The sequence below is a fragment of the Erpetoichthys calabaricus genome, chromosome 3 (assembly GCF_900747795.2).
Source record: "Erpetoichthys calabaricus chromosome 3, fErpCal1.3, whole genome shotgun sequence".
Classification (NCBI taxonomy): domain Eukaryota; kingdom Metazoa; phylum Chordata; class Cladistia; order Polypteriformes; family Polypteridae; genus Erpetoichthys; species Erpetoichthys calabaricus.
The window spans coordinates 36,672,512-36,744,600 of record NC_041396.2 but is presented as its reverse complement, the minus strand read 5'-3'; the positions used below and the strand labels follow the sequence as shown (position 1 = coordinate 36,744,600).

The window sequence follows — 72,089 nt, the reverse complement described above, 5'->3', positions numbered from 1 at the left end:
TTGCGCTGCAGCATCAGGCCCAATTTCATCTTAATCCGGACCTGTCTCTGGTATCGACTTCTGGTTTGTTTTCAGAATAAACACATCAAAACAATTTTGGTGGGACAGTGTCCAAACTCCAGGTATCGTGTTGATATATTACATTGATACTCAAATGTGTCAAAACGGCAATGATGTGTATCTCAAAAATCTGATGGGCTAACTTAATTCTGATTTCATATATGAAACCAGTGTGAAAAACTTAACAGAGAGCTGCTTTGAAGTTCCGAGTAGCAGACAAAAAATATTTTTTTGTAGACCAGTGTTATTGAAGGATAAAGGCCAGTGTTTTTATTATTCCAGCAGCATTGACTGTAAGGCATGAAACATACATACCAGGTCGATCTTTTGCTGGGCTCAATTTCATAGTCAAGCAGAAAAGAGTCTGCTGCGTACAACCCAATATTTGAAACCTGTAAATAAAATGTCAGTTTGACTGAACATAGTTATAAAACACAAGAAAATTGTCACTGGCTTTTTTTCAGATTCATGGTGGCCAAAGATGACGCTCAGTTCTTTCCTGCGATGTTTAATGACTTCTGAAAATGACTTGCCCATGATTTTTAAGAAACCTTCACCTTAATCTGGTTATGTGTGCACATGCAAACACACTCACTGTTACACTATCACTGCCAACATGTGATGGCAGGATGGACTCATGGATTCATTCTCTTTGTCAACTATTAGCTTATTGTAGGAGATATTAAAATTCTTCTAATAATGTGACCTTTTTTCAACTTTCAGTTGTCCGGTTTTGTTGATACATTATAGATGCTGCTGATGTAGCCCATCATCTTTGAGGTCCAACATGTTGTACATTCAGAGATGCCCTTCCCCATACCACTGATATCAAGCGCTGTTATTTAAGGCTTTTAGGCCTTAATGTTATCATTAACAAGACTGTCCATTCAGCCTAACCTCTCTCAAGATGTTTTCTCCCACAGGACTTCCACTCACTGGATCTTTTTTTGTTCATCACACCTTTGTTGTAAGCTCAACAAGTAGACTATAGTGTAATAAAAATGCCAGGATGGGGGTTGGTTTTGAAAAACTGGAATGGCCAAGCAGAGCACCAAATTTCAGACCACATCAAAGACCAGAAACCTTCACCGTTCCAATGTTGGGTTGAATATTAATTAAACCTCTTGACAGCATCTTCATGCTGCACTTACTGAATATTTGGAAGAGTAAACATTTAGTGTTAATAAGCAGGGAGTCCATAAAGCGGCCACCGTGTATGTGCCTGTCATTCCACATATCCTTTAGTACTTTGGCAGGACTCTACCTGAACATTATTCATTCCCAGAAAGTACTTCTGAATAAAGACACCCTAAAGAAGCCATCTCTTAATCTTGGTCTTCAGTTGGACTTTCATCTTATTTCAAAGATACATTTGCTGCCTCAGAATCTTGTGTACACTGCATTCTTTGAGCTGATTCCACTTCTAAGAGCCATCTGTCTGAATTCTGCCAACACCGCAGCTCTGAAATGCTGTTTTGTTCCTATTGTGAAAAATTTCTACCTCTAACTTATTCTCTTTGACTACTTTGCTGCTTTTGACAAAGCTCCGCATGAAAGGGACATGGCAGACCTGTTAGGTTTGATAGCAGATGTGTGGCACTTTATCCAAAATGTTCTTAATGACAAAGTAGATGAGTAAACAAGGACAACAGAGCAGGCCTTGATATGTTAATTGGGAATGGAAGATGCCTTTGATGCTGAACACTAGTAAGACAAACTTGAAAGAGTAAAAGGAACAAAGATGGAAGGGGCAAGATGAATAAAGCCAAGCCAAAATTTATACTCATATGAGGAACTGTTCACTTATACACTCATCCATCTTTGAACCTGCTTAACCAGTTCAGTGTAGGTGCAATTTCTGACCTGGCTAAAGATAAGAGAGCAGTCCCAGTGAGGCATTATTAGGTGTATAGGTGTTTGTATAAAGAAACCCCCATAGAGTTTCTTGACACACTTTTACTGAATGATTCATTGGCTGTAAGTCCTCAGTGTTAGTGTGCAGCATCGTTCATAACAGCACTCAGTTTGGTCATCATTCTCTCCTTTGCTACCACCTCCAAGGGGTCCAGAGTGTGTCCCATAACTGAGCTTGCCCCCTTAATTTGATTGTTGATTTGGTGGGCCTCTCTTGAAGTGATGTTACCAGCCCAACATACTGCAGAAAATCACACCGGCCATCACAGAATTATAGAAGATGTGAAGTATGCTACTTCTTGCATTAAAGGAGTGCAGTCTACTAAGAAAAGGGCCCTGCTCTGTCCTTTCTTATATAGTTCATCTGTGTTACTAGACCAGTCCAACCTGTCATTGATGTGGACCCCTAAGTAATTGCAGCAGTGCACCACTTCGACATCCACGCCCTGAATGGTGACTGAGCATAGAGGCACCTTGTTGTGGCTATAACCAGTTACTTGGTTTTACTGATGTTACATTGCAGACAATTATCTTTGTTTCTTATTGTTCTCCTGCTGACTCCTATACTCCATCTCATCCCCTTTATCAATATACCCTATAAGTGAAAAATCATATGAAAATTCCTGCAAGTGACATGACTTGATGAAATGTTTATAGTTTATGGTGTACAAGGTCAAGAGGAAAGAAGACAGGACTGTTCCTTGTGGTGCTCCAGTTTTGCTAACATCCACATCAGAGCTGCACAAACTGTACTCTGCCCAAGAGATTAACTATTGAGGACACCATAGGTTCATTCACTTGCATATCCCAGAGCCTAACCCTTAAAAGGAATGGTTGGATGATATTGAATGCACTGGAGAAATAAAGAAAACAGAATTCTCACAGTGCCACCAGTAGGGAATAAGCCTTGTGGAGCAGACTGAAACTTGCATCTTCCACTACAATCTTTATCCAATAGGTGAACTGCCCAACTGGTCTGCCACAAGAGAACTCAGATAGTCCTGGACTAGCTTCTTGAAAGTCTTCAGTATATGGGACAATAGAGTCACTGGTCTCTAGTCATTGGATGCTTACAATACATGATAGTTTCCACGTCAGTAGAACTCTCTAGACTCTTAGTGACAGATTAGCAGGTGACAGAAGACTCCATAAATGTGGTCAGTCCAAGACTGAAGTACTTGAATACTGATTCCATTAGGTCTCTCTGGTGTGTAGCATCCTCGGTTGTCTCCTGGTTTGGTCATTACTTATAGACAGCCTGAAACGATGATCAGAGGTGGGCTCATCACTATTAATACCATTTGAAGTGGTAATAGTTATTCATACAGCAGAAATAGTGCAAAGGTGTTGGCTAAAGAAGGGAAATATATTAAAAATATTGTTTCAGGGCACCCTGAATGCCAGTTCATCACTCTCACTTGCACAGATGCCAATTAAACTGAAATGTATGTCTCTGGGGTGTAGGAGAAAAATTTGTAGACAAAGGGAGAACACTGGTGGTGACCAGCCATTGAATTTGAATCCAGACTCCTGGAGCTGTGAGCCAATAGGGATAATAAATCCATCAGTGTTGTGCATTGTGAATGGATGGTCCCTGTTAAACTGATGTCTTATTGATTTATACATTCATTTAATTTGCAAACTATACTTAAATAAAATTCATTGTATAATTTAAAATTTGGATTTTTCTGAATTCGTGTCACCTTTAAACTGGAACAAGTTGCTTTGGAACCTGAATGGATGTTTCTGACTTTGTCTGTTGACTTTGTGTTCTAAGACTGTGGGACCCCCCCAGAGATTTATTTTCTCCAAGGATGCTGCTGACTGTCCTGTCCTCTTATCAACCGGCCATAGTTTAATGATAATGTTCATTTATGCTAATGAGTTTGGACTTGCCTTTGTCTTGCTGTGTGTTTAAACAAACCTTCTTTATGAATATTCATTTTGCTATTAATAATTTGTAAAGTAATAATTGAATTTAGCTAAGAACTTGTTACAGCCCCCTGACCCAGCACTCAGTGAACATCACTATACAAAATAAATTGAACTGATCTGAATTTATAAAATGGGTGAATAAATGCACCTCTGGTCTTGGGTGGTGTGGTCTGTAATGGGCATCATGAGGTAGGTGTTTTATTGGTATAGTATAATGTAACTTTTTGTGAGCTGTTACAATTGTTTATGATTTATATTTTGTTAATAAAAATTTCATCACAAAAAAATAAATAAATAAATGTTCCACTCTTTCCCAACAAGCCAGTCATCTCAAAACTGCTATGGTTCCTAATGGACAACCTAAACCGATGATAAAATCCAAAAGCCTTGATTTCTGTGCATACGTAGCAGCAGGTATAACTGACCTTCTAGGAGCCCCCAACTTCTCTCTTTAGTCTGAAGAAGCGTCATTTTGGGTTTCTCACTCTTCCACTCTTCCAGCCCACTTTAAGATTCATTCCACATTTCACGTATCCTAGTTGAAGCCAGATGGTTATAATCCATATTATTCTAAGAATCCCCTCATCCCCCTTTATCAGTGGATGGTTCAGAATATTCTCAGACCCAGGGTGAAGATAGATAGATAGATAGATAGATAGATAGATAGATAGATAGATAGATAGATAGATAGATAGATAGATAGATAGATAGATAGATAGATAGATAGATAGATAGATAGATACTTTATTAATCCCAAGGGGAAATTCACATTCTCCAGCAGCAGCATACTGATACAAAAAACAAAATTAAATTAAAGATTGATAATAATGCAGGTAAAAACAGATAATAACTTTGTATAATGTTAACATTTACCCCCCCGGGTGGAATTGAAGAGTCGTATAGTTTGGGGGAGGAACGATCTTCTCAGTCTATCAGTGACAGCAGTCTGTCGCTGAAGCTGTTCTTCTGTCTGGAGATGACAGTGTTTAGTGGATGCAGTAGATTCTCCATAATTGATAGGAGCCTGCTTAGCGCCCGTCGCTCTGCCACATATGTTAAACTGTCCCGCTCCATGCCAACAACAGAGCCTGCCTTCCTCACCAGTTTGTCCAGGCATGAAGAGTCTTTCTTCTTAATGCTGCCTCCCCAGCACACCACCGTGTAGAAGAGGGCGCTCGCCACAACCGTCTGATAGAACATCTGCAGCATCTTATTGTAGATGTTGAAGGACGCCAGCCTTCTAAGGAAGTATAACCGGCTCTGTCCTTTCTTACACAGAGCATCAGTATTGGCAGTCCAGTCTAATTTATCATCCAGCTGCACTCCCAGGTATTTATAGGTCTGCACCATCTGCACACAGTCACCTCTGATGATCACGGGGTCCATGAGGGGTCTGGGCCTCCTAAAATCCACCACCAGCTCCTTGGTTTTGCTGGTGTTCAGGTGTAGGTGGTTTGAGTCGCACCATTTAACAAAGTCATTGATTAGGTCCCTATACTCCTCCTCCTGCCCACTCCTGATGCAGCCCACGATATCAGTGTCGTCAGCGAACTTTTGCACGTGGCAGGACTCCGAGTTGTATTGGAAGTCCGATGTATATAGGCTGAACAGGGCCGGAGAAAGTACAGTCCCCTGTGGCACTCCTGTGTTGCTGACCACAATGTCAGATGTGTAGTTCCCAAGACGCACATACTGAGGTCTGTCTTTAAGATAGTCCACGATCCATGCCACCAGGTATGAATCTACGCCCATCTCTGTCAGCTTGTCCCTAAGGAGCAGAGGTTGGATTGTGTTGAAGTCGCTAGAGAAGTCTAGAAACATAATTCTTACAGCACCACTGCCTCTATCCAAGTGGGAGAGGGATCGATGTAGCATATAGATGATGGCATTCTCCGCTCCCACCTTCTCCTGATATGCAAACTGTAGAGGGTCGAGGGCGTGTTTAACCTGTGGCCTCAGGTGGTGAAGCAGCAGCCTCTCCATGGTCTTCATCACATGTGATGTCAGAGCAACAGGCCGGAAGTCATTCAGCTCACTAGGACGTGATACATTTGGGACTGGGGTGATGCAAGATGTTTTCCAAAGCCTTGGGACTCTCCTCTGTTCCAGGCTCAGGTTGAAGATGTGCTGTAGAGGACTCCCCAGCTCCGATGCACAGACCTTCAGCAGTCGTGGCGATACTCCATCTGGACCCGCTGCTTTGCTGGCACGAAGTCTCCTCAGCTCTCTGATCACTTGCGCTGTTGTAATTATGGGTGGGGATGTCTCTCCTACGCTGGTATCAGCAGAAGGATGTATGGAGGGTGCAGTACTCCGAGGTGAGAGTGAGAGTGGGTTAGGGTGGTCAAACCTGTTAAAGAAGTTGTTCATTTGGTTCGCTCTCTTCACGTCTCTCTCGACGGTGGCACCCCGCTTTGAGCTGCAGCCAGTGATGATCTTCATCCCATCCCACACTTCCTTCATGCTGTTATTCTGCAACTTCTGCTCCAGCTTTCTCCTTTATCCTGTATGAAGGGATCAAGCATCTGGACCATTGGAAAGGGTGTGGCCCGGAGGGTCACTCGTGGGCCCAGTTCTGTAGCTTTCATGTGGCTGATGTACTTTTGAGATTTCATTAACAATACTCCGTCAAGTCTGATGGTTGTGTTCAGAGACCACATCCTAGAAAAAGGGCTCTGTTATAAGTGTCTGTTATGTGGGGAGCTTTTTTTAATTTATGTTTGTTTTCTTCTTAGGTTTCACCGAAGCTGGTATATTAACCTTGGCATCGTTTTTTGGGGTTTAAATCACCAAAGAATGAAATTCTGAAAGTTATATATTTTTTACCATATTTTCTGACACCATTTGTCTTTTGCTGCTATTTGGTGGATTGTGGGATCCATGAGGATTTCCCAAGAAGCATCATTTGGAACATTTTCAATTCACCAGTATAAAGATCACCCTAAAATGTTCCCTTGTTTCCAAGATTAGACCAAACTTAGCATTACTACTTTCTTTAAATTTTGATTTCTGGTATTTTGAAGTAACCTCTGCCCCTTGACTACAAGTTTTGGTTTACAATTTTCTCTTTTTGATTTTCAGTTTTGATATTTGCTTTGTCCTTTGACTCGGTTCTTTCTCCTAATTCTCATTCTTTGACTGCCCTTTTTCCAGTCAGTACAATAGTAATGGCAAGGTATTTGTTTTATAAACTTTCATCAGAAATCAATGAAAATTACACTAAATTTTAATTGATGTCCAGGATTGCAGGGACAAAACTTAGAGGCTTCAAGGTGTCCTTCATTTCCCTTCACTATCACTCTGCTCAAGGCTCCTTTCCTTTCTTACAACTAGGAGCATAACCGGACAAGTGGCATGGACACACATTAAGGAGTATACCAGGTGTATGCTGCAATCTGAGTACAACAGAACAAACAGAACAAAAGTGGCCTAGGTTAGGCCTCAACCATGGCAGACTGATCTAAAAACTCCAGAGAATGCTGTGGCCTACACAGCCCCAAAAGGAGGTTTGGCTTCTAAAGCTCAAAATATCTTTAAGGTCCCAAAAATGCATGTAGATGCCCCACAAAAAAGAGAAATCACAACATCTGGCTTGAGTGATATGTCTAAAACAGGATCTGTATAATTACTGTATATACTCACGTATAAGTTGGGACTTAAAACCCGAAAAATCAATCATAAAAATCAGACCCCGACTTATACGCTATTCAAAAATACGACACTTACATTTTTTATACATCTTCTTGCCTCCTCCAATTTCTCAGACGCATTGAATTTTGCAGCAGCACAGTTACCAATTTCTTTCACCACTTCAACGACTTTTAATTTAAAACCAGCCTCATATTTTCTTCTGATCGAACGCTCCATCGTAGATAAGGGATGCTCTTACGATAAAGGTGTATGAGGGTGTGAGATACAAAATACACAAATCAGTGCAAACATTGCTTTGGAATAATTTGGGTATTACCGTGTGGTCACAGAGGCCACAATAGAGAGAGAGAGAGAGATTAGGAGTACACACTGATACAATGCATTGCCGCACCCACATAGAAAAAAAAGGCAGTGTGCTCCGTGGTGATGGGCGTAGATTCATACCTGGTGGCATGGATCGTGGTGAGCGTTAGCATATCATAATCTCTTGGACCAATAGCGTGAGTTTTCCACATTCAACTTATACGACTGACATTATAAAATACCAGAAATTATATGGCAAAATCAAGTCCCAACTTATCTGCAGGAGAACTTATCTGCGAGTATATACGGTAATTACATTTATTTACGCTGAACAAAAGAACAAAACTGTTAAAAATAAACAAAAAGAAGGAAAACCGTGAACAGATCCCTATGATAGTGCAAAAATTGCTGTCTTCTTCAGCAGGCAGTTGTGGATTCAACTTCTGCTACTGACACAGTGACAACATGAGCTAGTCACTTCACCTGCCTGTGCTCCAACTAGAAAAACAAGAGATATGTGACCAACTGTATCTCAGATTTTATAAATGTCTCTGAATGTTGATGATCCACCCAAGTATCCTCACTCCAGCCACACAATATAAAGGCTGAGGGTAGTTTTTCAGGTGTGACATCAAGGTGGCCCCGTCTCTGGGGTTTCGACCACGATGTTCAAAGAACATAGAAGAAGAACAAAAAATAAACTCCCAGATGGGCTTAAAGTGGAGAAGGACAAACAAACTGTAATTGTCTTTACTACACTATTGGCACATAGACTTATCTTGCTCAACTGGAAGAATCCTAACTCTCCTCTTTTAAGTCAATGGGTAACTGATGTTACATACTACTTGAAACTGGAAAAAATGAAATTCTCACTTAGAGGATCTGTGCAGAACTTTTTCAAAACCTGGCAGGATCTAATCAATAACATTTTAGAATAAGTTTTTAAAGCACTGAGGAAGCAGATTCTCTCCATATTTCTTTTTCTTCTCCATTTATCTTAATTCACTTAGTAATTAATCTATTTACTTATTTTACTAGCTTTAAGTTTTACCCTGCTCTTTTTCTCAGGGGTGTTGGTTGATTAGTTTTTGATCCTATTTTTGTAAAAATTGATCTATTTGTATGGAATGTTGTGTGATTACAATAAAATAAAAATAAAATAAATTAATAAATAAAAAGTAGAAAACACATTTAAAGTTTTTTGAAATCAATGAGGAGGATTGCATATTTTTTTGAGAAGTTGCAAAAATCAAATGGGCCTCAAAAAACCCAAAAGTTATAATCAACAAAACCCTTTAAAACTCTGAAAGCAGCTTACATAACAGATGGATACATAATGTCAGGTAATTTGCAACATATGAAACCATCAATGGTGTTTTTCATTTCTGGAAAATGTCAGGCTCATTATCCGTAGCATTTGAAAACATTAAAATTAATTTCCATTCACATGGCTTTAAGAATTAATAAAGGAGAAGCCGTTCATTCTGCCCTGCCATTAATCCATTCATTTATTTTTCAGAAGTCTGATATTGCTGCTGTAGCCATTTCTGGGAGTATTGGGCACAATACAAGAAGTAACTCTGAACTCACAGTTTCTTAATTTAGTGACCTGTCAAACATGTCCTTGGGATGTAGACATTGTGGGAACAAGCAAACACAAAGAGTGATCAGACTGTGGTTCAAAGCGCGTCTCTTCGGGGCTGTGAGGCAGCAAACCAATCCTTAAATCAATTGATAAAAGAAATGGCTTCCTGGTTTTCCTCCCACATTTCCAAACACATGTTGAATCTCAAGTGTGCAGGTGTGGGTGATCACATGAATAGAGATGGCCTGGTGTCCAATCTTGGGCTGGGCTTGTTTCTGCCTTGCACCCAAGTGCTGCTGGGATAGATTCTGTCTCCCTACAGCCTTCATTTTAATTAAGCACATTTTTGTTAATGTTTTATTACAATCTTAAAATACTGTGCATGTCTGTAGTCTTATTTCTACATTACAATATTTCATCCCATTGTAAACTTATAGGGTATTATTGTCACATGTCAAGTAAAGAGTACGGTGCTAGGACTGGAGCACCACAATGATGCAGTCCTGTCTCTTTTTCACTCCAGTTTGTACACCTCAGAATAAAAATACAACACCAGGTCATGTCACTTCCAGAAATTCCAAAATGCCTCTGCACTTCTAGGGTGAATCAATCAGAGAGATGAGACGTTGTAGAGGAGTCTAATGTACAAGTAGAACTTTGTTTCTTGGTGCATAAAGAATTGCCTGCAACTTTGCATCAGAAAAACCAAGGAACTGGTTATTGATTTCGACACAACAAAAAGCCTCTATGCCCGATCACTATTAAGGAGTAAATGTTGAGACAGTCCACTCCTAGTATTTGGTTGTCCACATTAATGACAGGCTGCACTGGTTTCATAATACAAAGGATTTATATAAGAAGGGGCAGCACAGGCTCTTTTAATGTGGGCAGTGACATCCTTCACATCTTCTACAACTCTGTGATGGATTTTCTATACTGCTGGGCTATTAAAATCACTTTAAGAGATGTCCACCAAAAGGACAGGCTAATTAAACGGGCAAGCTCAGTTATAGGATGTATTCTGGGCCCCCTGGAGGTTACAGCACAGGAAGGAATTAAAACAAAACTGAGTACCATTATGAACAACCATCAGTTATAACATAAAGTCAGAAAAAGTTACAGTTGTGGAGACCCCAGGAAATCGGCCGCCCACCCCTTCCTGGGCATTTTACAGTACAGTCAATGCTGGCCTGTCCAATCTGACGACAGAATCTTTCTCTGCACTCTTTAGAACCATGATTAGTGAATATTGCAACCTAACCTTGAAACTTCAGTCTTCATTACCTAAAATATCTGCCTTGCTTCAAAACTATTATTTACTCTATTTTTGGAAATCTGGTGTTTATTTTTTTGAACACCTCTGCAAGACTTTGACTTTTAATCAGCCATCGCCTAGGAGTGAGAAGCCCTGTTTCCTTCCTCAGAAGTTCTCAACTGACGGTAGATCTTCCTGAATAATTTATATTCACAGACATGGTGGTACGTCTCATCTACAGTGCCTGTGAAAACACGTTGCCTGAAGCGAGGTGCCTTTTTACGTTGCGATAGTAAAGCCTTTGTGGATAAAGACGTGAAAGGAAGCACAACTCAGTAGTGCATTTATTGTTTTATTATTTAAACAGAATACCATAAACAGTAACATAGCAATAAAGTCGAAAAAATGTTTCTAACCAGGGAGGTCAAAGAGCTCCGTAAAAGGCCACCTCGTGAGCTCATCACATGGTACTCTCAAATTTATTTATTCCAGTCTCTCTCTCTCTCAGTGACTTCTCCATCTTTTATCGGTATGGCCCCTTGTGAAGTCACACACTAGCATCATTCTGTTTTTTCTTTTATTTAATTTTATTGGTTTTATTTGAAGAAAACAACATTCCATGCAATCAAGTCAAACATAAGAAACCATAATTCAACCCAAGCCTGAGAAAAAGAGAGGGGAAACTACAACATGAGCAAATCTTAAAAAAAAAAACAAATAAGAAATTAATTTTCCCCGCTGCAAATACTTATTCTAAGATTTGGTCAATTAGATCTTGTCATATTCTAAAACAAGTTTTCAACAGATCACTATAGAACAGGTGGGCTGGGATTCTTCACATTTGAGCAAGATAAGTCTCCATGCCTGTAGTGTGGTATAAGTGATTAGAATCGATTTGTCCTTCTCCAGGTTAAGTTGATCTGGGAGTCCACCAAACACAGCTGTTAATGGAGTATGAGTGATTGTGACACCAAGGCTGTCTGAGAGGTATTCACAGATTTTTGTCCAGAATGATATCAATTGAATGCACATCCAAAAAAACATGTGGCCCAGTGAGGCTGGAGCTCAATTGCAACATTCACAGGTTGAATCTTGGCCTGGATACATTTTGGACAATTTTGAACAAGTTAAATGCACTTGATATAAGATTTTAAATTGGATGATTGAATGCTTTGTGCATATGGAGCTTAGAGAGTATCCTATGCATGGCTGCCTTCCACTCTTGATACTTTCCCCACTGTACACTGGGATCTTTGAAGGAAGAGACTTTAATATGTTTTATACATTGTTGAGATGTTGTCTGATTCTTCAAGACTGGTCAGTATGGCTTCTAGAAAAGAAATGGGTGGGAGGTAAAGAAAATTAGGCAAGTTCCTTTTAGCAAAGTTTCTGAATGGAAAGTAGTGGAAAAATTGTGTTGATGGGAAGTTAAATTTGAAGTGTCTTTGTTCATAAGATGCAAAGATGTTATCTACTGTATATACAAATCTCTAAGTGTTTTAATCCCGATAATTTTCCGAACATTAAATACTGTGTATGTTTGAGAGGGTAGAAAAAGGTGATTACCATATAAGGTGGAACAAATAAGAGCTTCTTTGTCTTAAAGTGCTTCCTACATTGGTTCCATATTCTAATTGAGTGATGGACAATTGGATTATTAGTATATTGGTGATAATTTGTATTTACCGGGACACAAAGCAAGGCTATTATAGTACTGCAAGATTTAATTTCTACTGCAGACCAGGCTGGTATATATTCATCGATTTGTGTTGATGTCCCTGTCTTTATAGCTTGCATAATTTCTGGCCAGTAATAAAACTGAAAGTTAGGTAGTGCCATGCCACCTTCTGCTTTAGGTTGTTATAGAGTCACCCTTTGGATGCATGGATGTTTCAAAATTCAAATAAATGAGGCTATAATTAAATATAATTTCTTAATAAATGATTTGTTAAAATAGAGATAGAAACATAGGAAGGATGTTCATCTTGACAGTGTTAATTCTCCCTGCTAATGTAAGATAGAGAGTGGACCATCTGTTCACATTGTTTATTTTTTTCTATGCAGGTAGCAAAATTTTGTTGAAAAAGATCTTTATATTTACTTGTGGTGTTTTCCCCTAGATATTTAAACTGATTTGTTAAGATTCTATAAATGTTGCTAATAGCAGTGGAGCTAATCTTATTTAAAATTTATTTAGGTCTGGACCGCGTGGACCTCCACCTGTTTTTTGCTTGTCTGCCTTCTTATTAGCTTTAAAATTAATGTTCTTTACATTATATATGATTCTTTATGTCATCAATTCTTTAAATAGTTATATACCAATATTTACCAGTTTGAAGTATATTCTTGTACTTCACTTTAACCTGTCCCCGTGTTCTCCTTGTGTTCACGTTTGATCTGGAATTATGACATATTAAATAATAATTAATCTGACACATAGGAAATGAAACACTGCTTTCTGTAAGTACAATGCACACGCATTTAATTTGTCGGGCACTTTTTGCCAGCCGTCTTTTCTGGTTTGGGCTGCTTTTGCAGTGTTACCCCTTGTGCATATTAAATCTTGAAATTCTTCATGTCCATCAAATGAAAGGTCTTGAGCCGCTTGTGTGAAAAAAAACGCGCCCGTTCTTTCGTCATTTTGTTACAGCCTATCAAAGACTCGGTGATCTTGTTTTCTATTCTCAATATATATGGGCTTTTCAATCAGTGCGGGCGCGCACATTCATCTCGGATGATTAGATCCAGCTAGACTAATTTAATACATGGCTGCATTTGAAAAACTGACTTATCCCGGATGAGTTTCACTGGCATTAACTCATTCAAGATGAGGCATCTCATCTTGGATAATTTAAGCGACGTACGGAAAATACCCCCCAGTTAGGGTGGAAAAAAAAACAAAATCTGCAGGGGTTCCAAGCCCTCAATGGACATTCTACCTACCATAGATGGTCTAAATCAGTTCTCATGGTTTACAGGCTTCACATGGAAAAAAAATTATGAAGATGGTCATGTGGACATCTGGGACACCCACCATTCAATCCATTAATAGCAGGGGGTAGCATTGTATCTTGATCAGGTAGTGGTAGCACAGATCAACACCACATAAGAACCAGAAAAGACAATAGAGAATAGTGCAGATTAGTATGGAATTGTAGAACCCAGAGGAAAATAATAATTCAATGGCCATATAGACTAGTAGGGATACTAAAACACAGCTACAAAAAAGCCATTTTAAAATTTAAAATTTTTCTATAGTATTACCCAGGTGAATTTCTATTGGTTAAGTATTCCAGATTTTAGGTTTATAACAGAAACAAGGCTTTGTAAACCATTAGTAGTATTTTAAAGTCAGTTCTAAATGACATGGGTGTCCAATGTAGCAACGCTAAAACTGGTGAAATGTACTCAGATTTTCTTTTTCTTACTGCAGCAATATCGTGTCCTGGTAATGCAAAGAAAATTCTGTATGCAATTTGGCATATTTGTAATGCAACATTTGCTGTAACTATACATTTAATTTCCTTTTTGGCTAATCTTTTTAATTATTTTTTTGATTTCTTTTTCTTTTTTATTTTAAACTAGTCATTTAGCCCATTAAAATAACGGGCGCTAGAACAGTAGTGCATAAACATTAGTAAGAACAGTCTATATTAAATGGCAAGGGTCCTTGACCTCATTCTGTTTGTTGGTCGTATTTTTCTTTCTTTCAGCCTTTCTTTTGTTGATGTTTACTTGCTGAGCTGACCGTTCCTCGTGGGCTGCCGCCGTGTATTGTGTGTCTTTAATTTTCTGTGACAGTAATACCGTCTTGTATGTCCGCTGGCTTGTACGTCCGTAATATACCTTTAATTTTCTCTGGTGGTAATACAGGCATGCGCGTCAGTAATATGCCTTTAATCTCCTCTGACAGTAATACTGGCTTGTATGTGGCTGTAATATGTGTCACTGTATTGTGTACCTTTAATTTCCTCTCGCAGTAATACTGGTTTGTATTTCCGTAAAACTCCTGTAACTTTCTCTGACAGTAATATCACGCATCGCACCGTGCCCCGTGCATGCGCACTTTACCAGAAGACACACACACACGGACCTCTGGAAGCACACAGGGATTTTATTAAAGAGGATTACAATATTCAATTTTCTTCTTTTGAAAATCTGTACATTTTAGTAACCATTAAGTAACAAGTGATATTATTTTCAGTGATATTAGACTGCTGCTGGGGGTTTGTTTTGTTTTGGATGTGCTCTGTCTCTTGGCATGTCAGCGGACTGGGACTTTGCAAAGTGTGGTCTAGTCTCACTTGGGTAGGCAAATTGGGGAGGGCTGGTGGGCTGACTTTTATAAAGGCTAACATAATAATAGGCTACGTAGTCACAATACTCTGCAACAATATGAAATCACGGTTAAAACTATTTGTTGAAAGTACATACTATTTGTACTTAAGTTTACAAAATGTCCTCAAAAGTTCAGAAGCAGTGTCTCTCTGACCATATAGTGAACTTTGTGAGCTGGAATGTCAAAGGTCTAAATCACAATCTAAAGAGAAAAAAAAGTATTTTCTCACATAACAGGTTTAAATGACAAGACACTATTTTTACAGGAGATTCACTTAATAAGTAAGCACCAGTTTCATTTGCAAAGAGATTGGATTGGCCAAATCTTTCACTCCAGCTACACAAAGAACACTAGGGGTGTGGGAATCTTAATAAACAAAACAATCTCATTTGCAGTATCAGACATTGTGTTTGATCATGAAGGGTGATATGTCATGATGGTGGGTAGTTTATTTTAAACTAAAATAATTTTGATAAATATCTATGCACCTAATGCAGATGATAGAGATTTCATCCAAAATGTATTTGCATTTATTCCTAATGTCAGGTCAGGTTGGGGAGCATGCATTGGTACAGTGCGTTGCCTCACCCACCATAGGACGAAACAGCTTGGGTTGGCAACCCTTAGGCTGACACGTGGTCCAGAAATGACCATCTATCTGCCGCAGACAGGTGTTACATGGGTGTGTCCTTGGCCTGGTCCAGCCGCTCACATCCTCAACAATGAGAATCCTGCAAACCGGATCATAATGTGAACACTCATAAAATTAGAATTGTGTTTTACATCCAAACATGGGTAGGAATTCATCTGAAGTGGTAATAATATCTAACACTGCAGCAATAATCACACAGTTTGTAATGGATCTTAACTTATCAGACCCATGGAGATTTTTAAATCCAAACTCGAGAGCATATTCCATCTTCTCATCAGTATATCACATTTACTCAAGAATTGATTATTTCTTTATTGATAATAATTTATTTGCCACTATCAAATTTTGCAAGTATGATGCTATTGTTACCTCTGACCATTCCCTTCTGATCATGGTGCTTAAATCACTGTGCCTTACACACTCATCTAGTAGCTGGCATATTAACCCCTTGTCATTCGATGACAAGAACTATACAGAATTAATCTCAGAGCAAACTGATTATTTTTTAGAGACAAATGCAGTCTCATAGGTCTCTGCAACCTTCTGTATTTTTACATAGATGAAACACTCTTGGGGCAGATCCAAGGAATGGAGTACAAACATTCATTATGCAGAATGTTGATAATCTGATGGATGTGGAGGTCACTTTGAAAAAGTTCTCACTAATTGGTTATGTTTTTAGTTATTGTGTTATTTTCTGCACTCATCAGAGTTGTCAGATTGCAAATGTTTCTCTCCGAAAAATCCATTGGAAATGAAAGAGAAATCAGGTGCCTGGAGCTCATCCTGGACATGTGGGGGAACAGCAGATTCAGGTTGCTGAAGTGGGCATGCATAAACAAACGTGTGGTGCTCTCCAACAGGAATGACAGTTGGGACCGTCCCAGGTGCTCTTACCCCTCCATCTGGATGATAACATCGAGACCTACTTCCTAGAGTGTGCGGAGTGAGTGCACATGGTGGCACTGTTTTTGAGGGGACTCCTTGTGCTATTATGTCCTCGAAGAGCAGGTTACTGCAGATGGACACCTGAAGTGACATCAGTGGTGGAAAAGCTGTCAATGTTCTGGAGAATTTCCATCACCAGAGCCCTTAAACTGCCCCGTATGCACACTATCTATCTATCTATCTATCTATCTATCTATCTATCTATCTATCTATCTATCTATCTATCTATCTATCTATCTATCTATCTATCTATCTATCTATCTATCTATCAAATTGCAAATAAGGGTGATACCAATTGGGTGAGTCCCTTAACATATCTTTACTGCCATCTCACAAGTTCTTTTCTAAGTTTTTATTTATTATTTTGGACCTCCTGCACTTTGCCCCTGTAGAGCACCCAATACTTAAAGAATACTTTTTTTCTTTATCTATTACTTACCCCATGTAGTTTGTAGTGATGGCTGAGAAAAATGTTTCATCTCATCTTTTCATGCAGAATGGAGATAACAAGGTTTCTGATATAAAAGGCACCGATGATGACTAATGCTGGTCAGCATATACATTTTACATTTATTTGCTTAGAAGACACTTTTATCTAGAACAACTTACAAAGAAGGTCAACACAATTCAGCAAATATCAGTCAGAGGAACAGAAGAAAGGCGCAAAATTGATCAAGCGAGTTACAAGTCCTAGGTCACAAGCACCTAACAGCTAACATCAGTTATACAAAAATTCAACAAACAAGAGTTTTCAAACACTTCTTAAACACATGAAGGGAATCAGCATTTCAGATGGTAGTGGGCAGCTAGTTCTACCAGCTAGGAGGTACACATGAAAAGAGTCTGGACTGAGATTTGATAACACAGAGAGGTGGCATCACCAGGTGCAAACAATGTCAAAAACGCCAGCGATCGTGTTAGTCGTGTGATGTCTTTCAGTAGCATGCTCACAACGTTCCAGACACATGTACTTTTACTAGAATATTGTTAAATAAATCACTTTCATAAAATACTCTCATGAACTAAAATAGAATGCACTCAGGCACAACCGGGTATGACAACCAACCTCCGCCTTCATTCGTTGTCAGCAATTGATCCCAGTCATGTTTATTGGATAACACAGCACTTTACATGATATGAACTATCTGAAACTTTACATAAAAACTAAAGATTAAATGTTAAAGAAAAGCAAGCTAAAACTTTATCAGGAAAAGAATCAGCCACAGGCTCGTATATATCTGAGATGCATCAACAAGCAGAAGATCAGTTCACCAATGTAGTTTCACAGAGTGTGACTAAATAATCCAGAGGTACTCCAGCTGTGGATGTGAACAGAAGTGTAACATAAGTGGGAATTCAAATGCGTTTTCTCTCCATGTACAACAGTCAAGCCAGCAGAAAAGACAAACAATTTGTGTAGGGCAGTGGCAGCAGTGTCACCTGTGCAGCTGTAAAAAGTGACTGGAGTGGCAGCAGCTGTATAGGTGGAGTTGAGATACCACCTCCTTCGTGAGACCCTTTCAGGATAAAAACTGTAAAGCCCTTTATGGAAGTGTGGCGTGTCACCCACTTTTCTATATTGTTCTTGTTATGCCACTCTCCATTATAATTTCAGGTTAGAAGCTGCACTAGGCCGCACTGCGTAGATCTGGAGATGCACATTAATAGCAGAGGTAAATGGAATCTGGCTACATAACATAAGGATATGAGATGGACATGGTACAGGCAGTATGGCGTAGTGGTTAAGGTTTTTTGACTTCAGACCTTGAAGTTGTGGGTTCATGTCCTGCTACTGACACATGTAACCATTAGCAAGTCATTTCACCTGCCTGGGCTACAACTGGAAAAGGACTGTAACTAAAAGGATCTCAAATGTTGTAAGTTCACTTGGGATAAAGGTGTCAGCCAAATAAGTAACTGAACATTAAAGGGGGTCTTTGAGAAAACTAATGGACATTACGGACCATTTGTAACATGTTTTGAGTATTGGTAAAGTGTGCTGTTTTAAAACAAGTTGTTGAGTTTGACATCTCTGCTTTAAACATTGAATTCCAGACACACGATTGGCTGCTTTAGAGGAGCAGGCTATTTGCATGGATGAGTGGCCGCTGGGTGTATATTACAAGCATAAAGGAAAAGTTTGATAAGGTCAGACAAAACAGCTCAGACACTGCAGCTCCTGAACGTTGATCAACAATAAAGCATGTCTCATCTCTGTGTCTCAAAAGCACTGGGTTCAACCACACTGCACAGGCGCTGACCTCCATACAATATACAGGGTGAGTCAAAATTCTGTTAACACTAATGGTACTGCTATGTATATACTTATATACAATTTTTGTGGACAATTTATGTGCCACATATGGTACATATGTTGAACATGATGGCAAACAGGTTGAGACATTCCTGTAAATCATCTTGCTCATATGAAGTATGTACGTAAGTTTTGTAAATAAATTGTTTCTGCCATTCAAATGTTAACATAATTTTGACTCACCCTGTATTTACATAAAAGAGGTTTCTAACATTTTATATCAAACTGTCACTTAAGACACATCAAGTAAGATAAGTTCTCCTGTCTTTATATTAGTGGACCTGTGCTATATTATGTTTTGCTCCTTTCAATTTCAGCAAGCAATCCCATTTCAGAATTCCTTAGAAGCAGCCACGACTAAGGGTTAGTGGAAGTTTTTTAAAAATGCCACACAGATACATTCATTTTATGCACCGCTTATTCTAATGAGGGCTGTGGTGAAGCAGCAGTGCACCCTGGTAGCAAGTCTCAGAAGGTCACTTCTTCTGCACCCCGTGTAATTCTGCTTGAAAAACCTCAAAGAAGCTGATGAAGAACCAGTCACTCTGAAGTAAAGCTCATCCCTTGTCATCCTTCCAGAAAATGCAAGAAGACACTGAGTCACAAACTTTTGATCATTTCTTTCTTGGATTGTTTTGTCTTGTACTTTATTAAATTAAACTTCAGGTTGTTGAAACTTTGTTCATTGTCTTCACTTTGACCATTTTTATCTTGGATTTGACCTTTGGATTGGTAATGGCAATCACAATTGGGCACACTGAAGTGAAAAGGGAGGAGAAGAAGACACGGACATCGGTAAAGACCTGTGGCACCCTCAGGATAGTAATCGAGTACAGCCAAATGACATTGTCTGTGCCAAAAAAAACGACATAGAGGATAACCAAAGTGACGACAGCTCGCGAAGCTTTGGTCTCAGCTCTGGAGCTCTGACCCCGATCTGAGCTGCGGATGTTTTTCACTCTTTTGCTGTGCAAGTAGAGAAGGACAAGGATGTAAACACTTGTTATGGTCATCAAGATTATAAACACAAGATCTTTGAGGAAGTTGGACAAGCCTATGCCAACATAGGAGGAATAATCAGAGTACTTCACAAAGCAGTAATCTAAGTTAAACGTATACGGAGGGATGGTGTTGTTGACCAATTTTGACACTGCGTACAGGATGGGGTGCACACTCGTTGCAGATGAAAACATGTAGAAGCAGAAGAAAATTTGCAGAAGGTATTGTGGGATTTTGTATTTCAATATGGAGAACATGGAGGACATGGGTGCCAGGAGAACTGCTTGGTATGTGCTGAGCAGACAGGTCAGACTGATGGAGAGACTCCGAAAGATGCGGAAGCTGAAGATACTAATCTTGCAACCAATGTCATCAAAAAGATTCTGGTAACCAAGGGCAGTTAGAGTCTGTGGGATGCTGCGCACAAAGGCGACCATCAGATTAACAAAGGTCAAATGGCACAGGATGATATCAGTTGTCATGGGCTTCCCCTCAGTCAGGAAGCTGTACAAGAAGGCTCCAACAACAGCCAGGTTGGCAGGAATGCTGATGATTATCAAGGTAAGGAAGCCAGCAGCTTTGACAGCGGGTCCATTATCCATTACACCTGAAATGAAAGAAGAATATCGATGAGATTGAATTTGTGATCAAGACAATGAGTGGCAGGCATGCGACTGGTAACCCACCACTCATGGAGAGAAGGAGATGAAGTCAGGGCTCACTTAACTCAAATCTGCTCATGTCTCCAAGGAGGCAAGCAGGCTCAGGATCAAACCTGGCTTGTTACATAGCAGTAAGTTAGCAATTGATGCACTTTATAGCGATGTGAAAGAGTAAGTACACCCCATGGAAATTCTTGACTTTTTCTGCACATTTGAACAAGCAAACATTCAACCTTCATGGAAACAGTGCCTATAGATAAAGATGACCTACTTAAACATATGACACAAATAATTGGCATGATCTGTTCATTCTCATAATCTAAATTAACAAAAATGCAGATTTTTAATGTGAAAACCTCTTTATTTACCACCACTTCAAATCCATAAATTAAAATCAGATGTCAATGATTAAAACCTCCTTTGGGATTGTGCAGGTGGACTCTGATTTAAACCAGAGATATCGAGGATCTGATATTCACTTTGTTACTGATGTGTGTGGTGTCATCAAGATCAAAAGAGCTCTCTTAGGCTCTCAGAAAGAAGGCTGTGGCAAGGAATTTAAAAAGATTGCCAAATTATTTGAAATCAATCATTCCACTGTAAGGAAAATTATCCACAAGTGGTGTAGTTTTAAAATAACTGCTAATTTGTCTAGGACTGGCCTGGCCCAGAAAAATCAGCCCAAAAGCTGACTATTTGATACTGAAAGACGTCTCCTAGATCTCCAAAATTTCACTGCAGGTAACTCTTGCAACAGGTGGTGTCAAAGTGTACACACCTACAATCAGAGATTACACAAATTTGACCTGCATGCAAGGTATACCAGGAAAAGTCTAGGCAAAGACCAGGCCTTCTAGAAAAATATTCTTTTCACAGATGAATTAAAGATAGAATTGTTTGGCCACGGTAACAGTAGACATGGTTGGTGCAAATCCAAAACAGCATTTCAGGAGAAGCCCCTAATACCCAACTGTGAAGTGTGGAGATGGAAATATTATGGTTTGGGGTTACTTTTCTGCCTCAGGGCCTGAGAAGCCTACAGCCATTGAATCAACTATGAATTCTACATCTTATCATAGTGTACTTAAGGAGAATCAGCGCATTAATAGCCTGGTTATTCACAGAAACCTGATTTCTAAAATTTTATGCAAATCTTTATTCCGGTTAGAGAAACCAAGTTGTTGGTCTCTGAGAAAACAGATTAACACAGAATGATTTCTCTCTGAGCAACTCGGTTATGTGGCCATGTAAACCCTTAACCGGGTTACAGTTACGGATTTTATAGTCTCTGCATGTCTGTTGCACTCTGTTTGTCTGCTGATCTTCACACAAGCTTTCAGCAGCCACAGGTAGACGCGTCCACAAGATGCAGATGCTCAGGTGGTCTCATTATTCCTTCTCCTGGCTGAAATAGCCTGTCTCAATATTTCAGAAATCACTTAATTTATATTGATGAGAAGAACATGCAGTCATCGGCACCCATAAAAAATGAATGAATGTTTGTAGAAACCAATATAACTAATGTGAAAGAGAGGTAATAAGAATATTTTGTTGATATTAAACAGCAATATTAGGGAAAAAACTGCATCTAATTTTATGATTTTGACAGCATTTTTTACGATAAGCATTTTAGTTAATGATCTTATATTCCAATAAACAGGTAAAGTCTAAGATTGTGAGGTTAAAAAGAGAAGATTATAATATGTATGGCCGGATCTACCATCAGTGTGACTTGGGTGTACACCCTGTAGCGCTGCTTGCAAAGGAGCCTTAGGATATATGAAAGAAAAAATACCTAATAACAGGTAAAGTCTGGGTTTTCATCTATAGTACGGGTACTCACAGCAATCCGCTGTCCAGCACACACCTCTGACACACTTTGATCCTTATGGTCATAAACCTGTCCAATCATACATACATTTAAAAGCATTTCATAAAGAAAATCATGAGTCCTGGTATGAATGGGACATGATCAGAGAAAAGGTGTCCTAGGTCTCTGTTATGAGATCGTACATTTAAGGTGTTACCGAAAAAGAGAACATGGATGGTCATTCAAGAGAAGAGCTCAGTGGTGTAGCGAAAAGAAAAGTAAAAAAGTGAAAGAAAAAAGACCATGTTGTGCTGATAAATATACCAGGCATTTAGAAAAAGTAAATAAAATATTGATCTAAATAAATACTTTGAACAAGTTACAAATTCTGCAGTTGAAACCAATGAGAATGGCCTTATGGATAGTCAAGAGAGGGCAAATAACATCACGTCTAGCAGCTTTAACATCAATTTTCAAAGTTGTGATAGACATGAACAACCGATAACATGGCAGACAAGGAGACAATTGCAGAAAGAAAGACGCATAAAATAAAGCCAAACCCGAATGAATGACCCCTTTCCAGTCTTTTACTTTATCTGACCCTAAAACACCCCAATACATATCACCTTTTGGCCAAAAAGTGGATTAAGGCTTTTATTTTTTGATACTTGATGTTTGTTAACTGTTGAATTCCATCAGCTGTGATGTTGCACATGTCAGCTTTTTACATTCATTGTAATTCGTAAATGAACAAAAAAAGTTGACCTGGTATAAAGTCTGAAAACTTTTTCTACTTTCATTTCTGTTCCTGACTTATTATATTCCTGTGTATAGCTTATAATTTATGAGTTTATGTGTGTGTCTGGTGGGAGTGCATTCGACAGACGTAGTGAGTTCAGAGTCGTAAACCTGCCTGAATTATATGGCAGTTAATTCCCTGTTAATAAAATGGCCACACAAATGGAATCAGCTGTATTACTGCATCATATAAAGCATTCATAACACTAATGGCCTCCTCATTTAACTCCACAGAGACTCAACAGTGTGTAAGTTTAGTTGCAGTACAAAAGTAAACACAACGATCTTAATCCCTTTCTGAAACAAATGACCTTTTCTCCTACACTGGAACTGAAATGTACTGTGATATAAATGAATATTTAAAACACAGATATAATGCTTAGCAAAATAACATTTTAAAAGAATGGTTATTCACTGGCTGAAAAATTGAACTGTGTTTGGGTGGTGAGAGGAGGGCATGGTGGAGGTGCAGTTGCATTCATCTTGTCCAGTTTCTTTGTAATCATTTTCTACTTAATAATAGGGAAAAAATAATAACGACAGATCAAAGTTACAACACTTTAAAGCAGCGAGGGCACAAAATGCAGCCCGTGACCAGACTGCCTTCATCTTTTCTGGACTGGTGGGCAATTTAAACTGTTGTTTTTGGGTTTTTTTTAAATTAGATATACTGCATATTTATAAAACACAAGAAAATGATCGCCGGCCCTCATGCTTGTTTTCGGACACAAAACGGCCAATGACACAGTTTATTGGCAACAGAGTGCTTTCCCAAAGGAGAACTCCAGAACATCAGAGGTGTTTAAGAAACCAGACTTCTGCCTTAATCACGTTACTCAACTTTTCTTGGTTTTGTGTGTGCATGTAAATGCAATGTGAGGCCATCTGTACCGAAAGTTGAAGTTGAGCTGGAAATGAACTTTACAGCATGTTAATGATTAGAAGCCCACTAGCAAATCTAGCAAGGAATGGCTCAAAAAAGAAGAAATGAAAGGTGTGGATGCCCCAGAAAATGGATGGCCCTTACCCAGCCGGTATGCCATAATGGAAGGATGGCACGCTTACGAACATTACCTGTCCAGGATGCCTTATAATGCCAGTCCTGATTAGGATGCCCATAAAACCAATGGATTGATAAGGACTGAAAATAGGGAGCAGTGAATCCCCCTTAATACTAGGTGGCAGCATCCCTCACATATGGTCCCAGTTTGGACACCCGCAGGGCTGTATGGGAGTTGGAGTTCAGAGGTGCAGCCCTGTAGGGGTCAGTGGGGGTTGATAGAGGGGGCTGCCAGAGTAGGACCTCTCTGGCTTCCGTATGACCCAGAAGTAGCTATGCTATGTCACTGGAAGTACCCCTGGGTACATAAATGGAGCAAAGACACTTGGAGTCAGAGTTGAGATGTAGAAGGCGATACCTCAACTTGATCAAGGAGGAAAAGAAAAGAAAGTCTTTTGTTTTAGATTGTGATTAATTGGCTGTGTTTTGCGTAAGTTCACTGTCTTTGAAGAACTGTTAGAAGTAAATACTTGTATATTTTACCCGGAAGTTGTAGTGGGTCTGGGGTTTGGGAGCTTGTTAGCACCCCCAACTGGTCATAAAGGGTATGGACTTGTCTAGTCAAAGACCCTAATTTTTAACCCACCGAAATGTTGTGTGTGTGTTTTGGGGGGTTGAAATAGGCAGTAGGTGCAAGAAAACCCACAAACATCTTGCAACTGAAGGAATTTTGCAAGGAGGAGCAGTTAAAACTTTCACGGAGTCAGTGTCAGAGACTGGTGAGCAGATATGCAAAACACCTACAAGAATCCTTTTCTACTAAAAGGAGAAATACAAATTTCTGACCCCACGGGTGGACTTACCTTTACCCCAATATATCAATTGATTTTTTTGTTTGAATAAATAACTGAAAAAGCAGATGGTCCCTGTGTTTTATTCAAGTATATCACTTTTACCTGTTTGTGTGAACATGTGTTGTTTACCTGTTAAAATCTGTTGGAAAAGTGTGGTGACTTGGGCATTGACTGGCCTTTACTAAAGAGTTCCTACAACTATCTCATACATGTGCTATGAACAGATCGTCTTTTAAGTGTTGTCACTGGTGCTTTGCAAGTCATTTTAAGACTAAACACTATTTTTATAAAGGACTTGTTAATAGCCCTGCGATGGACTGTCCAGGGTTTGCTCCGGCCTTGCGTCCTGTGATAGCTGGGATGGGCTCCAGCACCCCGCGCGACCCTGTTCAGGACTAAGCAGGTTAGGAAATGGCTGAATGACTTGTTAATTAACACTAACTGACCAAAGTGCCACGTTCGCAATTGGTATTAACATTGTGTTATTTCTGGATGTGACTTAGCCAGATTACATTTGCACTTGGCATTAAATGTGTCTCTGATTTTTGCATCGTGGTCCACATGGTGGTCTGATGTCACCTTCACTGCACAAAACTCAAATGAGCTTCCATTTTTGTGGATGGGCACCACATTTGCATTAACACTTGTGTTAAATGTGCTCACTGTCTGTTACTGACCACTACCCAATGTGGCACTCAGTGATCCGGTCACAAGTGTATCTAACACCTGGTTTTTAATGTGGTCAAGTGCTGCCTGATAATGATGGGATCATTAAGAATTTATGTTAGTCCAAGGCTGCTGACACCTTAAGGGCTTGCGTCTGTTATCATGGCTACTTTCAAACTCCTATTAAGACCAAACGTAACATTTAGTAAGGCTATACTACACAAGAGCAGCAACAATTGTCAACTGTCACTTAGTCCTAATGGTTGTGACTAGAAGAATTGAGCTGGGCTGTTTTAAATGACAAAAATGACAAAAGTGATGAGCAGAATTCATTGTAATTGTCATTGTGCTGGATAGGCGTAATTAGTTTATTTTGTATTTGTGTTAATTTAATTTTATAATTTACTGATTGGGGGTGGCACGGTGGCGCAGTGGGTAGCGCTGCTGCCTCGCAGTTGGGAGATCTGGGGACCTGGGTTCGATTCCCGGGTCCTCCCTGCGTGGAGTTTGCATGTTCTCCCCGTGTCTGCGTGGGTTTCCTCCGGGCACTCCGGTTTCCTCCCACATTCCAAAGACATGCAGGTTAGGTGGACTGGCGATTCTAAATTGGCCCTAGTGTGTGCTTGGTGTGTGGGTGTGTTTGTGTGTGTCCTGCGGTGGGTTGGCACCCTGCCCGGGATTGTTTCCTGCCTTGTGCCCCGTGTTGGCTGGGATTGGCTCCAGCAGACCCCCGTGACCCTGTGTTCGGATTCAGCGGGTTGGAAAATGGATGGATGGATGGATTTACTGATTGATTACCAAGTGGCTTCGCTCACTGAGTGCAAGGGATAAAAATAAATGAAGTCTATAAGTTATTAAACAGTAAAACATTAACATTTAAGAAGTAAAGATACATTTAGCACTACTGGAGTGGTTTCGGGTAAACTACATTTTAAAGGTGCTGTAACACAACAGGTAAGTAGTAGATCCCTTGTGAAAGGCACTACACGACCGCTGTGGTATAGAAATTACATTTTCTATGTGATCGTCCAAATTTTTGCCTGACAACCTTCAACTACATGCCTGTGATTTACTTGTTAAAATAATTAATCACAAAAGCAAGCTTGAATGTTGTGGGGTTTTAGTGACCCGAACTTACCTTAAGGGACAGTAAGTAGTTGTGCAGGGCAATTTACAAACAGAGTCCTGCTTCTATGGCGTCGATTACACTCATTCGCAAAGATTTCCACTCTCCCAGGAGCCGACGGGGGACTTGAAGTGTCACAAACAGTGCGAGAAGAGAGGACGCTGCCCGAAACTGCGAAGCTCTCGACTCAGCGGAGCAGCCCGACATTCCGCGCCTCCCAGCATCCACTTTGTTCTCAAGACCCCTCGCAGCTGAAGGCAAAGTAGAAAGACACAAAGCTGTTTTCCTCATCTCTTCTAATATCAAGTACTGCCAACTAAAAAAAAGTTACAATGTGGCAGTTTCAGTGACAGTCATGTGGTACAAATAAATAAAACTGGCAGTGGATGGCTCAGTGCTGTAGTCCAGACAGGAGGGGTGGGAGAGTGCGACGCGGGGCACACACAAATAATAATAATTCGTAAAAAGACGATATAAAAATGGCGTCCACAAACGAAGTGATTAGTTCCTGTATTATAATATGTTCTGTGGTCATAGGTAATTTCCATATCTTGTGGTCATACGTAATTTCCGTTTCATACGTAATTTCCATATCACGTGGTCATACGTAATTTCCATTTCAAACGCGAAAAGAATTTTATATATGTAGATTTAAAGGACATTTCTTCTCTAAGACTAAAATGAATCCTGCATCATCGAGCATTTTAAGCTTTTCATTTATATCTAGTGTCATGCATGGTTGTTTAATAGAGTACAATTATTTGATAGTTCTAATAATTCATTTTTAATTGTTTCAGTTACTAGCTACTCACTCTCTTTTTCTCTTTCTGGTATCCTGTGGGGTCAGCACAGTGGCACAATGGCAGTACTGCTGCCTCACAACAAACAGACTGGGGTTCATGCCCTGTGCTTTCCCCACATAGAATCTGCATGTTCTCCTCATGTCCGTGTGAGCTTCCTCTGGGTGCTCCAGTTTCCTCCCACAGTCCATACATATGCAGCTTAGGTAAATTGAAGGTGCTAAGACAGCCCGAGTGTGATTGTGTGTGTGTATGTGGGTGTGTGAGTGTGTACACCCTGTGATGGACTACCACCCTGTCTGGTGGATTGTCCTGGCCTTTCATCTGATGATTGTTGGGTTGCACTCAGCTTTCCTGCGACTTTGCTATGGATTAACAGGTTTGGAAATGGATGGATGGATGGATGGATGGATGGATGGATGGATGGATGGATGGATGGATGGATGGATGGAGTGAGGCTCTGCAGTCACCTTGAGTGTTATGAAGGATATTAAAATTAAGATGATACTTGCTGCATCAAATCCTCAAGGACATTGGACCATATCTAGATATTGAAGGAAATGAGTGAAACAGGCAAGTTTCAATTCACATACACAGCCCACCCAGCCTGCATGTCTTTGGACTGTGGGAGCATCTGTAATCCTACCACAGTGTTGACTTCATTAATCATTGGCTCCAAATTTAAGTTCAATTCAAATGACTACAAACTTTACAAATTGGCAGTTACATAATGCATACACATAAACATACAGATTATCTATATATATAATTCACTAAGCCAGAAGACAAGTAGCCGACCATGGAAAGCACGCCGGAAGGGGCATGGATTCACTAAACGGCCGACAAGTAAGACGCCAATGGTGCACGCAGGAAGGAGCCACGCCCACCAACTCTTAGACCATTGGATACGACGAAAAAATCACAGCCACGCCCACCAACTCGGACGCGACGCCTCGAAAAACATGCCGTCATTTCTGTTTGACTGTGCCACAGTCCACTTGCAGCTCTGAGCCACGTTGACTTTTCATTAGTCAACCTCAGTGGAATCTTGGTTCACACAGAGGCAGCGCCAGAGAGAGACAGAGGCACACACAGGCAACGCGAGAGAGAGAGCCGCGCGCACACACAGGCAGCGACAGAGGCACACACAGAGGCAGCGCCAGAGAGACAGAGGCACACACACACACACACACACACAGAGGCAACACCAGAGAGAGACAGAGGCATACACAGGCAGCGCGAGAGAGAGAGCCGCGCGCACACACAGGCAGCGACAGAGGCACACACAGAGGCAGCGCCAAAGAGACAGAGGCACACACACACACACACACACACACACACACACACACACACACACAGAGGCAACACCAGAGAGAGACAAGCGCACACACAGGCAGCGTGCGAGAGAGCCACGCACACACACAGAGGCAGCGCGAGAGAGAGCCGCGCACACACACACAGGCAACGCCAGAGAGAGACAGAGGCACACACAGGCAGCGCAAGAGAGAGCCGTGCAATCCTTTAAAACTGAAGTTAAAACACAATGAAGGAAGTAGTCTTTAAAAACAAATAAGCCCTGTGCCTCTTTTTCATTAGCGTCTCACCTGCTTCACCGCCCTGCAACAGTCGAGACGCTTTCTCAGCAGCTGAACTTCTCTGTTCCTGACTCCACTACTGTCAGTCGCCTGATTAAAAATGGTGAACTCCTGCAATGTTACTATCTTGGTTGGCTTTTACATAAAGTTTGGATTTGTTCAAATGTTCCTTTTTTTCCCCCTGTGCTTAAAACTCATTTAAAAAAAAAGTGTTTATACAACTGCTGCAATGTTAGAGAGAGAGGGGGGGGGGGGCGGCTGGGAAGGCTCCTGTGCTGCTGAGAGAGAGCCTGCGCGTGCATCTCAGCAAAGACAATTTCCTGTTAGATTTGCCTTTGCAATGACAATTAACAAGGCACAGGGCCAAACTTTCAAAAAGATGTGCATGTATCTGCCAAAACCAGTTTTCAGTCACAGACAGTTGTATGTTGTTCTCTCCAGAGTTCCATCTTTTCATTCACTTACTGGTATGCCTGTAGGAACACGTGCAGCGAGCGAAAGAGAGAGTGAGCGAGCGACACACACACGCATACAGGCGCGGGAGAGAGAGAGCGCTGGACGCATAAGAATAATAATACTTCATTACATTGATATACCGGTGTTTTCAGTATTCAAAGCGCTATCCACACAGGGAGAAACCGGGAAGCGAACCCAAAATCTTCCACAGACTCCTTACTGCAAAACAGCAGCACTACCATTGCGTTACAAGGCGTTACAAAGAATGCACCGGCCTCGATTTTGTTTTCACTTCTGTTTACAGCGATCAGATCGTAGCGTGCATTGTTGCAATGTTACTTTTCTTGGTGGCTTATTACATTACGGATGTTTCACATGTTAATTTTTTTCCCTGTGCTTAAAAGACATTAAAAAAGTGTTTCTCAACTGTGACTCCAGAAAAACTCAGTACGCAAGCTATATTAAGCGTCAACAACGAAGACTCGCTACACCTTAATGAACAAGTGCTGAAACTTATCCCTACCGACGAAGTAACTTTCACCAGCGTGGCCTCCATCGTCACAGACGACCCTGCTTTCAGTCATGGGCAATTGTATGTTGCTCTCTCCAGAGGTCCATCTTTTCATTCACTCACAGTGGTATCCACAAACCCACCCCATTTGACAACTGTGTCGTTCAGCAAGTGTTCACCCATCAATACATAATTATGCGGCGTATGTTACGCCGCGGGTTGGCTAGTTTTAAATAATGCAATGTCTAACTGATTAACATAAATGGAACCTAACAACAAATGTCCTTTGATACAGTATTACCATTAAAACACACTTCTAACCCTCTTACAACATGGACCTCATTTTGTCTCTGATTCAAGTACTACATCTAAATGCTACCACAAGATGGAGCTGTTTCAAGCACAGACTCAAAGTATACATTTCTAATCTTAACACAAGATGAAGCTCTTGTAGGTACCGACTCAAAGTCTAATGCAAATCTTTAACCCTCCCACAAGGTGGAGCTCTTCTAGGCAATGATTCAAATTCTATTTCTGTAATTCTACCACAAGGTGGAGCTGTTTTAGTTAATGATTGAAAGTGTATATTTTTAATTTTATCACCAGGTGAAACTCTTGTAGATATCTGTTAAAGTCTATACATGCTCATGACCATACAATTAGGTGGAGTTGTTCGAGGCTCTGATTCAAATGTTACATGTCAGATTCTACAAGTTTGATCTTTACTCAACATTGATTCAAATGTCACATCTGTAATCCTTCCACAAAATGGCTTCAGCTTCATTGTTTGTATGAAAATGTGCTACGGAAATAAATGTGGCTGTTGCTCTGCAGTTCTACCACATGGTGGAGCTCTTTTGGGCACCGAGTCAAAGCGTACTTTTCTAATTTTAACTCAAGGTAGATAACTGGGGTAAGTGTATTAACTGATTATAACCCTACCACAAGGTGGAGCTGTTTTAGGCCGAGATTCACAGTCTACCTCTGTAATCCCACCATAGTTCTACACAGCTTCAAGGCATAGATTTCTAAATTCTAACACAAGGTGAAGTTCTTTTTGTTACAGACTGAACGTCGATACACATCTCCAATCATTTTACAAGCTTGAACACTTTCAAGCAGAGAAGTAAAACCTATATTATTAATCCGGCCACAAGGCAGAGCTCTTCTTCACACACATTTAAATTGTACTGCAACATGGAGCTCTTGTCCACGTGTAATGTGAACACAGACAGCAGCAAACAAGGACAGAACTGAGTACAATTTCTGTAGCTGCAGTTAAGAAGCCTTTTTATTTCAGGCTCAAGAGAGGTCCTTAAGCCCATTGGCATATTTGTATATTTAATCCATCCATCCACATTTCACCTATCTATTTCCTAAGCCACTTATCTAATTCAGGGTCATGGGTACTAGGAATCATGGATGTGACACCAGTGTATTTATAACAGGTACTCACAATATAATTGATTCAAAATTGCTTTATTGAAAAATGTAGAAAACAAAGCCTCAAATTGTGTTTTTTTATGTTTACTAGTAATGGATTGAAAATGGGTTTCTCTTCTTTCTCTGAGTGTAGATTTAATGGCTCTATTCCAAACTGCTTATCTTGTAACTTATAAAGATTGCAGACATTCATCCTCCTTACGAGCTCCAACCAAGAGAACAAAACAATAAAAGAAAAAACAAACTAGGCATCCTATCTAGAAGTGGCATCCCATACAGATCCTACCTGCATATGCAATCAAGTGGAGGCCGTCTTCTGAAATGGATTTGCTCTCATGCCGGCGCTCGCTCGGTTTTATAGATATTCAAATAACTCTGTCCTCGGTGTGCTCTCTGGATGTTGTGTTATTTCCTCATTCCCTGGAGGAGCGCTGCAGGGAAACAAACACCGAGAGAGCCGGCAGCTCATGGGAGGCTTGGCTGGGGTAAAAGTAAGACACAGAGAGAAGCAGAGGCAGCTAATGGTGCTTTAAACAAGTGCCCATCTAGCTAGGGCTAATTATAAGATGGGCAAAGGTTTGGAAGAATCCTTCAGTCTGGCCATTCCGCTAACTGCTCTAGAGAGCAGGCCAGCTACAGTACTGTGCAAAAGTTTTAGGCAGGTGTGAAAAAATGCTGTAAACAAAGAATGCTTTCAAAAATGGAAGTGTTAATCATTTATTTTCATCAATCAACAAAATGCAGTGAATGAACAAAAGAGAAATCTAAATCAAATCAATATTTGGTGTGACCACCCTTTGCCTTCAAAACAGCATCAATTCTTCTAGGTACACTTACAAACAGTTTTTGAAGGAACTCGGCTGGTAGGTTGTTCCAAACATCTTGGAGAACTAACCACAGATCTTCTGTGGATGTAGGCTTCCTCACATCCTTCTGTCTCTTCATGTAATCCCAGACACACTCGATGATGTTGAGATCAGGGCTCTGTGGGGGCCATACCATCACTTCCAGGACTTCTTGTTCTTCTTTACGCTGAAGATAGTTCTTAAGTTCAGAATAAATGAGTGCTTTAAGGTGTTTTTTGAAAGAATGAATTGTGTCAGCTGATATCTTAAATTTAAGGAGATTGTTCTAAAATCTGGAGATGAAAGCTCTGTCATCCATTAGGCATGAGTTAGTTTGGAGCACAATACAATCTATCTATCTATCTATCTATCTATCTATCTATCTATCTATCTATCTATCTATCTATCTATCTATCTATCTATCTATCTATCTATCTATCTATCTATCTATCTATCTATCTATCTATCTATCTATCTATCTATCTATCTATCTATCTATCTATCAAATTGCAAATAAGGGTGATACCAATTGGGTGAGTCCCTTAACATATCTTTACTGCCATCTCACAAGTTCTTTTCTAAGTTTTTATTTATTATTTTGGACCTCCTGCACTTTGCCCCTGTAGAGCACCCAATACTTAAAGAATACTTTTTTTCTTAATCTATTACTTACCCCATGTAGTTTGTAGTGATGGCTGAGAAAAATGTTTCATCTCATCTTTTCATGCAGAATGGAGATAACAAGGTTTCTGATATAAAAGGCACCAATGATGACTAATGCTTGTCAGCATATACATTTTACATTTATTTGCTTAGAAGACACTTTTATCGAGAACAACTTACAAAGGTGGTCAACACAATTCAGCAAATATCAGTCAGGGGAACAGAAGAAAGGCGCAAAATTGATCAAGCGAGTTACAAGTCCTAGGTCACAAGCACCTAACAGCTAACATCAGTTATACAAAAATTCACCAAACAAGAGTTTTCAAACACTTCTTAAACACATGAAGGGAATCAGCATTTCAGATGGTAGTGGGCAGCTAGTTCTACCAGCTAGGAGGTACACATGAAAAGAGTCTGGACTGAGATTTGATAACACAGAGAGGTGGCATTACCAGGTGCAAACAATGTCAAAAACGCCAGCGATCATGTTAATCATGTGATGTCATTCAGTAGCATGCTCACAACGTTCCAGACACACGTACATTTACTAGAATATTGTTAAGTAAATCACTTCCATAAAATACTCTCATGAACTAAAATAGAATGCACTCAGACACAACCGGGTATGACAACCAACCTCCGCCTTCATTCGTTGTCAGCAATTGATCCCAATCATGTTTATTGGATAACATAGCGCTTTACAAGATAATGAACTATCTGAAACTTTGCATAAAAACTAAAGATTAAATGTTAAAGAAAAGCAAGCTAAAACTTTATCAGGAAGAGAATCGGCCACAGGCTCGTACATATCTGAGATGCATCAACAAGCAGAAGATCAGTTCACCCATGTAGTTTCACAGAGTGTGACTAAATAATCCAGAGGTACTCCAGCTGTGGATGTGAACAGAAGTGTAACATAAGTGGGAATTCAAATGCATTTTCTCTCCATGTACAACAGTCAAGCCAGCAGAAAAGACAAACAATTCGTGTAGGGCAGTGGCAGCAGTGTCACCTGTGCAGATGTAAAAAGTGACTGGAGTGGCAGCAGCTGCATAGGTGGAGTTGAGATACTACTTCCTTCATGAGACTCTTTCAGGATAAAAACTGTAAAGCCCTTTATGGAAGTGTGGCGTGTCACCCACTTTCTGTGTTGTTCTTGTTATGCCACTGTCCATTATAATTTCAGGTTAGAAGCTGCACTAGGCCGCATTGCGTAGATCTGGAAATGCACATTAATAGCAGGGGTAAATGGAATCTGGCTACATAACATAAGGATATGAGATGGACATGGTACAGGCAGTATGGCATAGTGGTTAAGGTTTTTTGACTTCAGACCTTGAAGTTGTGGGTTCATGTCCTGCTACTGACACATGTAACCATTAGCAAGTCATTTCACCTGCCTGGGCTACAACTGGAAAAGGACTGTAACTAAAAGGATCTCGAATGTTGTAAGTTCACTTGGGATAAAGGTGTCAGCCAAATAAGTAACTGAACATTAAAGGGGGTCTTTGAGAAAACTAATGGACATTACAGACCATTTGTAACATATTTTGAGTATTGGTAAAGTGTGCTGTTTTAAAACAAGTTGTTGAGTTTAACATCTCTGCTTTAAACATTGAATTCCAGACACACGATTGGCTGCTTTAGAGGAGCAGGCTATTTGTATGGATGAGTGGCCGCTGGGTGTATATTACAAGCATAAAAGAAAAGTTTGATAAGGTCAGACAAAACAGCTCAGACACTGCAGCTCCTGAACGTTGATCAACAATAAAGCATGTCTCATCTCTGTGTCTCAAAAGCACTGGGTTCAACCACACTGCACAGGCGCTGACCTCCATACAATATACAGGGTGAGTCAAAAATCTGTTAATACTAATGGTACTGCTATGTATATACTTATATACAATTTTTGTGGACAATTTATATGCCACATATGGTACATATGTTGAACATGATGGCAAACAGGTTGAGACATTCCTGTAAATCATCTTGCTCATATGAAGTATGTTTTGTAAATAAATTGTTTCTGCCATTCAAATGTTAACATAATTTTGACTCACCCTGTATTTACATAAAAGTGGTTTCTAACATTTTATATCAAACTGTCACTTAAGACACATCAAGTAAGATAAGTTCTCCTGTCTTTATATTAGTGGACCTGTGCTATATTATGTTTTGCTCCTTTCAATTTCAGCAAGCAATCCCATTTCAGAATTCCTTAGAAGCAGCCACGACTAAGGGTTAGTGGAAGTTTTTTAAAAATGCCACACAGATACATTCATTTTATGCACCGCTTATTCTAATGAGGGCTGTGGTGAAGCAGCAGTGCACCCTGGTAGCAAGTCTCAGAAGGTCACTTCTTCTGCACCCCATGTAATTCTGCTTGAAAAACCTCAAAGAAGCTGATGAAGAACCAGTCACTCTGAAGTAAAGCTCATCCCTTGTCATCCTTCCAGAAAACACAAGAAGACATTGAGTCACAAACTTTTGATCATTTCTTTCTTGGATTGTTTTGTCTTGTACTTTATTAAATTAAACTTCAGGTTGTTGAAACTTTGTTCATTGTCTTCACTTTGACCATTTTCATCTTGGATTTGACCTTTGGATTGGTAATGGCAATCACAATTGGGCACACTGAAGTGAAAAGGGAGGAGAAGAAGACACGGACATCGGTAAGGACCTGTGGCACCCTCAGGATAGTAATCGAGTACAGCCAAATGACATTGTCCACGCCAAAAAAAACGACATAGAGGATAACCAAAGTGACGACAGCTCGCGAAGCTTTGGTCTCAGCTCTGGAGCTCTGACCCCGATCTGAGCTGCGGATGTTTTTCACTCTTTTGCTGTGCAAGTAGAGGAGGACAAGGATGTAAACACTTGTTATGGTCATTAAGATTATAAACACAAGATCTTTGAGGAAGTTGGACAAACCTATGCCAACATAGGAGGAATAATCAGAGTACTTCACAAAGCAGTAATCTAAGTTAAACGTATATGGAGGGATGGTGTTGTTGACCAATTTTGACACTGCGTACAGGATAGGGTGCACACTCGTTGCAGATGAAAACATGTAGAAGCAGAGGAAAATTTGCAGAAGGTATTGTGGGATTTTGTATTTCAATATGGAGAACTTGGAGGACATGGGTGCCAGGAGGACTGCTTGGTATGTGCTGAGCAGACAGGTCAGACTTATGGAGAGGCCCCGAAAGATGCGGAAGCTGAAGATACTCATCTTGCAACCAATGTCATCAAAAAGATTCTGGTAACCAAGGGCAGTGAGAGTCTGTGGGATGCTGCGCACAAAGGCGACCATCAGATTAACAAATGCCAAGTGGCACAGGATGATATCAGTCGTCATGGGCTTCCCCTCAGTCAGGAAGCTGTACAAGAAGGCTCCAACAACAGCCAGGTTGGCAGGAATGCTGATGATTATCAAGGTAAGGAAGCCAGCAGCTTTGACAGCGGGTCCATTATCCATTACACCTGAAATGAAAGAAGAATATCGATGAGATTGAATTAGTGATCAAGACAATGAGTGACAGGCATGCAACTGGTAAACCACCACTCATGGAGAGAAGGAGATGAAGTCAGGGCTCACTTAACTCAAATCTGCTCATGTCTCCAAGGAGGTGAGCAGGCTCAGGATCAAACCTGGCTTGTTACATAGCAGTAAGTTAGCAATTGATGCACTTTATAGCTATTTGATAGATAGATAGATAGATAGATAGATAGATAGATAGATAGATAGATAGATAGATAGATAGATAGATAGATAGATAGATAGATAGATAGATAGATAGATAGATAGATAGATAGATAGATAGATAGATAGATAGTTTAATCCCACATACTCCAGCAGCAGCATACTGATAAAGAAAATATTAAATTAAAGAGTGATACCAATGCAGGTATACAGACAGACAATAACTTTATATAATGTTAACGTTTACCCCCCTGGGTGGAAGTGAAGAGTCGCATAGTGTGGGGGAGGAACGATCTCCTCAGTCTGTCAGTGGAGCAGGACAGTGACAGCAGTCTGTCGCTGAAGCTGCTCCTCTGTCTGGAGATGACACTGTTTAGTGGATGCAGTGCATTCTCCATGATTGACAGGAGCCTGCTCAGTGCTCGTCGGTCTGCCATGGATGTCAAGCTGTCCAGCTCCATGCCTACAATAGATCCCTCCTTCCTCACCAGTTTGTCCAGGTGTGAGGCGTCCCTCTTCTTTATGCTGCCTCCCCAGCGCACCACCGCGTAGATGAGGACGCTCGCCACAACCGTCTGATAGAACATCTGCAGCATCTTATTGCAGCTGTTGAAGGACGCCAGCCTTCTAAGGAAGTAAGGGAGTAAGTACACCCCATGGAAATTCTTGACTTTTTCAGCACATTTGAACAAGCAAACATTCAATCTTCATGGAAACAGTGCCTATAGATAAAGATGACCTGCTTAAACATATGACATAAATTATTGGCACGATCTGTTCATTCTCATAATCTAAATTAACAAAAATGCAGATTTTTAATGTGAAAACCTCTTTATTTATCACCACTTCAAATCCATAAATTAAAATCAGATGTCAATGATTAAAACCTCCTTTGAGATTGTGCAGGTGGACTCTGATTTAAACCGAAGATATCGAGGATCTGATATTCACTTTGTTACTGATGTGTGTGGTGTCATCAAGATCAAAAGAGCTCTCCTTGGCCCTCAGAAAGAAGGCTGTGGCAAGGAATTTAAAAAGATTGCCAAATTATTTGAAATCAATCATTTCACTGTAAGGAAAAATTATCCACAAGTGGTGTAGTTTTAAATCAGCCCAAAAGCTGACTATTTGATACTGAAAGACATCTCCTAGAACTCCAAAATTTCACTGCAGGTAACTCTTGCAACAGGTGGTGTCAAAGTGTACACACCTGCAATCAGAGATTGCACAAATTTGACCTGCATGCAAGGTATACCAGGAAAAGACTGCAAGACTACAGTTTTCTATCAAACATCTATGCAAAGACCAGGGGCCTCACGTATAATGCAGTGCGTAGAACTCACACTATAACATGGCGTAAGCACAAAAGCGGGATTGTGCATATGCACAGAAAAATCCAGATGCAGGAATCTGTGCGCACACATACTTTCACGTTCTTCCACTACATAAATCCCGATCAGCGTGAAAAGTAACGCACGTGCACGCGCCTTCTGTCCCGCCCCAACTCCTCCCAGAATTACGCCACTTTGAATATGCAAATCAATATACAGTGGTGTGAAAAACTATTTGCCCCCTTCCTGATTTCTTATTCTTTTGCATGTTTGTCACACAAAATATTTCTGATCATCAAACACATTTAACCATTAGTCAAATATAACACAAGTAAACAAAAAATGCAGTTTGTAAATGGTGGTTTTTATTATTTAGGGAGAAAAAAAAAATCCAAACCTACATGGCCCTGTGTGAAAAAGTAATTGCCCCCTGAACCTAATAACTGGTTGGGCCACCCTTAGCAGCAATAACTGCAATCAAGCGTTTGCGATAACTTGCAATGAGTCTATTACAGCGCTCTGGAGGAATTTTGGCCCACTCATCTTTGCAAAATTGTTGTAATTCAGCTTTATTTGAGGGTTTTCTAGCATGAACCACCTTTTTAAGGTCATGCCATAGAATCTCAATTGGATTCAGGTCAGGACTTTGACTAGGCCACTCCAAAGTCTTCATTTTGTTTTTCTTCAGCCATTCAGAGGTGGATTTGCTGGTGTGTTTTGGGTCATTGTCCTGTTGCAGCACCCAAGATCGCTTCAGCTTGAGTTGACGAACAGATGGCCGGACATTCTCCTTCAGGATTTTTTGGTAGACAGTAGAATTCATGGTTCCATCTATCACAGCAAGCCTTCCAGGTCCTGAAGCAGCAAAACAACCCCAGACCATCACACTACCACCACCATATTTTACTGTTGGTATGATGTTCTTTTTCTGAAATGCTGTGTTCCTTTTACGCCAGATGTAACGGGACATTTGCCTTCCAAAAAGTTCAACTTTTGACTCATCAGTCCACAAGGTATTTTCCCAAAAGTCTTGGCAATCATTGAGATGTTTCTTAGCAAAATTGAGACGAGCCCTAATGTTCTTTTTGCTTAACAGTGGTTTGCGTCTTGGAAATCTGCCATGCAGGCCATTTTTGCCCAGTCTCTTTCTTATGGTGGAGTCGTGAACACTGACCTTAATTGAGGCAAGTGAGGCCTGCAGTTCTTTAGACGTTGTCCTGGGGTCTTTTGTGACCTCTCTGATGAGTCGTCTCTGCGCTCTTGGGGTAATTTTGGTCGGCCGGCCACTCCTGGGAAGGTTCACCACTGTTCCATGTTTTTGCCATTTGTGGATAATGGCTCTCACTGTGGTTCGCTGGAGTCCCAAAGCTTTAGAAATGGCTTTATAACCTTTACCAGACTGATAGATCTCAATTACTTCTGTTCTCATTTGTTCCTGAATTTCTTTGGATCTTGGCATGATGTCTAGCTTTTGAGGTGCTTTTGGTCTACTTCTCTGTGTCAGGCAGCTCCTATTTAAGTGATTTCTTGATTGAAACAGGTGTGGCAGTAATCAGGCCTGGGGGTGGCTACGGAAATTGAACTCAGGTGTGATACACCACAGTTAGGTTATTTTTTAACAAGGGGGCAATTACTTTTTCACACAGGGCCATGTAGGTTTGGATTTTTTTTCTCATTAAATAATAAAAACCACCATTTACAAACTGCATTTTGTGTTTACTTGTGTTATATTTGACTAATGGTTAAATGTGTTTGATGATCAGAAACATTTTGTGTGACAAACATGCAAAAGAATAAGAAATCAGGAAGGGGGCAAATAGTTTTTCACACCACTGTAAATAGCCTTCTGTGAAAAGACAATGGGAAAAGCACGGGGGAAAATATAAGAATTTCAGCGAATACCAAGTGGAGGCAAAGGAAAAACGTACTATTTGTTGGTTTAAACAGTGGTATAATCAACAAAAGAAAGTTGATTGAGTGACAGAGTGTCGGAGAAACTCGAAAGATCAAGTTCACAAAGTCGCACAGTGCCCGAAATAAAAAAGAAATCACATATCAAAGCCGCCATGAAAAGGCAAGTCGTAGCCCATCGTCTGAGTGTCATATGAAAGCTTATTAGGGTACAGACAAAAAAATAGGCACACAGTGGGAAAAAAGCACGAAATATCAACTTTAATCTTGAAATTTCCACTTTAATCACGTAGTGTATTTTGCCATTAAAGTAGAACATCATAAGCTTCATCTTAAAATCGTTTATTTTACTAGTTTCTCAAGTAGCAAGTTAAATGCTTTGTTCTGCATTTGATCTTCTATGTGCTCTATGTGTGTGAATCACTACGTGCTTCCGTTCTTTCTCTTTCTCCGACAGGACACAGAATCCATTACATTCGTGATATTACAGCTCTCTGAATAATTAAAATACTGAGATGTATACGTGATACCTTTTTCATGATGATAGGAATGAAAGCATGTTATTAAACATGGGAACACGGTGGTGCAGTGATTGTTCATATCTCACGCAGCGCTTGCTGCACCGTGTGCGACCTTCGATGAAATAATTTATTACAGAAGTACTGTCTCTTTCAAACGTACTAAACTCCAATTCCTGTCCTTACTTTTTTTTCTCCAAAAACCCAATCGCCACACAATCAGCTCTGTAATAGACGTTAAGCCATCTGTAAGCTTAGAACGCCGATTCTTCAAAACTTTTAAGGAACATTGAAATATCTTCGTAGTACATGTTTAATTATTCTATTCGTCTATCCTTCCAGTGTCGCGTCAGCACCAGCAAGAATACAGCGCAAGGCAGGAGCTATCCGTGAACTAGCTATACGCTGCGGCATCGTGTCCTCACATGTTTAATTATTAACAATACAGATTATTTAAATGAAGTTAAAGTTTTATCTGTATACTATAAGCAACATATTTTGCTGCATTTCATCTTAAAAATGATATTGTCATCATACGCGCTTTATAAAGTAGCGCAGGTTGTGCAATATTATAACTGTAGTGCAAGTTTACAGTGAGGTGATTGTACTTATAAATACAAACAGTTCTACAAGGAGCACTTGATGGACTGATTGAGTGCGTTTATAGTTCTTGGGATGAAACTGTTTCTGAAACGCGAGGTCCGTACAGGAAAGGCTTTGACGCTTTTTGCCATGGTTGAGGTAGTGTGTACTTGAAACTGTATACCGATAATTCTCTTTCCGATCAGCTGCTGCTGTGATTCACACTCAGATACAGTGATATAAATACTCCGAGTGGTGCAGTGAGAGTAATATGGAAAAAGATGATCCGCAGTGGCAACCCTTAACGGGAACAGCTGAAAGAAGAAGAAGATGCAGTGAGCGTAACAACGCTAAAGCAGTTATGGTATTTGGAATGCTATGGCTATTCCCTGGACCATTATATTGCTACAGGCTAATTACAATCAGATGCATTACACTAATAAACAATATGCAGTTCATTTCAGTGTATTTATAAAGCCGCGTCAGGAATGTGGAGCTAAGAAAGAAAGGATGAGCACACAGTAACAGCAGCACTGCTTTGACGCTGGGTGCCGCCAGTCTGCAAAACCGAGCGGAGAAATTGCGTACGCCAAGGTATGAGTTACCGTGGAAATGTGCGTGGCTTTACGGCAAGTTTAGGTTTTATACATCGCGATTTGAGCGTGGAAACGTTCGTACGCAACATTTCTGTGCGTACACACCGTTTATACATGAGGCCCCAGGCCTTCTATTGAAATATTCTTTTCACAGATGAATTAAAGATAGAATTGTTTGGCCACGGTAACAGTAGACATGGTTGGTGCAAATCCAAAACAACATTTCAGGAGAAGCACCTAATACCCAACTGTGAAGTGTGGAGATGGAAATGTTATGGTTTGGGGTTACTTTTCTGCCACAGGGCCTGAGAAGCCTACAGCCATTGAATCAACTATGAATTCTACATCTTATCATAGTGTACTTAAGGAGAATCAGCGCATTAATAGCCTGGTTATTCACAGAAACCTGATTTCTAAAATTTTATGCAAATCTTTATTCCAGTTAGAGAAACCAAGTTGTTGGTCTCTGAGAAAACAGATTAACACAGAATGATTTCCCTCTGAGCAACTCGGTTATGTGGCCATGTAAACCTTTAACCGGGTTACAGTTACGGATTTTATAGTCTCTGCATGTCTGTTGCACTCTGTTTGTCTGCTGATCTTCACACAAGCTTTCAGCAGCCACAGGTAGACGCGTCCACAAGATGCAGATGCTCTGGTGGTCTCATTATTCCTTCTCCTGGCTGAAATAGCATGTCTCAATATTTCAGAAATCACTTAATTTATATTGATGAGAAGAACATGCAGTCATCGGCACCCATAAAAAATGAATGAATGTTTGTAGAAACCAATATAACTAATGTGAAAGAGAGGTAATAAGAATATTTTGTTGATATTAAACAGCAATATTAGGGAAAAAACTGCATTTAAATTTATGATTTTGACAGCTTTTTCTACGATAAGCATTTTAGTTAATGATCTTATATTCCAATAAACAGGTAAAGTCTAAGATTGTGAGGTTAAAAAGAGAAGATTATAATATGTATGGCCGGATCTACCATCAGTGTGACTTGGGTGTACACCCTGTAGCACTGCTTGCAAAGGAGCCTTAAGATATATTCCATCCATCCATCCACTTTCCAACCCGCTGAATCCGAACACAGGGTCACGGGGGTCTGCTGGAGCCAATCCCAGCCAACACAGGGCACAAGGCAGGAAACAATCCTGGGCAGGGTGCCAACCCACCGCAGGACACACACAAACACACCCACACACCAAGCACACACTAGGGCCAATTTAGAATCGCCAATCCACCTAACCTGCATGTCTTTGGACTGTGGGAGGAAACCGGAGCGCCCGGAGGAAACCCACGCAGACACGGGGAGAACATGCAAACTCCACGCAGGGAGGACCCGGGAAGCAAACCCGGGTCCCCAGGTCTCCCAACTGCGAGGCAGCAGCGCTACCCACTGCGCCACCGTGCCGCCCGCCTTAAGATATATGAAAGAAAAAATACCTAATAACAGGTAAAGTCTGGGTTTTCATCTATAGTACGGGTACTCACAGCAATCCGCTGTCCAGCACACACCTCTGACACACTTTGATCCTTATGGTCATAAACCTGTCCAATCATACATACATTTAAAAGCATTTCATAAAGAAAATCATGAGTCCTGGTATGAATGGGACATGATCAGAGAAAAGGTGTCCTAGGTCTCTGTTATGAGATCGTACATTTAAGGTGTTACCGAAAAAGAGAACATGGATGGTCATTCAAGAGAAGAGCTCAGTGGTGTAGCGAAAAGAAAAGTAAAAAAGTGAAAGAAAAAAAGACCATGTTGTGCTGATAAATATACCAGGCATTTAGAAAAAGTAAATAAAATATTGATCTAAATAAATACTTTGAACAAGTTACAAATTCTGCAGTTGAAACCAATGAGAATGGCCTTATGGATAGCCAAGAGAGGGCAAATAACATCACGTCTAGCAGCTTTAACATCAATTTTCAAAGTTGTGATAGACATGAACAACCGATAACATGGCAGACAAGGAGGCAACTGCAGAAAGAAAGACGCATAAAATAAAGCCAAACCCGAATGAATGACCCCTTTCCAGTCTTTTACTTTATCTGACCCTAAAACACCCCAATACATATCACCTTTTTGCCAAAAAGTGGATTAAGGCTTTTATTTTTTGATAATTGATGTTTGTTAACTGTTGAATTCCATCAGCTGTGATGTTGCACATGTCAGCTTTTTACATTCATTGTAATTCGTAAATGAACAAAAAAAGTTGACCTGGTATAAAGTCTGAAAACTTTTTCTACTTTCATTTCTGTACCCGACTTATTATAGGCCTATTCCTGTGTGTAGCTTATAATTTATGAGTTTATGTGTGTGTCTGGTGGGAGTGCATTCGACAGACGTAGTGAGTTCAGAGTCCTAATCCTGCCTGAATTATACGGCAGTTAATTCCCTGTCACTTCAAAAGTTGTAGATGGCACTTATTTTGTCCGAAATTATTAAAACTTGAACAATTCATTCTAATACTCAAAGTGTTTCTCAACCTTTTTGGTGGTGTGACCCACTTTTTCCCTTATAAGTGTCTTTGTGACGCACAAAGGGGGATTGAGCGCAGGATGTGGAAGGTGATCTTACTGTACTGCACAAGCCCTGCACATCAAGAGCCACTGTGACCCTCTACCACTATAAACAATAGCAACACCAACAGCCCATGACCAAAAAGTGAGAAACACTGCTCAAGAACATTCACATCATGAATACTCCAGTCAAGCTTTTGCAATTCTCATGACTTTTCCTATGTTGTAGCAATAAGAACGGCTCTTCAGCTACCAAGAAAAGTCCATGTACTTTAGCAAGTTCAAAGTCGGACATTTTCTTGTCAAAAAGGGGTTGAAAACTATTGAAGGTTGTAGTCGTGCTTTTGTTTCCCATGCATTGACTTTGAGAAAGTTCAGTGCCCTTGCAAGCCAGTTATTGACCAGGTTAATAAAATGGCCACACAAATGGAATCAGCTATATTACTGCATCATATAAAGCATCCATAACACTAATGGCCTCCTCGTTTAACTCCACAGAGACTCAACAGTGTGTAAGTTTAGTTGCAGTACAAAAGTAAACACAATGATCTTAATCCCTTTCTGAAACAAATGACCTTTCCCCCTACACTGGAACCGAAATGTACTGTGATTTAAATGAACATTTAAAACACGGATATAATGCTTAGCAAAATAACATTTTAAAAGAATGGTTATTTACTGGCTGAAAAACTGAACTGCGTTTGGGTGGCGAGAGGAGGGCATGGTGGAGGTGCAGTTGCACTCATCTTGCCCAGTTTCTTTGTAATCATTTTCTATTTAATAAAAGAGGAAAAAATAATAATGGCAGATCAAAAGTACAACACTTTAAAGCAGCGAGAGCACAAAATGCAGCCTGTGGCCAGACTGCGTTCATCTTTTCTGGACCAGAGGGCAATTTAAACTGTTGTTTTTTTGTTTTTTTTTTTAATTAGATATAGATTAGGGGGTTTCAATGTAGATAGTGACCTTTGGATGCAAATATAATTTTCAGGCAGAGTATTACAACTAAGGCGGCACGGTGGTGCTGTGAGTAGTGCTGCTGCCTCGCAGTTAGGAGACCCGGGTTCGCTTCCCGGGTCCTCTCTGCGTGGAGTTTGCATGTTCTCCCCGTGTCTGCGTGGGTTTCCTCCGTGCACTCCAGTTTCCTCCCACAGTCCAAAGACATGCAGGTTAGGTGGATTGGCGATTCTAAATTGGCCCTAGTGTGTGCTTGTGTGTGTGTCCTGCAGTGGGTTAGCACCCTGCCTGGGATTGGTTCCTGCCTTGTGCCCTGTGTTGGCTCCAGCAGACCCCCGTGACCCTGTGTTCGCATTCAGCGGGTTGGAAAATGGATGGATGGATGGATGGGTATTACAAATAGCGAAGGACTGGTGTACAGTTAAGTAGTAAAGGCCTGAAGTGCAAAGTAAAAGTTGAAAACACGATATGAATGATAGTTTTGTCACAATACAGTATTTCCAGTCCAAAACTATTAACTTATAGACAGCAATACTGAAAAAAACACTTGGCATTTTGGGGGCACACATGCAGTCACCACAGACACCCACGCATGCGGCGCTAAGCTCAGCAGCACAATCTCAGGAGCAATATTGTTGGGGAATACCTTTAAAGTAACACGCTGTGGTGTAGCTGGTCCACAGCACAAGTCAAAAAGGCCACTTTTTAAATAAATAATCGCCATACTTGCGGCTTAGAGAGGGGATGTGGTAGTGTGGCCAGAGCAGGTTCCCGGGTGATTCGTGATGCGGACAGTCCTTGCTTAAGTGCACAGGTGAGGAGTTGTCCACATCTGTAATTGTTGCCAGGAGCTGCTGATTACCACACCTGATCCACATCCCCGGATCATATAATAGAAGCATGAGGCAGAAGAGGGGAGGAGAAAGAAAAAAAGAACGTGAAGGGAGGTTAAGGTTGAAGAAGACGGCAGGAAGCAGAACGGAGAAAACCGGTGAGGGAGAACGAATGAACGAGCAAGCGAGTGAGAGAGCGCAGGCTCGCACTGATTGCAGGCAGCTGGGAGAGGTGAGCCCGAGTGGAGTGTTTGGCGGGCACCCGAGGGCCGACGGTAGTGGTCACTTCTGTTGAGTGCTTGTTTAGAGCAGGAGTGACCAGGAGAAGGTTGGCTCGCCACAGCGAAGGCAGTGGGACTCAGGATTTGGGAAGTGGAAGCTCCAGCATGAGCATCCTGGTCGCTGGGTGAGCCAGGGATTGGAAAGGCCACCAGACCAGTACAGTGAAGAAGGTCAGCTGTAGGCAGGGTGACTCCCCTGGCACATAGCCTGGATGGGAGAAATAGGGGAGTCACCAATAAAAGAAGGCACCGGGCTTTGTTTTAAAAGACAGCTTCCAGCCATTGTTTTAACCTCGGTTTTAAAAGGATTTTTTTTTCTATTGGATTTTAACCTCCACCTTTCACCTGTTTTTATTGGATTATTTATTTGAAGATTTTTGAAGCACTGCACTATTTATTTGAACAATTGATTTTGTTGATTTTTAAAATAAAAGCATTTTGCACTTTCTGCACCATCCCCTTGCTTTGTTGTGCCTCACTGTCCAGCTCATCAGTGACATTACCGACGGCGTTGGGTTCGAGAGCTCCCAGAAGCTGGATGGGAGCATGGAGCAGAACCCGCATTGTCACACGTGCATTGTGGAATCTAATTACTTTTTAAAGGACCGAGTAAATTAACATAATACTTAGCTTACTGAATTAAAAATTCCTGTGCTATTATTATCCCAGCAGTATTGGGTGCAAGGCAAGAAGCACATGTATCGGGTAAATGCAGAGTTCAGTCGCACAAGCAACCAGAAAACCGGGTACTGCATGCAATCTGGTAATAGAAAAATATTAATAAAGTGTCAGTGTAAAGTTTTCATCCAACTATTTTCTGTAGACATTTTATAGTACTAGGGTGTTGTACCATGTTAGCGTTTATGAATGTTGTGTGAAGTCAAGTAAAATTACACCTTTTATTGGCTAACTAAAAAAGATTTCAATATGCAAGCTTTCGAGGCAACTCATTGGTTACATCTTGCCTGAGGAAGGGGCCTGAGTTGCCTCAAAAACTTGCATATTGTAATCTTTTTTAGTTAGTCAATAAAAAGTGTTGTTTTACTTGACTTCTCACTGTAGATATTTTGAAACAGTGGGGTTAGGTGGCACAGCGGCCAGTGTTCATGTCTGGAGGATGGAAGGCCATCTTGAGACTGTATACCTGCAGAGCTTACATTGAATCGTTTATTTATTTGCACGTGCACTCTTACTTCTGTTTGATTCTGCATTTCTTTTTCACCTGAGTGTTTTTAGTTTATTGTTGTGTATTTTTGTCTGTTGTTGTGTGTTTTTGTCTATTACTGGCGGGCTCGCAGAATAAGATTTTGATTGTACTGAGTACATATGACAATGAAGTTGAAATTAAAATCATCAGTGGCTCAGGTTGGGGATGTAAAAATGTTGGTAGATGTTATCTGCTTCACAGCATATGTAGAACTAAATATATTTATAAAACACAACAAAATGATCGCCGGCCCTCATGCTTGTTTTCGGACACAAAACGGCCAATTACACAGTTTAATGGCTACAGAGTGCTTTCCCAAAGGAGAACTCCAGAACATCAGAGGTGTTTAAGAAACCAGACTTCTGCCTTAATCAAGTTACTCAGCTTTTCTTGGTTTTGTGTGTGCATGTAAATGCAATGTGAGGTCATCTGTACCGAAGGTTGAAGTTGAGCTGGAAATGAACTTTACAGCATGTTAATCATTAGAAGCCCACTAGCAAATCTAGCAAGGAATGGCTCAAAAAAGAAGAAATGAAAGGTGTAGATGCCCCAGAAGATGGATGGCCCTTACCTGGCCGGTATGCCATAATGGAGGGATGGCACACTTATGAACATTACCTGTCCGGGATGCCTTATAATGCCAGTCCTGATTGGGATGCCCATAAAGCCAATGGATTGATAAGGACTGAAGGCAGGGAGCAGTGAATCCCCCTTAATACTAGCGTCCCTCACATATGGTCCCAGTTTGGACACCCGCAGGGCTGTATGGGAGTTGGAGTTCAGAGGTGAAGCCCTGTAGGGGTAAGTGGGGGTTGATAGAGGGGGCTGCCAGAGTAGGACCTCTCTGGCTTCCGTATGACCCCGAAGTAGCTATGTTATGTCACTGGAAGTACCCCTGGGTGCACCATAAATGGAGCAAAGACACTTGGAGTCAGAGTCGAGATGTAGAAGGCAATGCCTCAACTTGATCAAGGAGGAGAAGAAAAGAAAGTCTTTTGTTTTAGATTGTGATTAATTGGCTGTGTTTTGCGTAAGTTCACTGTCTTTGAAGAGCTGTTAGAAGTAAATACTTGTATATTTTACCTGGACGTTGTAGTGAATCTGGGGTTTGGGAGCTTGTTAGCACCCCCAACTAGTCATAAAGGTTATGGACTTGTCTAGTCAAAGACCCTAATTTGTAACCCACTGAAATGTTGTGTGTGTATGGTTGGGGGTTGAAATAGGCAGTAGGTGCAAGAAAACCCACAAACATCTTGCAACTGAAGGAGTTTTGCAAGGAGGAGCAGTTAAAACTTTCACGGAGTCAGTGTCAGAGACTGGTGAGCAGATATGCAAAACACCTACAAGAATCCTTTTCTACTAAAAGGAGAAATACAAATTTCTGACCCCACGGGTGGACTTACCTTTACCCCAATATATCAATTGATTTTTTTTGTTTGAATAAATAACTGAAAAAGCAGATGGTCCCTGTGTTTTATTCAAGTATATCACTTTTACCTGTTTGTGTGAACATGTGTTGTTTACCTGTTAAAATCTGTTGGAAAAGTGTGGTGACTTGGGCATTGACTGGCCTTTGAAACTTCTCCATTTTGCTCTTCACTATTTGCTATTACATTTGCATTAACACTTGTGTTAAATGTGCTCACTGTCTGTTTCTGACCATTTCCCAATGTGGCACTCAGTGATCCGGTCACAAGTGGTTTTTAATGTGGTCAAGTGCTGCCTGATAATGATGGGATCATTAAGAATTTATGTTAGTCCAAGGCTGCTGACACCTTAAGGGCTTGCGTCTGTTATCATGGCTACTTTCAAACTCCTATTAAGACCAAACGTAACATTTAGTAAGGCTATAGTACACAAGAGCAGCAACAATTGTCAACTGTCACTTAGTCCTACTGGTTGTGACTAGAGGAATTGAAATGGGCTGTTTTAAATGACAAAAGTGACAAAAGTGATGAGCAGAATTCATTGTAATTGTCATTGTGCTGGATAGGCATAATTAGTTTATTTTCTATTTGTGTTAATTTAATTTTATAATTTACTAGTTGATTACCCAGTGGCTTCACTCACTGAGTGCAAGGGAAAAAAATAAAATGTAGTCAATAAGTTATTAAACAGTAAAACATTAACATTTAAGAAGTAAAGATACATTGAGCACTACTGGAGTGGTTTTAGGTAAACTACATTTTAAAGGCGCTATAACACAACAAGTAAGTAGTAGATCCCTTGTGAAAGGCGCTACGTGACCGCTGTGGTATAGAAATTACATTTTCTATGTGATCATCCAAATATTTTCCTGACAAACCTTGCACTACATGCCTGTGATTTACTTGTTAAAATAATTAATCACAAAAGCAAGCTTGAATGTTGTGGGGTTTTAGTGACTCGAGCTCACCTTAAGGGACAGTAAGTAGTTGTGCAGGGCAATTTACAAACAGAGTCCTGCTTCTATGGCGCCGATTACACTCATTCGCAAAGATTTCCACTCTCCCAGGAGCTGACGGGGGACTTGAAGTGTCACAAACAGTGCGAGAAGAGAGGATGCTGCCCGAAACTGCGAAGCTCTCGACTCGGCGGAGCAGCCCGACATTCCACGCCTCCCAGCATCCACTTTGTTCTCACCCTTGCACCTGAAGGCAAAGTAGAAAGACGCAAAGCTGTTTTCCTCATCTCTTCTACTATCAAGTACTGCCAACTAAAAAAAAAAGTTACAAAGTGGCAGTTTCAGTGACAGTCATGTGGTACAAATAAATAAAACTTCTCTGTCAGAATGCGCATGGCGGCGGACGGCTCAAAGCTGTAGTCCAGAGAGGAGGGCTGGGAGAGGGCGACGCGGGGAGCACATAATAACAATTCGTAAAGATGATATAAAAATGGCGTCCACAAACGAAGTGATTAGTTCCCGTATTATAATATGTTCTGTGCTCATAGGTAATTTCCATATCACGTGGTCATCCGTAATTTCCATTTCAAACGCGAAAAGAATTTTATATATATAGATTTAAAGGACATTTCTTCTCTAAGACTAAAATGAATCCTGCATCATCAAGCATTTTAAGCTTTTCATTAATATCTAGTGTCATGCATGGTTGTTTAATAGAGTTCTAATAATAGTTCTAATTATTCATTTTTAATTGTTTCAATTACTAGCTACTCACTCTGTCTTTTTCTCTTTCTGGTATCCTGTGGAGTCAGCACAATGGCACAATGGCAGTACTGCTGCCTCACAAAAAACAGACTGGGGTTCAAGCCCTGTGCTTTCCCCACATGGAATCTGTATGTTCTCCTCATGTCCGTGTGAGCTTCCTCTGGGTGCTCCAGTTTCCTCCCACAGTCCATACATATGCAGCTCAGGTAATTTGAAGGTGCTAAGACAGCCGAGTGTGATTGTGTGTGTGTGTGTGTGTGTGTGTGTGTGTGTGTGTGTGTGTGTGAGTGTGTTCATTCTGTGATGGACTACCACCCTGTCTGGTGGATTGTCCTGGCCTTTCATCTGATGATTGTTGGGTTGCACTCCAGCTTTCCTGAGACTTTGCTATGGATAAACAGGTTTGGAAATGGATGGATGGATGGATGGATGGATGGATGAAGTGAGGCTCTGCAGTCACCTTGAGTGTTATGAAGGATATTAAAATTAAGATGATACCTGCTGCATCAAATCCTCAAGGACATTGGACCATATCTAGATATTGAAAGTAATGAATGAAACAGGCAAGTTTCATTTCACATACACAGCCCACCCAGCCTGCATGTCTTTGAACTGTGGGAGCATCTGTAATCCTACCACAGTGTTGACTTCATTAATCATTGGCTCCAAATTTAAGTTCAATTCAAATAACTACAAACTTTACAAATTGGCAGTTACATAATGCATATACATAAACATACAGATTATTTTAAATAATGCAATGTCTAACTAATTAACATAAATGGAACCTAACAACAAATGTCCTTTGATATTACCATTAAAACACACTTCTAACCATCTTACAAGATGGACGTCATTTTGTCTCTGATTCAAGTACTACATCTAAATGCTACCACAAGATGGAGCTGTTTCAAGCACAGACTCAAAGTATACATTTCTAATCTTAACACAAGATGAAGCTCTTGTAGGTACCGACTCACATCTTTAACCCTCCCACAAGGTGGAGCTCTTCTAGGCAATGATTCAAATTCTATTTCTGTAATTCTACCACAAGGTGGAGCTGTTTTAGTCACTGATTGAAAGCATGTATTTTTAACTTTATCAGAAAGTGAAACTCTTTTAGATATTTGTTAAAGTCTGAACATGCTTGTAACCGTACCATTAGGTGAAGTTGTTCAAGGCTCAGATTCAAGTGTTACGTGTCTAATTCTACAAGTATGATCTTTACTCAACATTGATTCAAATGTCACATCTGTAATCCTACCATAAAATGGAGCTGTTTCAAGCACAGACTCAATGTATACATTTTCTATCTTAACACAAGATGAAGCTCTTGTAGGTACCGACTCAAAATCTAATGCAATTCTCTAACCCTTCCACAAGGTGTTTGAGTCACTGATTGAAAGTGTATATTTTTAATTTTATCACCAAGTGAAACTCTTTTAGATATTTGTTAAAGTCTATACATGCTCATGACCATACAATTAGTTGGAGCTGTTCAAGAGTCAGATTCAAATGTTACATGTCAGATTCTACAAGTTCTTTACATCTTTACTCAACAGTGATTGAAATGTCACATCTGTAATCCTTCCACAAGATGGAGGTCTTTCTGGCACAGCTTCAAGCAGTAGATTTTTAATTCCAACACAAGGTGCCACTTTACTTAACATTGATTCAAAGGTCAAATCTGTAATCCTACCACAAGATGTAGTTCTTTTAGGCACTGATTCAAAGTGTGCATTTCTTATTTTAACACAAGGCAAAAATATTTTAGGTACTGGGTAATGGTTACTCACACTTGTAACCCTGCCAGAAGGTGGAGGTGTTTTAGGCACAGATTCAGGTGTTACATATCTAATCCTTCCACAAGGTCCCGCTTTTCTAGGAACTGATTCAAAAGGACACCTCTGTAATTTTACCACAAGGTGAAGCTCTACTAAGCACTGATTCAAAGTATTTCAAAATTTTTGTTTTTTTTTGCTTGTTGATTATTTATTTATCTAATTTTATTTGTTTTTCTTTTCTTGTAACTTTCTCTTTGTCATCTTCTAAAGCACTTTCAGCTTCACTGTTTGTATGAAAATGTGCTACGGAAATAAATGTGGCTGTTGCTCTGCAGTTCTACCACAAGGTGGAGCTCTTTTGGGCACCGAGTCAAAGCGTACTTTTCTAATTTTAACTCAAGGTAGATAACTGGGGTAAGTGTATTAACTGATTATAACCCTACCACACGGTGGAGCTGTTTTAGGCCGAGATTCACAGTCTACCTCTGTAATCCCACCATAGTTCTACACAGCTTCAAGGCATAGATTTCTAAATTCTAACACAAGGTGAAGCTCTTTTTGTTACAGACTGAAAGTCGATACACATCTCCAATCATTTTAAAAGCTGGAACACTTTCAAGCAGAGAAGTAAAACCTATATTATTAATCCGGCCACAAGGCAGAGCTCTTCTTCACACAAATTTAAATTGTACTGCAACATGGAGCTTTTTCAGGCAAAGTCCACGTGTAATGTGAACACAGACAGCAGCAAACAAGGACAGAACTGAGTACAATTTCTGTAGCTGCAGTTAAGGAGCGTTTTTATTTCAGGCTCAAGAGAGGTCCTTAAGCCCACTGGCATATTTGTATATTTAATCCATCCATCCACATTTCACCTATCTATTTCCTAAGCCACTTATCTAATTCAGGGTCATGGGGACCAGGAATCATGGATGTGACACCAGTGTATTTATAACAGGTACTCACAATATAATTGATTCAAAATTGCTTTACTGAAAAATGTAGAAAACAAAGCCTCAAATTGTGTTTTTTTATGTTTACTAGTAATGGATTGAAAATGGGTTTCTCTTCTTTCTCTGAGTGTAGATTTAACGGCTCTATTCCAAGCTGCTTATCTTGTAACTTATAATAATTGCAGACATTCATCTTCCTAAAGAGCTCCAACCAAGAGAACAAAATAATAAAAGAAAAAACGAACTAGGCAACCTATCTAGAAGTGGCATCCCATACAGATCCTACCTGCATATGCAATCAAGTCGAGGCCGTCTTCTGAAATGGATTTGCTCTCATGCCGGCGCTCGCTTGGTTTTATAGATATTCAAATAACTCTGTCCTCAGTGTACTCTCTGGATGTTGTGTTATTTCCTCATTCCCTGGAGGAGCGCTGCAGAGAAACAAACACCGAGAGAGCCGGCAGCTCATGGGAGGCTTGGCTGGGGTAAAAGTAAGACACAGAGAGAAGCAGAGGCGGCTAATGGTGCTTTAAACAAGTGCCCATCCAGGTAGGGCTAATTATAAGATGGGCAAAGGTTTGGGAGAATCCTTCAGTCTGGCCATTCTGCTTACTGCTCTAGAGAGCAGGCCAGCTAAAGTACTGTGCAAAAGTTTTAGGCAGGTGTGAAAAAATGCTGTAAACAAAGAATGCTTTCAAAAATGGAAGTGTTAATCATTTATTTTCATCAATCAACAAAATGCAGTGAATGAACAAAAGAGAAATCTAAATCAAATCAATATTTGGTGTGACCATCCTTTGCCTTCAAAACAGCATCAATTCTTCTAGGTACACTTGCACACAGTTTTTGAAGGAACTTGGCTGGTAGGTTGTTCCAAACATCTTGGAGAACTAACCACAGATCTTCTGTGGATATAGAAACAATATTAAATTAAAGATTGATAATAATGCAGGTAAAAACAGACAATAACTTTATATAATGTTAACGTTTACCCCAGCCCCGGCATAGTCTGGGGGAGGAACGATCTTCTCAGTCTGTCAGTGGAGCAGGACAGTGACAGCAGTCTGTCGCTGAAGCTGCTCTTCTGTCTGGAGATGACACTGTTTAGTGGATGCAGTGGATTTTCCATAATTGATAGGAGCCTGCTCAGTGCCCGTCGCTCTGCCACAGATGTCAAACTGTCCAGCTCCATGCCAACAATAGATCCTGCCTTCCTCACCAGTTTGTCCAGGCGTGAGGCGTCTTTCTTCTTAATCCTGCCTCCCCAGCACACCACCGCATAGAAGAGGGCACTCACCACAACCGTCTGATAGAACATCTGCAGCATCTTATTGCAGATGTTGAAGGACGCCAGCCTTCTAAGGAAGTATAACCGGCTCTGTCCTTTCTTACACAGAACATCAGTATTGGCAGTCCAGTCTGATTTATCATCCAGCTGCACTCCCAGGTATTTATAGGTCTGCACCATCTGCACACAGTCACCTCTGATGATCACGGGGTCCATGAGGGGTCTGGGCCTCCTAAAATCCACCACCAGCTCCTTGGTTTTGTTGGTGTTCAGGTGTAGGTGGTTTGAGTCGCACCATTTAACAAAGTCATTGATTAGGTCCCTATACTCCTCCTCCTGCCCACTCCTGATGCAGCCTATGATAACAGTGTCATCAGCAAACTTTTGCACGTGGCAGGACTCTGAGTTGTATTGGAAGTCCGATGTATATAGGCTGAACAGGATCGGAGAAAGTACAGTCCCTTGTGGCGCTCCTGTGTTGCTGACCACAATGTCAGGCCTGCAGTTCCCGAGACGCACATACTGAGGTCTGTCTGTAAGATAGTCAACGATTCATGCCACCAGGTATGAATCTACTCCCATCTCTGTCAGCTTGTCCCTAAGGAGCAGAGGTTGGATTGTGTTGAAGGCGCTAGAGAAGTCTAGAAACATAATTTTTACAGAACCACTGCCTCTGTCCAAGTGAGAGGCTTCCTCACATTCTTTTGTCTCTTCATGTAATCCCAGACACACTCGATGATGTTGAGATCAGGGCTCTATGGGGCCATACCATCACTTCCAGGACTTCTTGTTCTTCTTTACGTTGAAGATAGTTCTTAATGACTTTGGCTGTATCTTTGGGGTCGTTGTCCTGCTGCAGAATAAATTTGGGGCCAATCATATGCCTCACACTCCTTATATGGTTTTCACAAGTCCATAGTGGGCAGTGTCATTAGAGTGCTGGGGAGGTGGCATTAGTGCAGGTGATGCCAACAGACTAAATATGCTGATTAAAAAGGCTGGCTTAGTGTTGGGAGTCAGATTGGACTCATTGGAAGAATTGGAAGAACAGATGGTCACTCAGGAAGATTCTTACTATCCTGGAAAATGAACCTTCAGTAAAAGAGTGTGAAAACTGCATTACTCCAAGGAGCGCCATGTGAGGCCGTTCCTACCCTCAGCAATCAGGCTCTGTAGTGAGTCAACCCATGGGTGAGGTGGGGCTGTGCCCTCTGTGTGCTGAATGGTACTGAGCTGGTGTAGCAGGCATCTTAACAGACAATTATGCAATGTGCCAATATACTGTGCCGAGTGAGAACTGACATCATGTACTGTGAAACTGTAAATGATAAGTACAGTATGTGTAATTCTAACCTTAGGAAATACCTACAATTTGTTAATTTAATTGTAGATTATTCTTGTTATACTGAATATGCATTTGTACCTTGTTAACAAAGTTAAGATTATGATCATTCTTGCTATAAATACTTTATATTTATAGCACCTTTCCCATGCTCAAAGTGCTTTGCATAAATTCAGAAACAATAGTGCATATTTAACATTGGACACAAATAATACCCACATAGAACTCTAAATAAAGAGAAGTATATGTTATACAAAACATTAAAATAGAATAAGAGACAATAAACTAGAATAAGATACAAAAATACAAATACTATAAAAAACCTTGAACAAAATCCACAGTTTGTGATACAAACACAAACCATCCTGAGTATCTGGACAAAGTGGGTAAACTAAAGAAAGTTCAGAATAAATGAGTGCTTTAAGGTGTTTTTTAAATCTATCTATCTATCTATCTATCTATCTATCTATCTATCTATCTATCTATCTATCTATCTATCTATCTATCTATCTATCTATCTATCTATCTATCTATCTATCTATCTATCTATCTATCTATCTATCTATCTATCATATAGTGCCTTTAATTTCTATCGATTCCCCCTTAATCCTACCAGGGACACCAGACAGAATTAGCCACAGCAAGGGGTAATGGCTGAAATGTGGCCCAGGGTGACTGTTGGTCAGCCGTCAGGATTATTTTCTTATAAAATTGCAACAGTTCCCTCTGGTGGCTCATTGAGCATCTACACATGTAAGACTTTTCTTATCTGAAGAGGCATACAGTACGTCCATTATGAATACCTTTTGGGCTGCCTTACTGATACATGTGCTTGCCCTTGGTTATGCACAGTCATGCATACATACCAGCATTTTTGAACCTGCTTAATCCAATTCAGGGCCATAGATAGCCGGAGCCTAGTCCAGCAGCCTGTGGCATAAAGCAGTAAATACTTTGTCAGGACACCAGTCCATCACAGGACCTACTTACACACAGACAATTTGGAATTGCCAGTTAATCTAACTCATATTTCTTTAGGGATGTTGGCGGGGGTGTGGGGGGACATCTGCAGACACAGGGAGAATAAGCAATATCCAAACAGAGGACCACTAAACCCTGAATTCAGACTCAGGGTGTTGAATCAATGAAGTAGAAGTGCTTGTTACTGCTCCACCATGGCACCCTTATTTACAAGCACTGAATTCTTATTATATTGCATCCAGTAGAGGGTTTAACCAAGCCCCATACCCAAGGCATCTATAGCGCCATACTCAAATGACTTTTACTTAACAAAATATCATCACACATGTCTTTGTGTTCCACAATAAACACAATTCTTTCTCTTTTCTTATTTTTTTCTCTACTCCTCCCAAGCAAGCTTTGTCCACCTCCTCTCCTGACTCTGTCTCCATGGGGTGTTTGAAGCTCTCCCTTTTGTCCTCACAGATGGCGCGGTGGTAGTGCTGATGCTTTGCAGTAAGAAGATTGTGGGTTCGCTTCCTGGCTCCTCCCTGTGTGGATAGCGCTTTGCGTACTGAGAAAAGCGCTATATAAATGTAATGATTTATTATTTTTATTATTGAACTTCTGGTGCCTAATCACTGCCTCCAAGAAGCACTTCCAGGTCAGGTAGAACCACCTCAAGAGACAGGACTTAATTTCCAATAGCTCCCCCCTTCGGCACTCATGGAATCCATGCTGCCCTGTCTGTATCCAAATGGGGGCTCACCAGAAGGTAATGCTGCCCTCCAGGGTTTGGGGGCATAGGGTTAGGGTTCACACTTTCATTCTCCATGGCTTCCCTATCAGGAAAGGGAACACCCACCATTCTGGTTAGGATGCCCCCACAGTGTCCATCCATTATACTGGCTTCCTGAGCAGATAAGGAAGAGGAAGAAACTTTCTGGGCAGTGTAAGAAGAGAGGGGTGCCATAGTAAGGAATTAAGTCTCAGGGCAATTTTTGGTAGGGTTGATTTGGTGAGTCAAGTGCTTGTTCATGTTGAGAGATCCCAAGCATGTAAGTTCCAAACTGATCCAAAAATTCCCACTAGAGGGGGAAAATTCTATTAGTAACACACAGGGTCATGTAGAATCTTTGTAAAATAAAATATGTATTAGTAATGAAAATGCTCTGAATTAACATAAAAGTTCTTAGAGCACATAAAGTCAAAAGAAAGTTACCAACAAAGGCAATCCCAGGTGAAGAAAGTCCCATCTGCCTCACAGGTGGCGCAGTGGTAGTGCTGCTGCTTTGCAGTAAGGAGATTGTGGGTTTGCTTCCCGGGTCCTCCCTGTGTGGAGAGCACTTTGAGTAGCGCTATATAAATGTAAAGAATTATTATTATTAATCCAAGGTGAGGTCAAAAAACAGCAATAGAGTCCAGCTGCAGTCAGGACAGTTTTAGGCCTCGGACAGATCGAGATTTGAATCCCAGCGAGGGGAGGAATTAAGGCTGAAACATTACTTATTTATTTTGGTAAATATTTTTTTATTTTGTGTTTTGTCTTTGTTTAGTGTCACTTGGAATGAATATGCTTTTATGGAGGGCACATCACCGATTTTTGCTTTTTGCTTTTGTTCAATTTTTCTGTAAATTAAGACTCACTGGTTTGTTTTTTCACTTTTACCCAGTGTATGTCTCATTTCTCTATGCCAGAGGTGAGCAAAGTTTGTCTGTGAGGACCACAGTGGCTGAAAATTTTTGTTCCAACCCAGTGTCTTAATTAGAAAACAATCCTTGCCAATAACTGATCTTATTTAACTTCATGACTTGTTAGTTTTTTAACTCACCAATGTCAAGTTATTCTTATATCGTAGATTTTTTTCTTTTTAAGAAAGTCGTGATTTGAAGCCTAAAACTGATGAGTAGCTCTAAGTCTTTCATTTTTTTTTCTTCAGTTTCTTTTGAAGTATTTTATTAAACCAAATAATGTGCAGCGAATGCTCACAAGTGTGAATGGAAACAAGTGAGATGGAGAACTACTGGTTGCTTTGTCATTTGCATTTCATTGCTAATAAGGAACTGAGGCCTAGGGTGTCCTGGTGCCAAGTGCACATATGAACACCCCTATGCTTGAACATGGTGTTCGTTATGGACAATCCGTGACGAGCACAGAAGTCCAATAACAAAACACCGCTCGGGTTCAGATCAGGGGGGCCATTCCTCCCAATCACGCCCTTCCAGGTCTCACTGTCATTGCCCACGTGAGCATTGAAATCTCCCAGCAGAACGAGGGAGTCCCCAGAAGGTATGCCCTCTAGCACCACCTCCAGGGACTCCAAAAAGGGTGGGTACTCCGAACTGCTGTTCGGTGCATACGCACAAACAACAGTTAGGACCCGTCCCCCCACCTGAAGGCGAAGGGAGGCTACCCTCTCGTCCACCGGGGTAAACCCCAATGTACAGGCTCCAAGTTGGGGGGCAATAAGTATACCCACACCTGCTCGGCGCCTCTCACCGGGGGCAACTCCAGAGTGGTAGAGAGTCCAGCCCCTCTCAAGGAGATTGGTTCCAGAGTCCAAGCTGTGCATCGAGGTGAGTCCGACTATATCTAGCCGGAACCTCTCAACTTCGCGCACTAGCTCAGGCTCCTTCCCCTTCAAAGAGGTGACATTCCACGTCCCAAGAGCCAGTTTCTGTAGCTGAGGATCGGACCGCCAAGGTCCCCGCCTTCGGCCACCACCCAACTCACACTGCACCCGACCTCCTTGGCCCCTCCCATAGGTGGTGAGCCCATGGGAAGGGGGACCCACGTTGCCTCTTTGGGCTGTGCCCGGCCGAGCCCCATGGGTGCAGGCCCGGCCACCAGGCGCTCGCCATCGAGCCCCACCTCCAGGCCTGGCTCCAGAGTGGGGCCCCGGTGACCCGCGTCTGGGCAAGGGAAAACGCCGTCCAAAATGGTTTTTCTTCATAGGAGGTTTGTTTAACCGCTCTTTGTCTCATCCCTCACCTAGGACCAGTTTGCCTTGGGTGGCCCTACCAGGGGCATAAAGCCCCGGACAACAGAGCTCCTAGGATCATTGGGACACGCAAACCCCTCCACCACGATAAGGTGACGGTTAAAGGAGGGGTGATCGACTTTGTGGTCGTGTCGTCGGACTTGCGGCCACATGTCTTGGACACTCGGGTGAAGAGAGGGGCGGAGCTGTCAACTGATCACCACCTGGTGGTGAGTTGGCTTCGATGGTGAGGGAGGATGCCGGTCAGGCATGGTAGGCCCAAACGTGTTGTGAGGGTCTGCTGGGAACGTCTGGCAGAGCCCCCTGTCAGAAGTAGCTTCAACTCCCACCTCCGGCAGAACTTCGACCACATCCCGAGGGAGGTGGGGGACATTGAGTCCAAATGGGCCATGTTCCGTGCCTCTATTGTTGAGGCAGCTGACCGGAGCTGTGGCCGTAAGGTGGTCGTTGCCTGTCGTGGCGGCAATCCCCGAACCCGCTGGTGGACACCGGCGGTGAAGGATGCCGTCAAGCTGAAGAAGGAGTCCTACAGGACCCTTTTGTCCTGTGGGACCCCGGAGGCAGCTGATAGGTACCGGCAGGCCAAGCGGAATGCGGCTTTGGTGGTTGCTGAGGCAAAAACTCGGGCGTGGGAGGAGTTTGGGGAGGCCATGGAGAATGACTTTTGGACGGCTTCGAGGAGATTCTGGTCCACCATCCGGCGTCTCAGGAAGGGGAAGCAGTGCAGTGTCAACACTGTATATGGTGGGGATGGTGCGCTGCTGACCTCGACTCGGGACGTTGTGGGTCGGTGGGGGGAATACTTCGAAGACCTCCTCAATCCCATTAACATGCCTTCCAATGAGGAAGCAGAGCCTGGGGACTCAGAGGTGGGCTCCCCCATCTCTGGGACTGAGGTCACCGAGGTGGTCAAAAAACTCCTTGGTGGCAGGGCCCCGGGGGTGGATGAGATACGCCCGGAGTTCCTCAAGGCTCTGGATGTTGTAGGACAGTCTTGGCTGACACGCCTCTGCAACATCGCATGGACATCAGGGACAGTGCCTCTGGATTGGCAGACCGGGGTGGTGGTCCCCCTCTTTAAGAAGGGGGATCGGAGGGTGTGTTCCAATTACAGAGGGATCACACTCCTCAGCCTCCCTGGAAAAGTCTATTCAGGGGTCCTGGAGAGGAGGGTCCGTCGGATAGTCGAGCCTCGGATTCAGGAGGAACAGTGTGGTTTTCGTCCTGGTCGCGGAACAGTGGACCAGCTCTATACCCTTAGCAGGGTCCTGGAGGGTGCATGGGAGTTTGCCCAACCAGTCTACATGTGTTTTGTGGACTTAGAAAAGGCATTCGACCGTGTCCCTCGGCGAATCCTGTGGGGGGTACTCCGAGAGTATGGGGTACCGGCCCCCCTGATAAGGGCTGTTCAGTCCCTGTACGATCAGTGCCAGAGCTTGGTCCGCATTGCCGGCAGTAAGTCGAACCCGTTTCCAGTGAGAGTTGGACTCCGCCAGGGCTGCCCTTTGTCACCGATTCTGTTCATAACTTTTATGGACAGAATTTCTAGGCGCAGCCAGGGTGTTGAGGGGGTCCGGTTTGGTGGGCTCAGGATTGGGTCACTGCTTTTTGCAGATGATGTTGTCCTGTTTGCTTCATCAGGCCGTGATCTTCAGCTCTCTCTGGATCAGTTTGCAGCCGAGTGTGAAGCGGCTGGGATGAGAATCAGCACCTCCAAATCCGAGACCATGGTCCTCAACCGGAAAAGGGTGGAGTGCCCTCTTAGGGTTGGTAGCGAGATCCTGCCCCAAGTGGAGGAGTTCAAGTATCTCGGGGTCTTGTTCACGAGTGAGGGAAGAATGGAGCGTGAGATCGACAGGCGGATCGGTGCGGCATCCGCAGTAATGCGGGCGTTGCATCGGTCTGTCGTGGTGAAAAAGGAGCTGAGCCGCAAGGCGAAGCTCTCAATTTACTAGTTGATCTATGTTCCTACCCTCACCTATGGTCATGAGCTATGGGTAGTGACCGAAAGAACGAGATCGCGAATACAAGCGGCTGAAATGAGTTTCCTCCGCAGGGTGTCTGGGCTTTCCCTTAAAGATAGGGTGAGAAGCTCAGTCATCCGGGAGGGGCTCAGAGTAGAGCCGCTGCTCCTCCGCATCGAGAGGAGTCAGATGAGGTGGCTCGGGCATCTGATCAGGATGCCTCCTGGACGCCTCCCTGGTGAGGTGTTCCAGGCATGTCCAACCGGGAGGAGGCCCCGGGGAAGACCCAGGACACGCTGGAGGGACTATGTCTCTCGACTGGCCTGGGAACGCCTTGGGATTCTCCCGGAAGAGCTAGAAGAAGTGGCCGGGGAGAGGGAAGTCTGGGCATCTCTGCTCAAGCTGCTGCCCCCGCGACCCGACCTCGGATAAGCGGGAGACAATGGATGGATGGATGGATGGATGGATGCTAATAAGGAGCCATTAAAAACATTGAAATCCATTTGTTTAAGATTAAAACAAGAAATTAAAGGTTCAAAATCTGAATAAACGAGACAACTAAAATCAAGTAGAAAAATGTCACATGAGCAATAAAAGCTTTACCAGCAATAAATGACTTCTCATGGAACAAAAACCTGCAGTCAGTGCGGCCCTCCAGGACCGATGTTGCTCACCCCTGTTCTACTCCTCTGATCTCGGCCATGAACTACAGACTGCCCTGGTCTGTGTTAAGATATGCCCAAAAGTGAATGATCCAAACTGTGAAAAATCCTCCATACCCAATACTTAAATAATTCAATTCTTAAATGTCTGCCTAAAGAAATGAATTCTAATTCAACAATGACGAAGCAGATAATAATTCACCAAACACGAAACAGCCAAAGGGAATGAAGAAATAAATTAACCCTTCTATAGTTAATAACACCAGATATGAAACAGAAAAACTGCTCAAAACTAAAACTGAAACTAATTAGCAGAAAGAAAAGAATTAATTACCAATCGCCATAAATTTAAATCAACAAAAGTCCATCCATCCATTTTCCAACCCGCTGAATCTGAACACAGGGTCATGGGGGTCTGCTGGAGCCAATCCCAGCCAACACAGGGCACAAGGCAGGAACCAATCCCGGGCAGGGTGCCAACCCACCGCAGTCAACAAAAGTCCACTACCAAAAAAATCATTAAAATAAAGGCAAAGATTCAAAGAGTGTAATAAAAAAGAAAAAGATTTAGCCAAGAACAGAGAATGGAGGGAGCTGAAGAACACAGCACCAGACTAATCGTGAGTGAGGCCCACTCAGGTAAATGCGGCCATAATGACCACAGCGCCTGATGCTATGATTTGAACTTACTTAAATTTATTTCTGACCGCTTGCATCTTTTTTGGCCTAAGTTCCTCCTTTTGGGGTTTCGATACGTGAATCATAACCTGTGACAGTTCAAAGATTGGTGCGATCAGTAAAGATGGGATTAAATTCAGAGATTTAGTGGGGGGGTTTTTTAGTTTGATTTTAGATTACTGATCTTTGGCAACAACTTTGCAGCTACAATTTCTGTTAATTGTTTCAATTTACATTTTTTATTATATTATTCATATTTTTTTGTTTATATTATTTTTGATTTGTGCTGTCTTGTGCAGTCAGCACAGTTGTTATGAATCAGGAGTATTGTCTGACGCACAACATCAAAATAACTTTACTTAAAAGGTCTCCATAAAGCAGCAAGAAGCATCCAAACTTTAATTGCAAATGAAGGACCACTCACAAGACCAGCACCTGAGCATTTTGAGAAAGCACAAGCTAAAGAAAGGAAAGGTTGGTTTTGACTTTTATTTCATTACTAGGGTGCTCCGCCCCCTGCTCGCTTCGCTCGACAACCCCTGTTTTTGGGTAACCCGAAATACATTGATGTATGTATTAGATATATTGGAGTGTAAAGGTGTAGACGACGAACAAAGGAAGTAAAGAACCCATAGCATGGCACATTAGAAAGATATATTGGAATATTTCTTTATACACAACATTTGTAGTACAGATGGTGTGTTGTCCTTGAATGAGTTTTCCTTGGCATGGAGTATCTACAACTTTAACTTTAATGTCAGATGAACGCCGAACTTGAGAAGGCTACATAAAGTTGTCCATGTCCAAGTACAGGCTCAGAGAGGTATATGCCAACTCTGTCCATGGTTTGTCCTTGGAATTTGTTGATTGTCATGGCAAATGCAGGTTTAATGGGAAATTGGCGTCGTTAAAGTATAAAAGGTAATTCCAGGTCAGAACTTGTAAGGTCAACTCTAGGAATCAAAACAGTATTGTTGGAATTTGATCCTGTATGTACTTGTGTAGACTTAGCTAATGGGTGACTGTTTATGACTTCGGAGACGTTTCTCATGATAAGCTCTGTGTATTGCTTGTTTTCAGGAAGGGTCATTCATTGATAGATTGCGACATCTGGATCTAACACGTAGATTTGTGCATATTTGCGTTCGTGATTTGGTTCAGGGTGCACTATTCCAATGCGATGTAATATTTGTCCACATATGCGAAAGCAGTATGGGCCATTGCCCGGTGTTGGCCTGATATTCACCCCGGTAGATGCAAAAGTAAATGAACTATTGTAGGATCCAATGCAGTCCATAAAGTTTTTACTTTCGAGTACATTGTTAGTTAGAAGCTTCTGTAGATATTCAGGAAAGTCATCTAAAGGAGGCAGTCTAACCTGACCCTTTTGACAACAACGTGTAAACTCATTAGTTGTATTGCCAGTTGTTTCTTCAGGGAAGTTAAGTAAATGAAAATGACAGAAAATGATATTCATTAATCCTAATGAATGTTCACTAATAGTGGACTCATTACAGAATACGTTGTCAGCTAATTGGCGAAATTGTTTAGTGGCGGTTTGTCGTTCCTTTCTTTGCCGTTTATCTATTGCCTCTGCTGTTTGAGAGGCGCGTTGTAGGCGCCTGCATTCATTAATTGTATTCAGGCGGGCTCGTTTCTGTATGTCCGTCATGGAGCCGTGCCTGCTTTGCTTGCGGCATTTCAGACGCGCGTTCGTGTATCTCCGTCAGTTGTGGTCTTTCGTTTTGAATCCGTGCCTGCTTTGCTTCCGCAGTTTCAGATGCGCGTTGTAGGCGTCTATGTTCATTGTATTTGTCCATGCGGTCTCGTGTTTGTAGCTCCGTTAGTCGAGCTGTTTGGTTTTGGAGCCGAGACAGTTTTGCTTCCGCGGTTTCAGACACGCGTTGTAGGCGCCAACGTTTAATGATTGTATCCATGCGGGGTCGTTATTGTAGCTCCGTTAGTTGAGCCGGATCGTTTTGCAGCCGTGACCGTGACTCCATTAGTTATCCGTTGTCTACCGTTAGTAATATGGATAATTGCACTTACTGTTAATACGGAGCATTTTCTGTGGTTGTACTGTTAATAATGCATCACTGTAATGTGATTCACATATGCTATATGGTTTGGACGTGTGAGGATGCCGAACGTTTAATACAGAGAGTTTGTTTATTCTTATTACCCGGACCATGCTGTGTAGTGTGGACGTTTAGTTCAGAAGCGCGTTGTAGGCGCCTGCGCCTTTCGTACTTTCTCTCGCCTTCCGTACTATCTTTGTGGACCTTTGCGGACGCCATAGTGTCTTCTGTTTGACTCTGGGGTGCAGTGCAGAATCCTCTTTTCTGTGTGGTGTTAGTTGAGCTCTTTCGTTTTTGAGCCGTGACTCCTTCGTTCGCGGTGGAGACGTGCGCTGTAGGCGCCTGCGCACTATGTCTCCTGCGTCCATCGCCGTGTACCTGGGTCCGTGCCTTCCGGTTTACCATTCTCGTTTAGTAATATGGATGACTTTCAGTTTTTGGTCTATCTATCTATCTATCTATCTATCTATCTATCTATCTATCTATCTATCTATCTATCTATCTATCTATCTATCTATCTATCTATCTATCTATCTATCTATCTATCTATCTATCTATCTATCTATCTATCTATCTATCTATCTATCTATCTATCTATCTATCTATCTATCTTATAGTGCCTTTCATATCTATCTATCTATCTATCTATCTATCTATCTATCTATCTATCTATCTATCTATCTATCTATCTATCTATCTATCTATCTATCTATCTATCTATCTATCTATCTATCTATCTATCTATCTATCTATCTATCTATCTATCTATCTATCTATCACACAACAAATCACCTTAAGGTCCCAAATTAGAACCTGAGTGCAGCCGTGCAATGGGTGACACCTCAGCATCACACATTTCATTTAATCAATTAATTTAAAAAAATATGTCATTGACACGAGGCAACTGAGGCCCCTTCTTCAGGCAGGTTGTAAGTGAGTTTAAACGTCCCACTCACTCAACATCATAAGCAGCTTCCTAAACTTACTAAGTATCTTAAAAAAGGTCCAGTTTCAGGTTTATTGTGCTGTGACACAGCTTAATAAAAATCTTACTTGCCATTCTCCCACTGTCTAGTCACAATCGGCAGAGTGGTGGCTGTGAGGCTAGTGTGAGACTTGCCCGGACACCATCAGACTGAGACCACATCTTTATATAAAAACCTTTTATTTTTGTCCCGTTCTCCACACAACACAGCTCAGTCCCGCACAACTCACAGTGCTCTAGCCCCAGTCTCCCTTCTCCTGGGCCTTTTCTCGCCTTGTCCCTGGACCACCTCTATTCTCTCTCCAGGAGCTTCGTCCTGCTCCTGCTCCCGACTCCAGCTCATTGATAGGAGGGAGGCGGCCCCATTTATAGTCACCCGGATGTGCTCCAGGTGGTCCCCGGCAATCTTCCTTTGACACGCCCCTGTGTGGCGGAAGTGCCGGCTGTCTTTCCGGAAGCACTCCGGGTGTCTCTTTTTTCTTCTTCCCCCCAGCCCTTCCTAGTGTGGCGGAAGTGCTGAGGTCCCAAGTCCTCCAGGCATGAGGACGCTCCCTGGCGGTCCGGGGGAGGCATGAGCCCTCCTCCTGTCCTTCTGGGCGTCCTGGCTGGGTACCACCCCCAGCCGTGTGCCACACTAGGGAATCCCATAAATGCCGGAAGAGACTCTGCTGCAGCAGCTTTTGAGTAGGGCTGGAATTAGGAGATGTTGCAAACACAAACATTTAAAGCAAAGGATCAGAACCAGACAGATGAAAAGTTAAGATGAGAACACGTCTCAAAAATTGTAGTCAAGAAATGGTGAGGGTGATGTTGAAAACCAAAAATAAAAATAAAAACATAATCAGTGCCAAATCTTAAATTGTAAATTGTAGTCAAAAAGGAGGGCAAAATTATTTGTAACCAGGAATAATTGGTAAAGAGAAAGGAGGAATGCAAATGTTTTTGAGGGAAAATCCACTTTTGGACAACATGAAAGTGCCTTTGACCTGGTGATGTCTCACACTACACACTTCCAGTTGACCTTGCCTGGTAATGGCATAACAACCGTCAGCAAGTAACTCTGAAACTGGCGGTGCCCATTAGAAAAATAAAATTGAAGAATACTGCTAAAAGCTTATCAAGTAGAAAAACAAATGTAACTATGAGAGTCATTGACCTCTAAAATATTTAAACAAAGCTTAAAAAAATCTTGGTGGCCAAAGAGAAGATATTATAAATCAAAACTAAAAGCCATCTCATGATAATAGGTAACTTAAACTGGCCTTTGGACGAGAACGCTTGAGTCGGCTCTGTGATGGATCAGACTCTTATCTAGTGTGACTTTCTTCCTTGTGCCAGAGGCTGACAGAATAGGCTGTGGCCCCTACAGTCCTGAATTAAACAGGACTGAGATACCATGTTATGGTATGTAATACGTTTTATATAGTTGAGTCTTCAGATATAGCAGCAGAGGAAATCTACGAGTGACCCTTACATGATTTAATGTACTGAACTGAAGAGGAGATCAAGCATCATTCAGGAACATTAAGACAACTTTAAGTTTGTGCAGCACTGCACAAGAGGTACTTTTAATTAACAAAAGCTATCTTTATATCTGCTGTATGAGATTATAAAGTGTATGGAGGTTGGGTGGCCTGCTTTGGAGATTAATTAAAGATTGGGAGCTCGTCTTTCAGAGCAATGGTGGCTAATCACTCACTTTTTAATTAGCCAGCAAGCCCATGCCTGCAAGAATTACCTGTTTAATTACGGCTCTTCCTGAGAGGTGAGGCTGGCACCTTCTTAGCAGCTCCTTTTGTGATAGACTGTATGCTCGGTCTCTCCCATTCACTCTTCATCCCGCTTCCCAGGTTTGCATCTCTAATGCACACCTAAGCAAAAGGTTTAAGTTTTCCTTAGGAAGTTCTAAGAGATAGCTGGAGATCTTTGTCAAATAATATCGAAGACATAATCTATGATGTGTCTTGAAATTGACAGGAAAGACACTAAGTGACTAACTTTGGGGGTATTAATTCATATTCTTATTCTAAAATGCTTTTTACATTATTACATATAGCCTAAATAATTGTCAGACTGACCTGTATTGGCAGTCAAAGCCACAAAAGGAATTATTTGTTTTTTGGCTCTATATACAGTATAGTGGATTCAAAAAGTTTTCTGACCCCTTCACTTTCTGCACACTTTATATTGTGTTATTTGTATGAATTTAAATGGAAACATTTGCCATTTCTATCAGTCAATCTACACTCAATAACCCCTAATGAAAAGTGAAAACATGGTTTCCGAATGGTTTACAAATTTATTAAAAATAAAAAATTAACATGAATGAGAGATTTTAGAGATTAAAGTTTATTAAATGATTATATAGTTTACTTAAACTTTCACAAAGCCTTTGACTTGGCCCGACCACGGTGATTCATTCGGAAACAAGAAGTTATAGGCCTACAAAACATCATCTCAGGTTGGTTAACCAGCAGCAAACACAGAGTACCAATAAGAGGGGAGGGGAATGGGGTCATCAGTGGGGTCCCTCAGGGGTCTATCCTAGCTCTGTTACTTTTTCTGATTTCCTTATATATAATACGCTACCGTGGCTGTCCATTTGTCTGTCCAGGATTTTAAATCACCCGTAGCTCGCAAACCTTTTGAACTATTGACCTGAAATTTGGTACACATATACTACGTGACGTCTACTATCCACTTTCGGGGTGATGATTGACCTCCAAGGTTATTCCTCTTTTTATTTTTATTTTATTTCATTTTAGAATCAACTCTTGGTAGCGGCCAACAGGCCAGCCGTGTGGCGCATGTGTGCAGGCGCCGTTCTCATCCCTTCCACCTTCGCTGTCACTTCTCCTACCTCTTCATATCTTAAATCATTCTTGAGGCAGATTGAAGACTTAAGTGCCTGCTTAAGTGAAAAATTAAAGAAAACATACTAAGTAATTGCAACACAAACACTGACTTAATCAGTTTTAACGTGAAAAGATGCAGACGAAAAAAGTGAAGAAGCGGGCCGCTAGGGTGAAGAAAACAAGAGCTGCTCAGGAAGCAGCAAGCACATCAACCTCTGAGCAAACGAATGATAAACGCACACAGAAAGAGGATGAAAACTAGGAATGCTCAAGTCAAGTGTATTCCGTGCAGAGTGCTCTTACTGGTATATTAATAACATTGATTCTGGTACAGTTAGTAAATTGGTGAAATTCACAAATGAAGCTAAAACTGAAGGAATAGCAGATACTGAGGAGGCAGTGAAAAAAATTCTTGGACAATCTTCAGAGCTGGGCGAACTCTTGGACAATGTAGCTTAATTTGGAAAAGTGCAAAGTGCTAGACATGAGCAATAGGAACATCAATTATAAATAGACCAAAAACGTAAATATATAATTTCAGGTCAATAGTGTAAACGGTTTGTGACCTACAGGTGATTTAAAATCCTGGACAGACAAACAGACTGCCATGGTAGTGTTTTATATAAGAAGAAAATGAGCCACCGTCCAACAGGAAGCTACCTCTGGAAAAAATGTAGAGGTGTATGTTGACACATATACAGAAGCTAATAAAAAAGCACATAAAACGTTATTTTACATCATAAAGACTGTCGAGTATAATTCAATGGACATTATGCTTAGACTACTGTGGCCTGTAGAGGGTGCCACTGAGCTCCAAACTCCAGACACAATTGCACACCAAGTCCCGGATGCAAATAATGATGTATTAGTAAGGAAATACTTCTCAAGAGGCTCCTTTATAAAAGTTACACATCAGCACAGTCCACTGTTTCACTCCCCGTGTGTCTTTCTCCTCCCTCTACACCTCACGACAAGCCTTGTCCACCTCCTCCCAACTCCAACTTTCTGGGAGTGGTTCCTTTTATGTTGGACCTGAGAAGCACTTCCAGGTCCGTCTTGATCTCATTAAACTGGAGATGACATACTCCTGCAGCTCCAACTGGTGGTCCCCAAGTATCCCAGCAGGGCTGTTCACCAGGAATACAGCTCCCAGGTTGCCCTGCAGGTGCACCAACGAGAGCTCCAACCATGAAATTCTGCAACTCTGTGTATTGGGGGATTGTCTGTCCACAGTGGACAATCCCCCTCAGTCCTTCCAACCCAGGTAGGCAACCCTTTCATTCCAGCAGGAGTAAGAAACCATTCATATTGTGTCTTCTGGGATAACATAATGCACTAAGTAGACCACATCTGATGGTCCTAGTCATCACGCTACAAAAAAGATGAGCAGCACTTGAAGCTGTGCTGAGGATAGAAACCAAGTGCATGTCCCAGGACTTAAGGACATGTCATACTGTGACATACACAAAGAATTAATGCTGATTAGTCAGGAGCATAGGAGACTGTGTGGGGATCTAGTCCAGGTTTTCAGAATCCTCACAGACATTGATAAAGTAAATCAGTTGAAAGTTGAAATTAAGCTGAAACAGTGGAAATTAAGGGGACGTCCATTTAGGTCTGAAGCAAGGAAGCACTTTTTAATGGAAAGAATTGTGGGAATCTGGAACAAACTACTGAGCCAAATCTTGGCAACCTTGAAGAAGTATCTGGATGAGATATTGGAAAAGCTTAGCTCTTAGCTAAGCAAGCAAGTTTGATGGACCGAATGGTCTCCTCTTGTTTGTCAAATTTCTCATGTTCTTATATTGATAATCCTGCTGTCTTGCCTGCACATTCACTCTAGTATACTGCCAAGGGCCGAAAATCAAGCTCCTTTCTCAACTACTGTGGGTCAACTGGAGTGAGGTAGAGAGGACACTCCTAGGTAGGAAGGCTACAGTGACACTAATACCTGGGTGAAGTCTGAAGGAACTACTGACAGAACATAGTGGACCACAGTCCTGGGGGAAAGTGCATTGCAACTGTGAACTATTTATGCCGACAATGTTGGAAAGTGCATGAACAGACAAGCAAGAGTAGCAATAGTGGTGTGACGTATAACTTTGGGTCCACATTAAAAAGTAAAAAATTAGGCAGCAGACAGACAAAGGTTTGGGGATGGCCTCCCCGTATACTGAAAAATCAGCAAAGGAAAAGAAATCCGTTTTTACACAAGCGGAGTTCACAACCCAAATGACTAACAGGTTGAGCTGGATCTATAAATATGGTTGATAGGAGGATGAGGTGGAGTCAGGATGGGCAGAACAGGAACTGTTGTGGCAGGAAGGTGGATTCTGGGTAGTGAAAATTATGTCATCAGAGGGGTGGGGGTTGATTTGTTTTCACTCCTATTTTTTTAAAAATGTATCTATTTTTATGGAATGTTGTGTGATTTCAATAAAATTTTAAAAAAAGGAAATTATGTGTTGTGATGTGAGATTTTGCATATAACTTGATAAATATTTTGTATGTCTTTATTTGTAATTTAGGCAAAGCAATGTAATTTAGTGTTACTTTGGTGAGAGGCATTCGTGTTTGCCCCCCTTTTACGATTGAGTTTCTTTGAATGTTACGACAGAGTTGGGGGGGTGTGCTTTAAACCAGTTTGGTGAGTGTTTCTCTGCTAAAGTCTTTCAACCCCTGTAAGGAAGCCAGGTTACTTTAACATATGATCTTGGGGGGGGTGGCAGGTTTTAAGATGTTGTATTC

General features: G+C 41.3%; 1 protein-coding gene across 1 annotated transcript; it reads right to left on the bottom strand.

The window, feature by feature from the left end:
• Positions 1–19,618: 19,618 nt before the first annotated feature.
• Positions 19,619–53,892, bottom strand: LOC114649235 (olfactory receptor class A-like protein 1). Its single transcript, XM_028798738.2, has 3 exons — positions 53,814–53,892; positions 36,116–36,667; positions 19,619–20,010 (listed from the first exon to the last, which is right to left on the bottom strand). Exons 2-3 carry the CDS (start codon positions 36,660–36,662, stop codon positions 19,619–19,621), a joined length of 939 nt encoding a protein of 312 aa, XP_028654571.2. The 5' UTR covers positions 36,663–36,667; positions 53,814–53,892.
• Between the last annotated feature and the right edge of the window lie 18,197 nt (positions 53,893–72,089).

Bases quoted from the DNA above. Each gene is read 5' to 3' on its own strand.
- LOC114649235 (XM_028798738.2), bottom strand. From the start codon at position 36,662: ATGGATAATGGACCCGCTGTCAAAGCTGCTGGCTTCCTTACCTTGATA. The intron at 20,011-36,115 runs GTTTGTCCAACT...ATGTTGGCATAG, and splicing joins TTCCTCCTATGTTGGCATAG to GCTTGTCCAACTTCCTCAAA.